This window comes from Lissotriton helveticus, chromosome 2_2 (assembly GCF_964261635.1).
Source record: "Lissotriton helveticus chromosome 2_2, aLisHel1.1, whole genome shotgun sequence".
Taxonomy (NCBI): domain Eukaryota; kingdom Metazoa; phylum Chordata; class Amphibia; order Caudata; family Salamandridae; genus Lissotriton; species Lissotriton helveticus.
Genome location: NC_136060.1, coordinates 104,640,310 through 104,712,398, shown reverse-complemented (window position 1 = coordinate 104,712,398; position 72,089 = coordinate 104,640,310).

The following is a 72,089-nucleotide window of genomic DNA, read 5'->3' as shown; positions in this document are numbered from 1 at the left end:
TGCCTGAACAAATTGACAGAGATCAGCTGTCTCAGTTTATCAGAAAACTGGAAGGGAGACAAACATAGTGGGGGCCATCCATCCCTCAGCTGTCATCAGCGTTCCGGAGAGGCACGGACTCCACCATTTACCCAGCTACGGTAAACCTTGGTGTAAGTAACAGCCAAGTCGGGCCAGACTAAGACCGGGTATCGGCTGCACTAATGGTGCATGCAACAGAGGCACCATAGCAGATCAATCATTGGACCCGGGGAAAAATAGATGCCAGAAAGCCCTTTTGCTCTGGTTGTCCGACCTGGCCAAATCAATGCATGAGGTCTGCAGGACTGAATTTTGCCAGTCCCTAAAGGTAGGAGATGAAGGGTCCTTCCATTTCCTGCAGATCTCCCTTCTTGCTAACAACATTGCAAAACACACTAGGCTTTTGGCTAAACTCTGAACACCCTCCAGGATGCCAAATATCACAAGAGATAAGTCTATGGTGACGGAGGCTCCCAAAGATGTTGTGAGGGAATTGCCAATCTCCTCCCGAAATGTGGCTAAACGAGGGCATTCAAAAAACATATGTTCATCTGATGCTGCAACAAGCCCGCACTTGGCACAAGACACTGAATTGCCTTCGGAAAATTTAGACAGCCTAAGAGGGGAATAATATGCCCTATGCAGGGTGAAGATGTGGTTTCTGCGCAGCCAAGAAGGCTTCACGATGTTCCACAAGAGTCCAAATGATGCCGACCAAAGATCCTGTAAATTGTGGTCCGTCAGTGAGGAGCCCCATAGCGACTCTGGCAGAACGAAGTCACCATCCGACTCATCCAGTATAAGATTATACCACTTGGATACCTCTTTTTTAGCTGGACTGAGGTTTACCAGGTTAAACACCAGTGGGCTGTGACCTCCAATTCTGGGCTTGCTCCTATTAGCGGAAGAGGTTTTGTAGGCTTGAGTCCAGCTAGCCATTTGCAAATATTTGAACCGAGAGAGGTTAGGGCCGATCTTGGCCTGCAGGTGTTCCCACGAGAGGAGGTCCCCCTCATAAAAGAGGTCTCCCCAAACTTCCAGCCCAGCCTCTCTCAAAGGAATAGCTACACTGTCTTCAAGCCAAGCAGGACTTTCAGGTAGCCCCCACAACTGTGTTTTTTCACAGAGGTAACCTTGCTTTATAGATTTTATAAGTTCGGCCCATGTTCTTGCAAGACCTTGTAGAACCTTTAGTTTGATTTTTTTAAAGAATTTGGGATTACCAAATTTAAAAAGAAAGCCCGAGCGATTCACACTCTCCTCGTCCAGCATAGCTGCAAACATTGGGCCCGCCCCAGAATCTATGGGCATTTTCAGCAACATTCGGGAATGGGATAGTTGGAAGGCCCAGGCATACATCATCAAGTCTGGAGCCGCCGGACCCCCCTTATCCCTTCGCCGTCGTAATTTTTTCCATGCTATTCTTGGGAGCTTGTTATTCCAGATGAAAGATGTAATGTTAGACTGAAACCTAGTTAAAATAGCTTGATCAAAATATAAGGGAATGTTATTAAATAAAAAAGAAATTTTGGGTAGGATCGACATTTTGATAAGATTGGCCCTTCCTAATAATGAAAGTGGAAGGTGCGACCATGATTGAAGCAGCTTACGGCATTCTTTAACAACTGCTGATAAATTAACCTGGGCAAGTTTATTAATATCCTTCACAATCGTAAAGCCCAAGTATCGCAGTGAAGTGCCTGCCTGCAACTCTGTCACACAGTCATCATCATTCCAGATCAGCATTTCCGTCTTTGCCGCATTGATCTCATATCCTGACATCTGTCCAAATATATGAGCCAATCTCAGGATAGCCGGGAGTGCGGTGGTAACATCTGATGTCAAAACAAGCACATCATCGGCATATAGTGCTACCTTCCTCATCCATCCCTGATAGATAAATGGTTTGATGGTAACCTCCTCCCTCAGTTGTTGGGCGATGGGTTCGATATAAAAGTCGAAAAGCAGGGGGGAGAGCGGGCAACCCTGTTGGGTCCCCCTAGATATAGAGAAAGGGTCCGTCAGGTCTCCATTAACTAGTAGGGGCGCAGATGGATTATTATACAGCAAGGTCACCGCCCGGCGAAACCCCTCACCCACGCCGAATTTGGCCAAGGCCTCCGACAGGTACACCCAGTTAACTCTGTCGAAGGCCTTGGTTGCATCCAGCGTGAGGGCGGCCAACGGAAGATTGCCAGCTGTTGCCATATCCATTGCGCCAATTAAATCATATGTCAATTCATAGAGTTGTCTTCCCTTCAGGAAACCCTTCTGATCAGAATGAAGAACCGAAGGGGCAATAGAGGCCAGCCTAGTTGACAGAACTGTGGTAAAGATTTTATAGTCCACATTTAATATAGAGATAGACCTATACAACCCACAGGCCTCCTTAGGTTTACCAGGTTTTAAAATAAGGGAAATAGAAGCATTGTCCCACTACACTGGAGGTGGCAGTCCTTCAAGATGGATTTGATTAAAAAGAATAGTGAGGAAGGGAACAACTTCTGATTCCAAGGCCCTGTATAACGCAGCCGGCAACCCATAGGGTCCGGACGCCTTCCCCTTCTTTCCCTTCCTAATGGCTGACCTTACCTCATCCTCCGTGATAATACTATCCAGATATTGAGACTGCTCAGAGGAGAAAGAGGGAAGATCGATGTTACTCAACCAGCCTACAATAGACTCTTTTGGAATTACCTTGTCCTCTTGGTATATTACTTGAAAGAACTCCCTGAAGGCTGCCCCTGATTTCCTCATCCGATGAAAATGTGTTATTTTCTACTGTGTTATTATTATTATTATTATTATTATTATTAACGAATTTTGTACCGTGCACGGTTACCCAGGGGCATCCCAGCGCTTATAGAGACCTAAAGCGAGCTGCACATGCAGAGCAAAAGAGCTAAAGTTATACCGGGAATAGATAGGTTTTTAAATGTTTCCGGAACCTGAGAAGATTTGGTTCAGAACGTAATGAGAGTGGGAGGGAGTTCCAGGCCCGCGCTGTATGGATGGAAAAGCTCCTGCCGCCTGAACGAGCTCTCCTAACTCTCTTCGTCTGAAGGAGGTGTTTGTTATCAGAGCGTAGGGCTCTTGTAGGCTTGTAAGGCCGGATCATATCCTTCAGGATGGCTGGTCCTGTCCCCTGTATGCTCTTATGGGCAATACAGAGGGCCTTAAAGGTGACTCTCTCTCGGATAGGGAGCCAGTGGAGTGCTTTTAAAGCGGGCCTGGCTGACTGCCTGGCCGGAATGTTCAGCAGCAACCTTGCTGCTGCATTCTGCACTTGTTGCAGGATCTTGAACGTTGACTCCGGTGCTCCGAGAAAGAGCGCATTACTGTAGTCCAGGCGCGAGATGATTAGACCTTGGACTAACAGTTTCCGAGAGTGTTCTGGTAACAGGGGAAGAACCTTACGGGCCGACCGGAGCATTCCATAACACATGCCAGCGGTCTTCTTGGCGTGTGTCCTAAAGGACAAATCCGGCTCCAGCCAGACCCCCAGGCTCTTGATCTCCTTCTTTGGGTCAGGCGGGGTGCCCATACAGTTGGGCCAGCTGCTCGGCGAGAGGACGAAGCTTGACTGGCCCAAGATCATCAACTCTGTTTATGAGCCATTCAATTTGAGCGATGACCTGGACATCCAATCAAACACCTCTCCCAAGCATGAGTGGAGCATCTCAGGCTGTTTCTCCAGCTGTGTCAGACCCACCACTAGCTGGGTGTCATCCGCATAGCTTATGGTCTTGAAGCCAAACGGAGACACCACACCCTCCATGGGTGCCATATATACGTTAAATAACGTGGGGCTCAGGGATGAGCCCTGGGGCACCCCGCAGTGAAGTGGGAGGGGAGGAGATTTTGCGTTTCCTTCCCAAACCTCGAAGGTACGCCCCTCCAGAAAGGAGGCCAACCATTCCAGGGCCACTCCTGTGACACCTGACTCTGCTAGACGTTGTATCAGCACTCCATGATTGACTGTATCGAAGGCCGCACTAAGGTCCAGGAGGATCACTGCCACTGACCCCCCTGCGTCCAAAGTGCTTCTGGCCTCCTCTACCACTGCTAGCAGAGCCGTGTCTGTTCCATGACCCGGTCGGAATCCCGTCTGGGAGTCCCTCAACCGGCCATTCTCCTCGAGAAAGTTGGATAGCTGTCGGTTTACCAACCTCTCGGCAACCTTACTAACCCCTGGTAACAAGGAAATGGGCTTGAAGTTGGCCAGATTCAGCGGGTCCAAGCCGGGCTTCTTCAAAAGCGCTTTGACAACCGCACTTTTCCAGTCAGGCGGCACCGTCCCATGGGCGAAGGAGAGATTGACCAAATCGGTCAAGGGCTCTCCTATCGACAAGGCGGCCTGCTTTAAATACCGCATTGGGACGGGGTCCCGGGGTGAGCCACTTTTCAGGCTCCCGAGGACCTTCAATACTTCGCCTGAGGTTACAGGGCCAAATGACGTTAGTCGCTTTTCCGAGATGCTCGAGTCCCCAGAAGAGGCCGGAGCCCCCATAACCGGGGGAAGAGAGCTTATGATGATGTCAATTTTATTCTTAAAATAAATGGCCAATTCCAGACATTTTTCCTGTGGTCTTTCGTGGACAAGTGGGGGATCAGGCGGTTTAAGAAGCTCCTTCATCACTAGAAAAGCTTCCCTGGATGAGGACACAGCGTGCTTAACTCTCTCCCTATAAAAGGAGGCCTTTGCAGCACGTATTGCAAGTTTGTATGTCCTTAGTTGCATGCGATATTTTTCCCTGTTATCTGTCCCCAAATTCCTCCTCCATGTCCTCTCAGCCCGTTTACAGTTCTTTCTCAGGGTTCTGAGCTCTAGGGTATACCATGGGGCGGACCCCACTCTCCTATCCCTGATGAGCATCTTTTTGAGTGGAAGCACATGGTCCACTGCGTTGGTCAGCCAGTTCCTCACAGTGGCATCTGCAGTCACCGGGTCCCGACCCTTCTTAGGCAGGGTGACCTCCAAGCGGGCATTCCAGGCCTCTACAGGGAGCCTTGACCATGCCCTGTCTATTCTAAATGTCCTGGATGGGAGAGTGTCGTCACACTTTACTTCCCAACTAGCCATGATCAATGAGTGATCGGACCAGGGAAGAGCGAGGGGGGGCATAGCTGATATACCCGCCATATTCGCGAAGAAAGGGTCCAGAAGGTGACCCTTAACATGTGTGGCCCCAGTGTTCATTAATTTAATCTGCAGGGCGCTCAGCTCGCTCATCAGATTAGTTGCCATTGGGTCAGTTGCCTCATCAAAGTGGCAATTGAGGTCTCCCAGCAGGATGAAGTTGGACGAGGCCGAAGCCAGGAGCGTGGTAGTTTCCATTAGTGAAGATATAAAATCACCCGCACTCCCAGGTGGCTGGTAGACTAGAAGGCCTGTCAGCGTGCTAGTAGGGGAGAATTGAAGGGAGAATTGGCAGCTCTCACAGTCTTTCACCCCTGCCTCCCGTGCCTTACAACCCAGTGAATCCCTGTAGATAATGGCCAGACCCCCCCCCGCAGGTATAATATTGCGGACCTGATGTATTTTGGTCTTCCACGCCAGTAGTTTCCCTGCACCCTCACCGTATTCGAAATGTGCCAATTTGCTGGCCTCCCATCTCTGTTGGACCTTTTAAGACCAACAATTGATTCTGAAGAGGGTCTAAAACAGACCCTGAGGCTGTGCGATTGACATCTATATCCTGTAGGAGTTGGGCTATATCTGCTTCAATAGAAGAAATCTCCTCTCTGTATTGCTTCCTACGATAGGCGACTTTACTCGTAATAAGCCCCCTCAAGGTAGCCTTGAATGAGTCCCAAATAATTCTATTTGTTGCGGAGCCACTATTAGATATTAAAAAATTGTGAGTCTCCGATTTCAGATATAGAATATCCTCAGAATGGGAAAGAAAAGAGCGGTCAAAAGACCACGTACCGGGGGGCTTCTTAGTATGAAGGACCAATTCCATCTCAACCGCCGAGTGATCTGAGAGGTGAGACGGAAGATAGTCAATGGTCTTAACAGAATCTACCAGTCTCTGACTAATTAGAATAAAGTCGATCCTTGACTGGTGATGATATTTAAAGTTACGGAAAGAGACCCCTTGTTGTTGTCCGGATCTCTGTCGCCAGAGATATCCACATAGCCATATTGTCTCATAGCATCCAATAGGAAGGATCTAGTCTTAGACAAAACAAGGGAGCGACTTTTCGGAGATCTGTCCAAGGCAGGATCCAGCACAATGTTAAAATCACCGGCCAATATTGTGGGGCCAGAAAAGGAAAGCAACTGTGAGAAAACAGACTCCAGAACTGAAGGATCGTCCTGGTTAGGGCCATAATAGCCCAGAACTGTACTTTGAGATCCAGCTATAATGACTGATGCAATGGTCCATCTGCCACAAGGATCCACGACTTGTGACACCAACCTAGCTTTGGCACCTTTTTTAAAAATAATCGATACACCCCTGGTGCGCGTTGTTTGGGTAGTGGACACCGCAAAGTCGATCCACCTGTTTTTCCTGATGAGGGTGAGCATTTCACTATGAGTCAAGTGAGTCTCCTGCAACACAATGACCTGCACATCCAAGTCACGCAAATATTGCAAAATTATGTTAGCTCGGGTCTTGGTGCGGAGGCCATTGACATTCCAGGAGATAAACCTCATGCTACTCATCCCTCAACCAGGAAGAACCAGAATGCTGTACTGAATGCGACAGATGTACGTTATCATCCTTCTCAACTTTGCCCAAAAAATATCTGTTACCATCTCTTATGTCATTATTTAGGTTATTGAGGACTTTTTTATATTTTTGCCACCCCCCACCACCTAACCCCCCCCAAGTGCCCCCCTCCCTCCTCACTCACCCCCCCATGAAAAACCCTTGCAATATGTAACCGGAACAATGTCCAGTAGATAGTGCCCCACCGTGAACTCCCAGCAAAAAGACCCCCGCTACTGTTAAAAGAGGATATAAAAAAAAATTAAAAAAAGAAAAAGAAGAGGGCTTATACTGTAAGAATACTCAATTCCACAAGTCAGCAAAAGAAACGAATGAAGGACCTACATCAAAATTTAGTAAGAAGGGGATACCATTAATGAGATATGATATAAATATGCTCTATTTACCCCCATTGCCCAGCTCCATTAATAATTCATCGGCAGCCTGTACGGACCTAATGTTGAACATTTCGTTATTATGCATAACTTTAAGGGCTGCTGGAAACATGAGCTGAGCTGTTGCACGCAACCTCCTAAAGGCATCCAGGCGTCTCCCAAATTCCCATTGTTTTTTCCAGTGTGACTCTGGAGAGATCTGATCTTATGAGAAAGGTAAACCCCTTCCCAGCCAATGCCTTCTGTTTCAGGGCCATATTAAGGATCTGCTCTTTCAACACATAGGTGTGGAAGTTGACTAAGATTTTGCGAGGTTTAGGTCTCTAGAGGTTCTGTCTAAAGGGATCCCTATGAACTCTTTGAATGTCCATAGACAATTCTTCAAGTGAATGTTCTAAACCTAGGGAGTCTTTGAGTAAAGCGGTGATATACTGCTTGATGTCTGATCCCTCAGATCCTTCAGGGACGTTGAGAATACGAATGTTCCCCCGTCTTGCATTATTTTCGAGGTTTTCCATCCTCTCGCTAAGAGCAAGATCTTCCATGGTAAGCCTCTGTATGTCGACCTTCACCTGATCCAAATGGATTGAATGTGATGCTACTGTCTCTTCCTGGACACCAGTTCTTATAGCAAGCCCATCAATTTTATTGTCCAATGATTCGCAGTAATTTCTAATTTCTGCTTGATTAGCAGAAGATTCAGCAAAACCCTTCCTTATCTCCAAAGTAAGGGCAGAGAACATTCCCAGAAAAGACGCTGCCGTCATCGGAGAAGCCGGAGAAGCCGCTAGTAACTCCGTAACAACTAGAGCAGGAGCAGGAGCAGGAGCAGGAAAAATTTCCATGTCGCCCCCCGATGCCCCTGCTAATTCCACTAGGTTTGCCTCTTCGGCCAACCATGTGGTTAAGGTCAGGGAAACGCACTGCGTTGTCGTGGATGAAGATTGGTGAGTTGTGATTTGCGAGGGCTGTGGTTCTCTCCCTATATCCTGGAAACCTTGAGAGTCCCCAAGGAGCCCGGGAGGTAATGAATGTTTAGGACTTTGAGTAGAAGGGGACCCCTCCTCAACTGCATCACTCTCCTCAAGCGAAGGTGTAGATACTGGCTCCAAGGTTTGAGTCGGGAGGGAGAGATGGGCGTGTGATACGGATGCCATATCGATATCGTCCGAAAGATGCAATATCTGAGGGACTACCTTGAAATAGGAACGAAGTGAAGGGGTAATCTTTGACCTTATGGAGAGCACCGTTTTGGGGTCCTTAGCCTTAGATTTGCCCCTAGAGTTAGTATGCTTAGACTTGACTTCTGTACTCAAAAAAGATATAGATTTTATCTTAACTGGTGTATTGAGAGCGGGCCCGACGGCTTCTCTAACCTCCCCAGTCCCCCAGAGACACCCGCCTTATTCACTCCGACTTTCTTTTTGCGCCCCGACCACATTTACCACACCCTTTGGTGGAGGTACTGGAGGTACTGGAGGTACTGGGAGTATTTAATGTAAGGGGATCTGTGGGATAACCTCAGCAGAAGAAGTGTGGTCAGAAGAAGTATGGTCAATTACAGTTCCAAACTCACCCCCCGCAGGCGTAAAAAACACAGAGTCCCCCTTACCAGCTTCAAGAACCGCTGGCCCCTCCACTGTAGCAGCTAAACAAGAATACTGTAGCTGACCTTGTAGTTCTTCCTTACTGCAGGGCACTTTCTCTCTTGTACGTGAAATGAAATGGAATGAAATGAAATTTGATTTGTAAAGCGCATGGCTGCCCTAGAGCGTCCCAGCGCTACCTAACTGATAACAGAAAACTCTAAAGGATCTGGAATTTTTTAAGGGGTTTTAGGAAAGAGAAAAGTTTTAAGTGATTTTCGGAATTTAAGATAGGAAGATTCATTCCGGATATCCCTGGGGAGAGCGTTCCAGTTTTTTGCGCATTTATAGAGAAGCGGCGGCCTCCTGTACGGGCCTTCCTCTCTCTCGAGACTATGGCAAGATTATCCCCATCCGATCCGATGACCCGGGCGGGTCTGTAGGGACGAATCAGGCTCCTCATAACCGGAGGACCTTTGCCTTGAAGTGTCTTATGAACGATACAAGATGATTTGAAGGCGATTCGTTCATGGACTGGAAGCCAGTGGAGAGCTCTCAGCAATGGTTTGGCTGATGCTCGTCTTGGAGCCCCCAAAAGCAACCTAGCTGCAGCGTTCTGCACCCGCTGCAAGATATTGATCGTGGCTTTCGGTGCTGCCAGGAAAAGAGCATTGCTATAATCCAGCCTGGATAGGATTAATCCTTGGATTAATAGTTTCCTGGACTATAAAGGCAGGAGGGGGAGAACTTTCCATACTGCCCGAAGCAAGCCGAAGCACCCCCCTGCGACTTTCTGGGCATGTGTCCTAAAAGTTAGTTCAGGTTCGAACCAGACCCCTCGAAGATTCACCGTGTTTGCTGAGCCCCGAAAAGGGAGGACCAGGCTTCGCAGCTTTCTACCTCTCCTCAGCTCCAGCGCGGCAGACCAAATCCTCAACCTGGGCTCTGAGCAGACCCTCCGCTCTTGAGCTGGAAGGGGGCGGGATACTTCTGTAAACGCCTTAAATTCTTTGTATCTGGTCAAAGGGTTTTGTAGTATCTGACCTCCGGGAGACAGCTTACAGAGCTTACAGAGCTCCCTTCCTTCATTTTCGTTCTCAACTCGGCGCCCTCCGTCCGCGGCCAAAACCCATGGAAAGGGAAAGAGGGCTACGCAGCAATGCTCATCCACCAGAGTAATGTGCAGCATCCTCTTGCCGGGAAAAAAAAAACGTGACTCACAAAAGCGTGTCCAAACCAAGTTCTACATTAAAAATTTGATTGTTTCCAGAAGACCGTTATGTTAAAACGGTATATCCTCAATCTGTGCCCTCATTTCTGCGGCAGGGCCGGTTTTTACCAGGAGCTCGGTCCGGAGCACCGCGGCCAGCTAACTAGCTGCCGCCATGTTTTTCCTAAAATGTACCATGTTATTAGTATAGATGCATTAACAATAATACCAGCACACAGAACACTCATATTGCAGAGAAGGGAGCTTAATTAGTAGGAGATATTTTTGGATCGATCAGTCCACCTGTGGGAGTCATTTTAAATGAGGAAAAGATTAGAAAACCCAAACATTTAGGTTGGTGAAGATGGGCGGCTGTTCATTTTCCCACCTTGGTCCTAAGCTCTGGAATGTCCTGCCAGTTGCTTTAAAACTGAAACTAAGCTTTCCCATTTCCGCAAAGGACTCAAGACCTGGCTCTTTTGGCAATGATCTACGGTTGTTCTCCCTTCCCTCTTTTAATCTGTCCCTTGGCGCCGGGAAACCCACTACGGGTAGCTGTGCGACTTATAAGTTAAATAAATAAATAAATAAAAATAAAAACTGTTTTCGACAAGCTGGCAACAAGCACCTCCAGAACTGTGCTAGTAGTAATCACTGAGCTGATAGCCGTATGTTCAAAGTTTTGCAAGATCATTTAGCATTAGACATTTTACTCACAGAAAAAGGTGGAGTTTGCAAGATGCTTGAATGAACCTATGGCTGCTCCTATGGACCCTATGAAAGTAGAGGAATTTGCAATGAACATTTTTGGCTTAAAGCCTGAATTAGAAGAGTTGGAAAGACCTAGTGCCCTAGAAAATATTGGGAAAGGGGTTTATACAATTGGAAATCAGATTGCAACTATAGGAGGAGGAATTTTAAAGGCTACACTTATAGCAGTGCTAGCAGTTTAAGACCCAGTCTCTCAATGATTACAGATCCAATTGGATGAAAATACAACTGCCATTCGGCAATATAGTTTTTACAATTATAAAAGTGAAACCATCGTTCATCTACTCTGTTGCTGTCTAGAATCTATGTCTTCATGTTTCATCATGTTGAAACGGAGATTTTAAAAAAATGGAACACATACCTATAGGGATGCACTAAAACTCTGCTACAACACCTGCAACATAACAGATCTGGGTCAATTTGGCAAATTTATAAAAGCCATCTTCAATAGAATTAAAGCCAAATGAGTAAAGTAACTACCCTGGCAACAACTCAGATGAAAGCCAATTCAGAAGCCAGTAAAAGTGTGGTTTAAAGATTAATTGTCAAATTTTTAACATTAGATATTTTAGCAGACCAAAGATGGTGCATCGAAAGATGCGGCTTTAACAAGTTCTTAATAAAAAGATAATATTGTATGACAGATCCAAGCAACTGCACACCAAGAAATGACATAATTGATCCCATGAGATATAGTTCATTTTATCATAATGAAGAAACTACTAGACTTTTGCCTGTTAATATTTTAGTGCTTTTAGTTTCTAAGTCGTGTAACAATTGTAATGAAATCAAAAACAATAAAGTTTATACATACGTAAATATGTACACAAGGTTCACTTTGGACCAAGGACCAGATGGTACATCCCATAAAGAAAGTGAAGGCCATGTTTAGAGATTGAGGCAGTATTAAGATGGGTACAAGTGCCATTTACTCCACTTTTTATGTTTGTGAAATTACACCTCGAGCACTGTTTGCCCCACCTTTGGTTTTGTGGTTGGTGTTCAACCAACTTACAGCTTGCTATAATACCAAATAAAATCAGCAAAAATGTAGTAGACATTAGATTAATTTGGGTGCAAATACTGAAGGGCGTATTTATTAGATTTTGATGCAGCACGCTGTATTTAAAAGAATACGGCACATTCTTGTCTGTGTCCCTGTTCTGGCACCGTTTTGACTGCCTAGCACCAACGTTGTAAGGAGGATTGTTTTTGTGTGGGAAGGGGCACTTTTCTGCACAAAAATAATTCCCTGGGGCATACAGCACACATAGAAAGAGGAAGTAACCTGGAGAAATAAAGATATTTCTCCTTGTTATGCCTCACCTGGGAAGGGATACATTTTTCTTGCATTCCCAAGTCTACCTCTTTATTTTTTGTGATATTGGGTTATAAATCACTTTAGTTTTTAATTAATTTCCTGTTTTCAGAAATATATCATTTTAATCTACTCGCCAGGACTTTCAGAGTCTAAGGTAGTTATTTAAAACTCAGTTGAGAGTCTGCCTTAGCCATCAGAGTGTGAAAACCCTTGCTCCTCCCATCCAACAGCAAACAGCTTGTCCTATTCCAAATTAAATGGAACATTGGTGGGTCATTTTGTCAAAAGTGCTTCTGCTGAAATGGCAAAGCACGTTCTTCAGAAATTAATATTGAGTGAGCAGTCATTTTCTCGTAGACCACACAGCATTTGCAGCGGCGGCCGACCTATTGGAGTGCAGGAACACTGGCCCCTCAGCAAATAAAACAAAAATAAAACTGTTTTTTAACCTGTTTTATTGTTGTTTTATTTGAATCCACTGTACCCGCCCCCAGGACTCTTGGGGGCAGGTCCAGGCGATGACTCGTGGTGGCCACCCGTCCTAGGCTGGTCAAACACCTCATGCACAGTGAAGCTCTCTCCAGCCCCAGCTGGGAAGAGCAGGCACAGGCTCCCAGTTCCAGGCTCTCAGGCCAATATTGACGCTGCTTTCCTGCAGCATCAGGATTGGCCCCAGTGCTTTCTGGGAGCCTATGCCCAGAACCAGGAACAGCGAGTTGCGGCAGGAGATGGCTGCGTGAAGGTAAGTTTTATTCTTTTTTAAATTTTTTATTTTTATCCCCTGACCACACCCTCCACCCACTCCTTCCTCTCCCCTCCTCGGGCCCGGCCCACCCCGCCTCTTTGGCAGGGGACGGGCTGCTGCTACTGAACATTTGTTTGATTTTTGTAAATAAAATCTTGGAGCATGGGGATGTTTCTGAGAAACAAAATTAAATTATCCCTATGAGCAGGGAAGTTTGTTTCCTGCCCTAAATAGGGAAGAACTCCAACCCATCAAAGGCAAGAACCTAGTGAATGATGCCAATGATTGACTGCTGGCTGATCCAGCAGAGGCAACAATGGTGGTCCGTCAGTATTCCTCCAGCTTTATTGTGTATCATTTTCCTTTGCCTGTATGCCTTGTGCCTCTTCCTGTTATTAAGCTTTCATTTACATCTCTCAAAGAAAAATCTTTACAACTTAATATATGCCTTAACAGTGAACAATTGTGGGGAGGAAGAGGTTGACGCAGAGGGGGAAGAAAAACATTTTATTGGTTGAGGCACTTGTATGCCTCCTATTTGGATCGTACATCCTCCTTGTATGCCTCCTATTTAGATCGTTCATTCCTAATTGAACCACTCAGTAAATAGCCATCAGGTTAGAAGAAGTAGTACTAATTATTGAGTAACCTCCCGCCCCCATAGGTTCTGAGGATAGCCTCTATCTACTCAAGTGCAAATGGGATGCTCCTGGTGCTATCAATAAAGGCTTCACTTTCCAAAGAATTTATACTTGACTCATTTTGCTTTCAGATGTCCTTTAGATTTTTGCTTACTTTCTGGTCCTTTTTTAGCTTTAGCTATCTACATTCTTTATTCTCAGCAACTGCTTTTGTTTTATTGCAGCTGATGTAAGGTTTTAGAAGTACTGGGCAAAGGTGCATAAAGGCCCGTAGCCAGAATTACATTTCATTGGGTGCATGGCCCTCAGCTATGACCAAAAATTAAAGATGTGCTCTATAAGTTCCTTCTTTTCCAAATACTGGTTGTACTACTAAATATCAACACCAAAAATTCCATATTACAAAAATATTGCGGAAAGAGTATTGAAAGGTACGTGCATATAGGAAAGTATGGATTTTCTATTTACTAATACTAACTCCGCATCTATCTACCTTGAAGATATATATATATTGTGTAGGTACATATAAATGGATCAAGTTATAAAAACTCTATACTTACGTGTCGATATTTTGGATTTGATATTCTGTACCATTGATAATCAGGTTTCGACATTCAGAGTTCATGCCAATCAACTATCCACAATCCAACTTTAAATTCCTTCAACTAGTTGGGACTAAAGCTGTACGGTAGGCTGGCTAGCAACTGGTGGAGAAGTGTGGCTCAGGGGTTAGAGGCGGCAGAATCGGAAGCTGAGATCGGTCCTGGACCAGGGTTCAATTCCCCACCTCGGCGGGTCTTGGGCAAATAAATTCCACGGACTTGATAATTCTCGCCCCGGTGCCTACTCGACTCACGGGTTCACACTCTGCGACTCTGGGCAATAGCTTGCTTAATCTCCACTACGGCCCCTCGCGGCGGGATGCCTGGCTTTCACCTTGTGGATACCCAGCTGGAGCTATCTAACAGGGGAATACCAGGACGGGTTCCCAAGGCAAGCGCCTTGATGCCTTCGGGTGATACGTGCGCTATATAAATCGCAATACATACAACTCTGTGTATTTTCTAAACTTTCCAAGCTTTGTAAAATGCAAAGTTTATGAGGTTCTTTTCTTTAAAAACCAAATTGGCTGGCCTCATCTCAGATCACTCCCTCTGGCACCACTTACCTCAGGGAGTCGATGTCTAGCCTCCACACTCAACACTTGGACGGTCCGAAAGGATAAACCTTACCTCACGTCAAGTTAAGAAACTTTGGGGCCGATTAGGATGGCGGACGGACTTGCGTCCGTCCGCCACCCTTGAGGAGGAGGGAACGTCCGCAGGGGCTGCGGCGTTCCCTCCGTGCTGATTAGGATGTGACCGCCAGGGTGGCGGTCACATCCTCTATATTTAACATTGCGGCGGGTGCAGCTTCAAGCTGCACCCGCCGCAATGTTAAAAAAGCATGTTTTACATTTACATGCACAAAGCGGCCGGCACCGCACGGTGCCTGCTGCTTTGTGCACGCAAATGCAGGGGGGTACCATAGGTACCCCCCATGTGCACCCCCCACCCCCCATTCACCCAGGGGGCCCGCAACGGGCCCCCAAAGTGAATGTCCGTATGCTTTTCCATGGCGGAAAAGCCGCCGTGGAAAAGCATGTATTTACGAACATCCTAATATGGCGGACGGTGTCTCATAGACACCGCCTGCCATGTTATAGCTTTTCCGCCGCGGTCGGAAGCCGACCGCGGCGGAAAAGCGGCGGACGGAATTCCAGACCCACCAGCCATCCTAATTTGGCGGTGGGTCTTTGGAGGCTCCGCAGCGGTTTTTCCGCATCCTCCAGGCCGGCGGACACTTCCGCCGGCCCGGAGGATGCGGAAAAACCGCCATCCTAATCGGCCCCTTTATGTGCTTCATAAAGTGTGGAGTTTCCTAATTCTGTACAACTTTGTAAGTGAGGTTTTAATTTAACTCATCACTAATTTGAAATAACTTTACAAAGAGCTTGGGACATATTCATTATCAACATCTTGGGAAATAATGTGTGTGCATTAAACACTTTAGGGCTGCAGCATTAGTGAAAACTAAATAGAATCTAGATGTCAATTTACAGGGAATGTTGGGAAGGTCCCATAATGAATTTCACTATAAGGTTGTGTTAAAGATGGATCATTCAGTTACATTGATCAAAAGCACCAGTCAAAACAGCATGGACTTGAAGCGGACTCTGATATTGGCATACACCCACATAGTTACAGGAATGTTGTGAAAACGGTGTTGTAATAAAGGAGCCCATTCTCAGACATCTACCAGCAAGACAGGTAGGCATGATAAAGGATAGCTGACTGTGTGAGCCTGGGATAGGTCTATTTGAAGCCTCTGACCTGACTGAGGAAACTAGTTCCATCTCCATTTAGAGGTACAGCAGAAAGACAGATAGCAGCACTCCCTCCAAGGGTCTGAGTGATGGTATCGTGGTTTGCATCTAAAATCCTGCTCTCTGATAACTTGCTCTCTTCGATGTTGCCTACATGGCACCTCCCATTTGGAAGCTACAGAGTCCTCCACTTCCAAAATTATGGACATGCTCCACTCTTTAACATGCAGTAGACTCCCTGCATAGAACTCTCAAGGTGGTATCCTATATGTGGCACACATTGCTTGGACAAGCATGCACTTTTCTGAGTGGTGAATGTACAAAGCATGGAGTCCTGCCTTGTGTACTGGAAATTGAAAATATTTATTTCCAAAGGAATTCTTTGACATTGCTACAGATGCAAATAACAGGTAAACGTTATGTTATGAAATAGCTAATAGGCTGCCTTATTTCAATCTACAATAGAAAGCCAACTCACCTCCTTAATAGAACTTAGACTTCTCAGCATGTAAATTGTACTTTCCAGCAACTATACAAGCAAATGTAGACATGGTTGATGAGCATTGAAAGAAGTGGTGTTACTTCGCTCTCATCAAGAGTATATTGTAACGAATAACAAGGGGATGTCATTGTTAGGCAATTTGCAAAATGCAGTGTTGATTAAGTAACAATGATTAGACCTTATTAGGACTTTAAAGACCACTATTCTAGGTGATTTTTGGATCTTACAATAAGATCCCTTTTGGAAAATAACATGCAGCATAGTACATTGAAATCACATTGGGCCAGGTGCATTGGCCAAAACGTGATAAGTTATAGATACAACTTAAAATCTCCAATCACCTTTTCTCCACATGTATCTAGCTCTCATTTTGCTTCTTAAGCTTTCTCTTACTCTCTCTATTGCCTCCACGTCTCGTAATCTCTGCCCGCACTGCCTCTCTCCACCTTTTCTATTTGTTGCTATATCTATCATCCCATACCTGTCTTTTCTGCTCTCTCTCTTGCTATTTCTATTTTCTCTTCTTTCTTTCTCTTAATCTTCTTTCCTTTTCTAGAACTTCTTATCTGTATCTTCTCTGCTACCTCCTCTGTACTTCTCAATATTTGTATTCTCTCTCTAGCCCTCTTCTCCACAGACCACTTATGGCAGCTTAAACTCTCTCTTTACTGTGCATGGCCATTAGCAGCCCCTTCCACATTTCATTAACCACTGTGCTTTTTGCTGTTCTCCAGTCCCATAAGCTGGTAGGCTTATGGGATTGGAGAAGCCCCCTACGATTATGAAACAAATAATTTAGTGTAATGTGGTCTTCATATCCCTGCCGCTTGATGTTAATTCTTGTTAGACAGGACTTCGGGCTGCATAGATCTGGTGGATTTTACCTGCTTTAGGGTAGCTGACGGCCTGTTGACGTACCTTAACAGCGCAGTGGACTTCAACAGGTCATCCACAGTACTGGAAAAGAAAATGTTTCCAGTAAAACACCATACTTCCCATGAGTCCCGAGTTTGTTGTATTGTGCAGTAGGTTGTTTGCACTGACATTACACAGCAAAAGAAAGTGAAAGCAGACCACCCTAATAGACTCTGTAGGGATGCATAAATGTCCTATAAGAAAGCACCCTTACACTTCTCTTGATAACAATGGGACCCTATTTGTGTGACTGGGCACTCGCCCGTGAAAGGAAGGCCTCCCTAAACCCTCTAAGAAGCAAGGAAATCTCAAGTTTTTGCTTTGCAAATTTACCCATTCTGGCAATGTGGATAGTGGCGGTATTTAGACCAAGCCTCAGTCTCACCCAAGGAAACCTGCCAGACCCAGACATTTTGGAAGAAGAGGCACCTAGAGTAGTCTGGGGTGGTATGACCTACACAGAGCCCAATATATTTAATTACCCAGAATGCCCTCCAAACACCAAACTGGTGGCTAAATCTCAGATTGTCCCCATATTTCTGTGGAGGAAAATTCAAGTATCTGTGAGGATCCATAACATCCATACCACCCAGCATTCCCACACTCCTCCCAATAAAAACACTACCACACATGCTAACCAACTATTATGCATTTGGTATATTAACTGCATAGGACCTCATTACAGCAGTTTATTTGTTATGACCATAAATTACATAGAGAAGATTTCAAAGGAGACAATTCATTTCAAAAGCATATTAATACTACACAGGTCTTACATCACAATACATAAAAATCTGAAAATTTGAGTTGATGTTCTGTGGAGAGGCCTAGAGAGGGCAATTATAGTATACATGCTTTTAGCCTCAGATACCCTGAATATGGTTTCCACAATGTATGGTTCAAAGAGATGAATACTCAGCATGTTGACCATGGAAGGATTATCTAGATATTAAACTATGTTTGAAAGATAAATAGTCTGTTATAGCAGTCCATGGCAGGCTATCATGTCAGATTCATAATTGTTAGAATTGGGGGTCTCTGGTTGGCGCAAGTATTCTCTTGTGACAAGCAGGGACCCTCTCCTCTACGTCAGGGCGAAGGATGACCCCCTTAGAATTACCCTTGCTCACCCTCTAGGTGCGTGGCGTGAGCAGCCAAGGCTATTCTTCAGGCGTTATTTAGTTAAGCATTTGTAATAACACACACAGTAAAATGTACCAATCCACCCACAAATGGACACCAGGCTGTGGATATAAAAAAATACGTTCCATTGTGTAAAAATATATATATCAGATCAGACTTAACACAAGACCAATAATAGCATTTGAATTTGGGCCACAAGATTGTAATTAGGCAAGCGTTTCTTCTGTTACAGTTCAAATATGGGTTTCTTTTCACTTCAAATTACTTTCAGAATAGTTCTCTTAGTCCCAGTTACTTCCAAAGCACTTTTCGCACAAGTTCGGGGGACCTCAGACCAGCCTTTGGCCTCCGGTGCGCTTCGTAGCGCTTCACTCGATCCCTTCGAGGAAATTGACCCGGACCCTACCGCGGCTCACGCATCCGGCGTGAGCACGCCTACGCCGCGTACGGCTCTTCCCAGTGGCTCGGGACGTACCGGGGACAGAGCTGGATGCGAGCCGGGCTCAACGGTGCGGCTCGAACTGCGGGAAGGCTCCGGGGGGCAGGGCGCCTGTCAGGGGGCTGTGGGTCCCAGATGGGAGGGCGGAAGTGTGGGCTCGGCTCTCACTCACCCGTGAGGACTCTGGGGGGAGCGTAGACTTCCTCCTTCGGCCTTCCGACACGATCAGCTCCGGGGACGGGGAAATAACAAGTTGCGGGCCCCGAGCCCGATACCGGAGCCTTGGAGAGCGTTGCGGTTTCTTTGTGGGAGTCGGCACGGGTCAGTGCGACTCGGATAACCAGGGGGCACCTTTGGATCCTTACGTCAGCGGGTGCATGCGCTTCAGGCAGGTGCGGCCCACGACCCTCAGCACGGCGGTGCGGGGGTCTCCACAGCGGGGGCAGCGCGGCCTGATCAGTTTCCGAGACAGCGAAGCGGGGTCACAGGGCACGGCCCGTGCAGCTGTTGACCCGGCGTGGATCAGGATCGTTGGAGAGGAATTCCAGCGGGAGGGGTGAGAGCGCTTCAGCGCGCTCCAGTAGCAGGCAGGGGCAGAGGAGCAGGTAGCCTAGCCCGGGGGCAGAGAGCGACTCTGATCGGAGCGAGGCTCTCACGGGGACAAAGGCAGGCAAGCTCCCGAGTGCCACAGCCCTAGGAGGGGCGATGAGGGGCGCAGTCTTACTCCGGCGGGATGCACACACGGCTCGAGTTTCAGGACGAGCAAAGGCACCAAGAACCCACTAGTCCTGGGGTTCAGATCAGGGGGTAAGCTCCAACAAGCCCTTGGAGAATGTTTCAAAGCACAAGTCTACAAAGTCTTTTCAAAAGTCTTCTCCTCTCCTTCCTCAGCAAAGCAAGCAGCAGGCCAGTCCTTCCAGCGTCTTCTTCTCCTTCTAGTTGGGCAGAGGTTCTTTGTGGGAAACAGGATTCTGATTTACAAGGAGCAGGGCTCCTACTTTTATACAGAGTTTTCTTTGTTCTCCCAGGCCAGGGGGGCCTTTGCATAACTTCATTCAGTCTCTGAGCACTTGTTGGGTGTACTCTGGGTTCTGCTTTCAGTGTGAGGGGCAGGCACATCAGACCCTCCACAGGAGGTGGAGCCAGCATTGTGTGGACAGGGGCAGCCAGGAGTATCTTGATGACAGTGCTTTGCCCTTCCTGGGCCAGGTGCCGGCTGAGTCATCAGTCGCTCCCCAGGGGGAGGAGCCAGCATTGTGGTGGCAGAGCACAGCCCTATTCAGAGTCCAGGGACACTCCTACCTCCCACTAAGGTGTAATCCTTACATTCACCACCTGTCATCCCCCAGCCTTGTCACTCACACATCCCAGACAGCCAGATACACATCCAAGCAGAGGCGGGCTGAAATGGTTAGGCAAGCAAATGCTAACTTTCTAAAAGTAGCATTTGCAAACACAGGATATTAAAATAAACTTTACTAAAAGAAGTATTTTATTATTCTGAGTTCAGGCATACTAAACTTTATTTTCTACCATGTTCCTTGAGCCTGCTGGGATTATAGAGTGTAATAATTCCAGCAGCCTATCGGGCCTAAAGAGAACAGGTAGCCTTACAATAGTGAAAAACGAATTTGGCTGTAATTCACAATTAGGACATGCCACACACATCAGAGCATGTCCTACCTTACACTTACAATGCACCCTGCCCTTGGGCCTACCATAGGGGTGACTAATATGAAGTTAAGGGAAGGTTTAGGGTCTGGCAAGTGTGTGCACTTGCCCAGCCAGCATGACAGTACCAGACTGCACGCAGGTTCTGCAATGGCAGACCCTAGACACATTTTAAAAGGCTGCTTCTGTGGGTGGCGCAACCAGCGCTGCAGGCCCACTAGCAGTATTGGCATTTACAAGCCCTGGCACTCCTGGTGCACTTTACTGGGGACTGACAGTAAATCCAATGAACCAATCAGGAACATCAATCACAGTTACACTTTACATAGGGAGCACTTGCACTGCGGCACGGGTTGGCCGTGGCGCAGTGCCCTGAGCAGAGGACACCAGCAAAAACATCTGAGGCACATCAGCAAAAAGTGGAAGGGAAACTCACGCCAAGGTGCCAGGTCTAACACGTGTCCCCTCCAGCCGAAATGTGGGGAAACCTACCCTTCCCCAGGAAGTTCCTCATCACTAAGGCGGAAAAACCTGGACAGACCGTCAGCATTGGCGTGATCTGTGCCAGGGCGATGTTCCACCGTGAAGTCCATACCCTGTAGGGAGATGAACCACCTCAACAGCTTTGGGTTCTCACCCCTCATTTGCATCAACCATCTGAGGGGCCTGTGGTCTGTCTGAACCCGGAAGTGAGACCCAAACAAGTAGGGTCTTAGCTTCTTCAGTGCCCAGACCACAGCAAATGCTTCTCGCTCTATTGCACTCCACCTACGTTCCCGTGCAAGTAACCTCCTACTGATGAAGGCTACAGGTTGGTCCCAGCCCTCCTCAGTCATCTGTGAGAGAACAGCCCCTACACCATGCTCTGAAGCGTCTGTTTGCACTAGAAATTCCTTGGAGAAATCAGGAGCCAAGAGCACGGGTGCCATACACATGGCAGTTTTCAGGGTGTCAAAAGCCTTCTGACAGGTGTCAGTCCAAATCACATTCCTGGGCTGCTTCTTCGAAGTCAGCTCTGTCAAGGGGGTCACAATAGTGCCATAGCCCTTGACAAACCTCCTGTAGTACCCAGTGAGCCCCAGGAAGGCTCTCACTGCAGTCTGGGTCTTAGGGAGTTCCCAAGCCAAGATGGTCTCAATTTTGGGTTGCAAGGGTGCCACGTTGCCACTCCCCACTTGGTGTCCCAAGTACACCACTGAACCCTGCCCAATCTGGCCCTTGCTTGCCTTGATTGTGAGGCCTGCTTTGCGCATCGCCATCAACACTTCCCAGAGGTGTCGCGGGTGTTCTGGCCAGGTGCCACTGAACACTGCGAGTGGGCTAAAGAACGGTGATGGATCAAACCCAGATCTTTTGACTGGGTGTGAGTGTTTGATTGGTTCAGATGCTCCGTCCATCACCACCCCCTTTTGTCCCGCTTTTGGCCGCCATAAGTGTGGCAGGGTATGCTCTGACGTGAGTCCCTTGCTCACTTTGCCACTGGATTCAAGCAAGCCGGGCTGAAGACGGCTGCAATGCCAGAAACCGGTCCTCGGAAGCTTGTTTCCGGTCCAGGGAAGGCATGGCTTGGCAGTTCGGGCTGGACTGTTCCCATGAGGCACAGGGTCAGACTGATTTGCATATAGCCATGTCTTAACTGGGGTGGCAGAGTGGGCTAAAGAACGGTGATGGATCAAACCCAGATCTTTTGACTGGGTGTGAGTGTTTGATTGGTTCAGATGCTCCGTCCATCACCACCCCCTTTTGTACTGCTTTTGGCCGCCATAAGTGTGGCAGGGTATGCTCAGACGTGAGTCCCTTGCTCACTTTGCCACTGGATTCAAGCAAGCCGGGCTGAAGACGGCTGCAATGCCAGAAACCGGTCCTCGGAAGCTTGTTTCCGGTCCAGGGAAGGCATGGCTTGGCAGTTCGGGTTGGACGGTTCCCATGAGGCAAAGGGTCAGACTGATTTGCATATAGCCATGTCTGAACTGGGGTGGCAGAGTGGGCTAAAGAACAGTGATGGATCAAACCCAGATCTTTTGACTGGGTGTGAGTGTTTGATTGGTTCAGATGTTCCGTCCATCACCACCCCCTTTTGTACCACTGAACACTGCAATGTCATCCAGGTAGGCGGCGCTGAACTCATCCAGCCCAACCGACACCTGGTTGACCAACCTCTGAAAGGTGGCAGGGGCATTCTTCATTCCAAATGGCATAACCCGGAACTGGAAATGCCCATCTGGTGTAGAGAATGCTGACCTCTCCTTTGCCCCATTGGTCAAGGCCATCTGCCAGTACCCAGACGTTAAATCAAACGTGCTGAGGAACCGGGCAGCCCCTAGCCGATCAATGAGCTCATCAGCTCTGTGGATAGGGTGCGCGTCAGTCTTGGTGACCGAATTGAGTCCCCTGTAGTCCACACAGAACCGGAGTTCAGGTGTGGCTCCCGGCGCAGCAGCCTTTGGAACCAAGACCACGGGGCTGGACCAAGGACTGCTGGAGGACTCAACCACCTTAAGAGCAAGCATCTTGGGGACCTCCTCCTTGATGCAGGCCCTGACCCTGTCAGTTACTCTGTAGGCCTTATGCCTCACAGGTAAGCTGTCTCCTGTGTCCACATCATGGACGCACCAATCTGTGACATCAGGAACCAGGGAGAACAGATCTGGAAACTGCCCCAGCAATTGGCGGCAGTCTTCCTGTTGCTCAGGCGTCAGGGTGGGTGAGAGGTTAACTCCATCCACTGACCCATCTTTCTCAGAGGCTACCAAGAGGTCAGGAAGAGGCTCAGACTCCTCTTCCATTCCATCATCAGTTGCCAACAACATGCCCACTTCGGACCTCTCCAAGTGGGGCTTAAGCCGGTTAACATGTAGGACCCTCAAAGGTTTCCTGGGAGACTGCATGTCCACCAAGTAGGTTACCGGACTCTTGCGCTCCACAACCTCAAATGGACCTGTCCACTTATCCTGAAGTGTACAAGGCTCCACTGGGGCCAAGACCCACACCTTTTGCCCAGGTTGAAGCTCCACCAGAGTGGCATTCTGGTCGTACCACCGCTTCATCTCTTCCTGGCTGGCTTCCAGATTTGCCTCAGCAAGTTGCCTGAAGCGCCTGGTCTGGTTTCTGAAGGCCAGCATGTAACTGTATACATTCTGGGGAGGTTTCCTGGGAGATTGCTCCCAGCCTTCCTTTACCAAACTCAGAGGTCCTCTCACTGGGTGACCATACAGCAGTTCAAAGGGGCTGAACCCTAGGGACTTCTGTGGCACCTCACGGTATGCAAAGAGGAGGCATTGCAAGAGGACGTCCCACTTACGCCTCATTGGACCTTCCAGGCCCATGATCATGCCTTTCAGGGTTCGGTTGAATCTCTCAACCAACCCATTTCCTTGGGGATGGTAAGGGGTGGTGAACTTGTAGGTTACACCACACTCTTGCCAAAGGGATTTCATGTACTTGGATATGAAATTGGTCCCCCTGTCACTCACCACCTCTAGAGGGAATCCCACTCGTGAGAAAATTCCCATCAGTGCCCGTCCCACCACGGGGGCCATCACTGTCCTCAGAGGGATGGCTTCCGGGTACCGGGTGGCATGGTCCACCAAGACCAAGATGAACCTGTTGCCCATGACTGTCTTGGGGTCCAGAGGCCCAACAATGTCAATACCCACTCGCTGGAATGGCGTACCGACCACTGGGAAGGGTTGCAGAGGAGCCTTGTGCCTCCCTCCGCTCTTACCACTTGCCTGGCAAGTCTGACAAGATCTACAATGAGCGTCTGAGCTCTTGTGCATTTGGGGCCAGTAAAAGTGGGTGACAAGCCTGTCATAGGTCTTGTCCATCCCCAAATGTCCTGCTAACGGCACATCATGAGCCAGCCCCAGTAGGAAGGCTCTGAACTTCTGGGGTACCACCAGCACACGGGCTAACCCAGGTTCAGCAGCCTTAGGCTCTGAATACAGGAGGTCATTCTCCCAGTACACATAATGTGTCTTGGCCTGAACACCATTGGCCTGGTCTGCAGCCTGCTGCCACATACCCACGAGAGAAGGGCATTCTTTCTGCTCCCTGCAGAATTCCTCCCTGGAGGGGCCTCCTTCTTGCTGCTAATGGGTCAGCTCAGGCAAGTCTCCCAGTTCAGCAATCTGTTCCCCTGTAGGCTCCAGGGCATCCCCCTCAAGGTGTGCTTCTTCCTGGACCGTGGAAACTTCAGGGGCCGGTTTCCCGCGCCCCCTGCGCCTTCTCCCTAAGGCCGGTTCCTGGGCCTCTCCTTCAGGCCTCAGGATCTCTTGAGCACCCCTACTGGCTGCCCTTGACCGGGTGGTCACGCACGCCCAGTCAGGCACACCCACCATCCTCAGGTGAGTCGTTTTCTCCACTTTTTCCCAAGGGGAGTCTTCCAAGTCATTCCCTAGCAAACAGTCTACAGGCATGGCTTTCCTCACACAGACCTGCAGAGTACCAGAGACCCCCCCCACTCGAAGGGAACTTGAGCCAACGGACACTGACTCTCTGAATTATCAGCATTGATAACCCTACAGTAGGCATGGGGTACAACCTGCTCTTGAGACACCAGGTGCTGCCTTACTGCAGTCACACTGGCTCCAGTATCTCTAAGAGCCTCAGCTTTCTTACCATTGATGGTCACCACCTGCCCATATTTCTTAGTGTTAGAGGGCAGGTAGTTCTCAGGGACCATCTCACTGTCTCCTAGCGAGACTAGGGTCATCTGGACAGGATCTCCACCCCTGGGGACTACTACTTCTTCCCCCAAATTAATACTAGCTACTTGCCGGGGTGGAGCACCAGTGGGTGCTGGTTTACCAAACAGGCGACACTTGGGGTCACTGGCAATGTGCCCCGGGTCACCACACCTGAAACAATTGAAGGGCCCCTTTGGAACAGGCCTACCTGTCGGGGCCCCAGTCTGCTTTGGGGGTGGGGGAGGCTGAGAACCTCGCTGCTGGTTCCCTTGGGGACTACTTTGGGGGCCTCGCTAGAACCCTCTTTGTTTACCCCTGTCCCCCCCACTCTTCTGCTGGGGACCCTGCCCACCCTTGGCGAGTCTCCCACTGGACCCTTGTGGACCCTGGTGCTGAGCCAGCGGTCCGCCTCCTCAGCAAGCTTCCTCGGGTTGGACAGCTTGCTATCAATCAGGTGCTGGCGCAGCTCAGGAAAACAGTGATCAGACAAGTGCTCCCATGCAATTAAATCAAGAAGCCCCTGAAAATCATTTACCTTACTACCCTTTACCCATCCATCCAGTGCTCTGCAAAACCCAGTCACATACTCCACATACGTATTCCCAGGACGCTTTACACTCTCCCTGAACTTCTGTCTATACATTTCAGGGGTAAGCCCATACCTGGTCATTAAGGCCTCTTTCATGCGGGGGTAGGAACTTTGTTCTTCAATGGGCAAATCTAGTAGGGTGTCCCGCCCTTCGCTAAGGAACCTTCCCCACAACCCCGCTCCCCAATCCTTGTCAGGGGTCCGGTGGGAGGACATGGCTACTTCATAAGCCCTAAACCACTGTCCTATGTCATCCCCCTTAAAGAACTCCTTAACTACATCTTTGGGTATGTACACCCTGGACTCTACCTGCACCGGCGTTGTGCTGCCACCAGAAGGAGTTGTTCCCAAACCTCTCAGCTCCAACTCCTTCAATCTTAGATCATGATCCATTTGGCGTTGCTGCGCCTCCATGGCCATTCTTTGCTTGTCCATCTCCATTTGTCCAGCTAACTTTGCCATCTCCATTGCATGTGCCCTGTCTGCTGCCCTGTCTGCCAGCTCCTCTGGTGACAGGCCTCTGCTGGGCTCCACAATGCCATCTGGTGGTAGGACATCCACCGCATTATGTGGATCTCTAGACTCTTTCCAGGCTCTCAGCGCCTTGATGAATTGGCCTTTCTTTTTGCACCCAGTGTGTGCAACTCTGAACTTTACACAGAAGCCTCTTAATTGCTCTACTTTGTAGCCCTCCAGACCTCCATGTTCCCAATCTACATCTTCAATTCCAGAGATCTCAGAGGGTGCTCTTCCAGCAGGTAGTGAGCCAGGCATGGCTTCAACAATGGCAGATGTCCCAACAAAATTAAAAACAAGCATTAGAAATGCAATCGGGCTCGGATTTATTTGAGTTTGAGCTAATGGCATTATAAATGGTAATGTATTTTTGCTAAGTGTTGTGGAGTGTGTTAATGTGGTGTGTAGTGGAATTGATCTGTGCTGATCTAATCTGCAGGGCTGCTCTGTGTCTTCATCCTTCTTGAGTCTGCAAGCAGTCGCTGCCTACCACTGAAGCATGATCTGTGCTAATCTAATCTGCAGGGCTGCTCTGTGTCTTCATCCTTCTTGGGTCTGCAAGCAGCCGCTGCCTGGCACTGAAGCCTGATCTGTGCTGATCTAATCTGCATGGCTGCTCTGTGTCTTCATCCTTCTTGGGTCTGCAAGCAGCCGCTGCCTGCCACTGAAGCATGATCAGTGCTGATCTAATATGCAGGGCTGCTCTGTGTCTTCATCCTTCTTGGGTCTGCAAGCAGACGCTGCCTGGCACTGAAGCCTGATCTGTGCTGATCTAATCTGCAGGACTGCTCTGTGTCTTCATCCTTCTTGGGTCTGCAAGCAGCCGCTGCCTGGCACTGAAGCCTGATCTGTGCTGATCTAATCTGCAGGGCTGCTCTGTGTCTTCATCCTTCTTGGGTCTGCAAGCAGCCGCTGCCTACCACTGAAGCATGATCTGTGCTGATCTAATCTGCAGGGCTGCTCTGTGTCTACATCCTTCTTGGGTCTGCAAGCTGACGCTGCCTGGCACTGAAGCCTGATCTGTGCTGATCTAATCTGCAGGGCTGCTCTGTGTCTTCATCCTTCTTGGGTCTGCAAGCAGCCGCTGCCTGGCACTGAAGCCTGATCTGTGCTGATCTAATCTGCAGGGCTGCTCTGTGTCTTCATCCTTCTTGGGTCTGCAAGAAGCCGCTGCCTACCACTGAAGCATGATCTGTGCTGATCTAATCTGCAGGGCTGCTCTGTGTCTTCATCCTTCTTGGGTCTGCAAGCAGCCGCTGCCTACCACTGAAACATGATCTGTGCTGATCTAATCTGCAGGGCTGCTCTGTGTCTTCATCCTTCTTGGGTTTGCAAGCAGCCAATGCCTACCACTGAAGCCTAAACTGTGCTGATCTAATCTGCAGGGCTGCTCTGTGTCGTCATCCTTTTTGGGTCTGCAAGCAGACGCTGCCTGGCACTGAAGCCTGATCTGTGCTGATCTAATTTGCAGGGCTGCTCTGTGTCTTCATCCTTCTTGGGTCTGCAAGCAGCCGCTGTCTGGCACTGAAGCCTGATCTGTGCTGATCTAAACTGCAGGGCTGCTCTGTGTCTTCATCCTTCTTGGGTCTGCAAGCAGCCGCTGCCTACCACTGAAGCATGATCTGTGCTGATCTAATCTGCAGGGCTGCTCTGTGTCTTCATCCTTCTTGGGTCTGCAAGCAGACGCTGCCTGGCACTGAAGCCTGATCTGTGCCGATCTAATCTGTAGGGCTGCTGTGTGTCTTCATCCTTCTTGGGTCTGCAAGCAGCCGCTGCCTGGCACTGAAGCCTGATCTGTGCTGATCTAATCTGCAGGGCTGCTCTGTGTCTACATCCGTCTTGGGTCTGCAAGCAGCCAAGGCCTACCACTGAAGCCTGAACTGTGCTGATCTAATCTGCAGGGCTGCTCTGTGTCTTCATCCTTCTTGGGTCTGCAAGCAGACGCTGCCTGGCACTGAAGCCTGATCTGTGCCGATCTAATCTGCAGGGCTGCTGTGTGTCTTCATCCTTCTTGGGTCTGCAAGCAGCCGCTGCCTGGCACTGAAGCATGATCTGTGCCGATCTAATCTGCAGGGCTGCTCTGTGTCTTCATCCTTCTTGGGTCTGCAAGCAGCCAATGCCTACCACTGAAGCCTGATCTGTGCTGATCTAATCTGCAGGGCTGCTCTGTGTCTTCATCCTTCTTGGGTCTGCAAGCAGACGCTGCCTGGCACTGAAGCCTGATCTGTGCTGATCTAATCTGCAGGGCTGCTCTGTGTCTTCATCCTTCTTGGGTCTGCAAGCAGCCGCTGCCTGGCACTGAAGCCTGATCTGTGCTGATCTAATCTGCAGGGCTGCTCTGTGTCTTCATACTTCTTGGGTCTGCAAGCAGCAGCTGCCTACCACTGAAGCATGATCTGTGCTGATCTAATCTGCAGGGCTGCTCTGTGTCTTCATCCTTCTTGGGTCTGCAAGCAGCCGCTGCCTTGCACTGAAGCCTGATCTGTGCTGATCTAATCTGCATGGCTGCTCTGTGTCTTCATCCTTCTTGGGTCTGCAAGCAGCCAATGCCTACCACTGAAGCCTGATCTGTGCTGATCTAATCTGCAGGGCTGCTCTGTGTCTTCATCCTTCTTGGGTCTGCAAGCAGCCGCTGCCTACCACTGAAGCCTAGTTCCCTTCACAGCAGCACGGCAGACACGCACATGCCGCACTGCCGATCTGTGCTGATCTAATGTACAGGGCTGCTCTGTGTCTTCATCCTTCTTGGGTCTGCAAGCAGCCGCTGCCTGACACTGAAGCCTGATCTGTGCTGATCTAATCTGCAGGGCTGCTCTGTGTCTTCATCCTTCTTGGGTCTGCAAGCAGCCAATGCCCACCACTGAAGCCTGATCTGTGCTGATCTAATCTGCAGGGCTGCTCTGTGTCTTCATCCTTCTTGGGTCTGCAAGCAGCCACTGCCTACCACTGAAGCCTAGTTCCCTTCACAACAGCACGGCAGACACGCACATGCCGCACTGCCAATCTGTGCTGATCTAATGTGCAGGGCTGCTCTGTATCTTCATCCTTCTTGGGTCTGCCAGCAGCCGCTGCCTGGCACTGAAGCTGATCTGTGCTGATCTAATCTGCAGGGCTGCTCTGTGTCTTCATCCTTCTTGGGTCTGCAAGCAGCCGCTGCCTGGCACTGAAGCCTGATCTGTGCTGATCTAATCTGCAGGGCTGCTCTGTGTCTTCATCCTTCTTGGGTCTGCAAGCAGCCGCTGCCTACCACTGAAGCATGATCTGTGCTGATCTAATCTGCAGGGCTGCTCTGTGTCTTCATCCTTCTTGGGTCTGCAAGCAGCCGCTGCCTGGCACTGAAGCCTGATCTGTGCTGATCTAATCTGCATGGCTGCTCTGTGTCTTCATCCTTCTTGGGTCTGCAAGCAGCCGATGCCTACCACTGAAGCCTGATCTGTGCTGATCTAATCTGCAGGGCTGCTCACTGCTGGTATTGCTAATGCAAACATCGATTTTATTAATATTTTTTGCTGCAATTCCTTGGCATTTAGTGTTCTTAATATTACATTTACAGAACGGCAAACGAGGCACGCTTGCAGAGCCTCCAGGGTTTTTATTGATTGTTCTTTATTTCTGTAGCCTACTTACATAACTCAAATTTCAGATGTATCTTATTTCTCTCGCGGGATATGGTGGATGTGCATTAAGATGTGTGTGCAGTTCAAAACATGTTGATTGCTTTGTATTGGCATCTAACCACGTCACCATGCTAGGTGAGCATTGCAGAGGGTAGCGCAGATTTCCACCGCATCGTGATTGAACGTTTTGCCAGTATCGGAGCTAAATTTAAAAATCTGGATTGTACTAATTGCTTCTTGTGCTTACCGGTCAGTCCTAGTATGTAGGATTCTGCTGTGTCTCCCACTACTATATTTGTAACTGTCACTAGGATCTTTATCAAATCTGCCTCTTTTTCAGCCACAAAAAGGCTGCAGACGAATGCGCGCCCTATACATGCAATGCAGAATGGTGAACGCGCTCCCACCATCTGGATTGCATTAGAAGGGCACTCTGACAGCTCCTAATTAAAATTAATGGTCTGCCGTGCGCGAAACCGCACAGAAAATGCCAAAAATGGCGGACGAACATTACATATGCTCTATCACATGAAGACAACTAAAAAAACACCACCGCGAGGACCAATCACCATTCAGATTACAAAATAAAGCACTGCAAATGCACGAGCAAAAAAGAATGTATCCAGCATGAGCCAGAAACCCGCTACAATACGGCTCGCAGCTCCTCCCCACTTCGTGGTGACGTTGCCGAGTCCGTAAAAATGGGATCTGTGGCTGCGCTATAGGTCTGCTCTCACTATGTGGTGATCAGCAATTTACTGTATGTCAACTACAAATGCAAATTCGCAAATCCTCACCGCTGCGTCCAATGTTAGAATTGGGGGTCTCTGGTTGGCGCAAGTATTCACTTGTGACAAGCAGGGACCCTCTCCTCTACGTCAGGGTGAAGGATGACCCCTTAGAATTACCCTTGCTCACCCTCTAGGTGCGTGGCGTGAGCAGCCAAGGCTATTCTTCAGGCGTTATTCAGTTAAGCATTTGTAATAACACACACAGTAAAATTTACCAATCCCCCCACAAATGGACACCAGGCTGTGGATATATAAAAATACGTTCCTTTATGTAAAAATATATATATCAGATCTGACTTAACACAAGACCAATAATAGCGTTTGAATTTAGGCCACAAGATTGTAATTAGGCAAGCGTTTCTTCTGTTACAGTTCAAATATGGGTTTCTTTTCACTTCAAATTACTTTCAGAATAGTTCTCTTAGTCCCAGGTACTTTCAAAGCACTTTTCGCACAAGTTTGGGGGACCTCAGACCAGCCTTTGGCCTCCGGTGCGCTTCGTAGCGCTTCACTCGCTCCCTTCGAGGAAATTGACCTGGACCCTACCGCGGCTCACGCATCGGGCGTGAGCACGCCTACGCCGCGTACGGCTCTTCCCAGCGGCTCGGGACGTACCGGGGACGGAGCTGGATGCGAGCCAGGCTCAACGGTGCGGCTCAAACTGCGGGAAGGCTCCGGGGGGCAGGGCGCCTGTCAGGGGGCTAGGGGTCCCAGATGGGAGGGCGGAAGTGTGGGCTCGGCTCTCACTCACCCGTGAGGACTCTGGGGGGAGCGTAGACTTTCTCCTTCGGCCTTCCGACACGAGCAGCTCCAGGGACGGGGAAATAACAAGTTGCGGGCCCCGAGCCCGATACCGGAGCCTTGGAGAGCGTTGCGGTTTCTTTGTGGGGGTCGGCACGGGTCAGTGCGACTCGGATGACCAGGGGGCACCTTTGGATCCTTACATCAGCGGGTGCATGCGCTTCAGGCAGGCGCGGCCCACGTCCCTCAGCACGGCGGTGCGGGGGTCTCCACAGCGGGGGCAGCGCGGCCTGATCAGTTTCCGAGACAGCGAAGCTGGGTCACAGGGCACGGCCCGTGCAGCTGTTGACCCGGCGTGGATCACGATCGTCGGAGAGGAATTCCGGCAGGAGGGGTGAGAGCGCTTTAGCGCGCTCCAGTAGCAGGCAGGGGCAGTGGAGCAGGTAGCCTAGCCCGGGGGCAGAGAGCGACTCCGATCGGAGCGAGGCTCTCACGGGGACAAAGGCAGGCAAGCTCCCGAGTGCCACAGAGGGGAGGGGCAATCAGGGGCGCAGTCTTACTCCGGCGGGATGCACACACGGCTCGAGTTTCAGGACGAGCAAAGGCACCAACAACCCACTAGTCCTGGGGTTCAGATAAGGGGGCAAGCTCCGACAAGCCCTTGGAGAATGTTTCAAAGCACAAGTCTACAAAGTCTTTTCAAAAGTCTTCTCCTCTCCTTCCTCAGCAAGGCAAGCAGCAGGCCAGTCCTTCCAGCGTCTTCTTCTCCTTCTGGTTGGGCAGAGGTTCTTTGTGGGAAACAGGATTCTGATTTACAAGGAGCAGGGCTCCTACTTTTATACAGAGTTTTCTTTGTTCTCCCAGGCCAGGGGGGCCTTTTCATAACTTCATTCAGTCTCTGAGCACTTGTTGGGTGTACTCTGGGTTCTGCTTTCAGTGTGAGGGGCAGGCACATGAGACGCTCCACAGGAGCTGGAGCCAGCATTGTGTGGACAGGGGCAGCCAGGAGTACCTTGATGACAGTGCTTCGCCCTTACTGGGCCAGGTGCCGGCTGAGTCATCAGTCGCTCCCCAGGGGGCGGAGCCAGCATTGTGGTGGCAGAGCACAGCCCTATTTAGAGTCCAGGGGCACTCCTACCTCCCACTAAGGTATAATCCTTGCATTCACCACCTATCATCCCCCAGCCCTGTCACTCACACATCCCAGACAGCCAGATACACATCCAAGCAGAGGCGGGCTGAAATGGTTAGGCAAGCAAATGCTAACTTTCTAAAAGTAGCATTTGCAAACACAGGATATTAAAATAAACTTTACTAAAAGAAGTATTTTATTATTCTGAGTTCAGGCATACTAAACTTTATTTTCTACCATGTTCCTTGAGCCTGCTGGGATTATAGAGTGTAATAATTCCAGCAGCCCATCTGGCCTAAAGAGAACAGGTAGCCTTACAATAGTGAAAAACGAATTTGGCTGTAATTCACTATTAGGACATGCCACACACATCAGAGCATGTCCTACCTTACACTTACAATGCACCCTGCCCTTGGGCCTACCATAGGGGTGACTAATATGAAGTTAAGGGAAGGTTTAGGGGCTGTCAAGTGTGTGCACTTGCCCAGCCAGCATGACAGTACCAGACTGCACGCAGGTTCTGCAATGGACACATTTTAAAAGGCTGCTTCTGTGGGTGGCGCAACCAGCGCTGCAGGCCCACTAGCAGTATTGGCATTTACAAGCCCTGGCACTCCTGGTGCACTTTACTGGGGACTGACAGTAAATCCAATGAACCAATCAGGAATATCAATCACAGTTACACTTTACATAGGGAGCACTTGCACTGCGGCACGGGTTGGCCGTGGCGCTGTGCCCTGAGCAGCGGACACCAGCAAAAACATCTGAGGCACATCAGCAAAAAGTGGAAGGGAAACTCACGCCAAGGTGCCTGGTCTAACAATAATACTACTAGTTTGGGTATCTGCAGCAGGCACATTAACCTAACAAACTATCTGGAGCCTGCATACAACCATGCTTACAAAATAAAAATCTTTAAAGCAGATATGTTATCTCACTAGATTATATATCACTTCAAGCCAATATAGGCTGGAACAAAGCCAGTCAAATGTAAGTCGTAATTGGCTGGTGATGACCCTGCCCCTGCACAATAGACAAATCAAACCACTATGCCATTTTTGGAATCTAGAGTGTCCTCCTGATTCGACATTGCTTTTGAATGTCTATTAGGTTTAATGTTTAAGGGTAGAGAATGTGGCCTAACGGCTAGGGCGGTCGACCTCGGAGCTGGGGATATAACCGGGTTTGAGTCTCAGCAGGGATGCTCAACATTCTGGGATTCTGGGCAAATCACTTACTCTCCCCGTGCCTAACAAAAAAAGATGAATGCGTCTGTATGTAACCTAACTGGTGCTCGTGTAAAGCGCTCTGATACCTCTGGGTCTAGTTAGTGCTATATAAAACTCCCCAAAAATAAAATAAAAAGTCATGAGTTTGCTGGCTAAACAATACTTTGGGCCATATTTTAAAAAATACACCCAACGCAGAGCAGCACCCAAGGAGGTTGAGTTACGTTGCATGACAGGGAGGGAGCAGGAGAGCACCATATTTACAGAGATATGGCACTCTCCTCCCCTCTCCAGTGCCTAATTTGTAAAACAATAAGTTAAATGGTCCTCATCAGGAGGCTACCACAGCTCACACTACCCAGTGCTCTTACCAGTGCTGCCAATTACAGTACCAATACAACTTCTAACAATTACATTCCTACACATGAGAAAATTCAGACTCTTACTGACCCCAAGGTTATAAGAATAACTTGGATGTAAGGTATTAGTCAAGTCAAGTCAAGTCAAACCACTTTATTCGATTATTTATCATCATAAAAGTATGCTATACAGTACATCAGAAAAAAGAATTTTTGTTTTTGTTTTTAAAAAGGATTAGTTAAAAATACAATATACAAGATAAAAAAACAGTACAGAATCATTAAAAGCATTAAAACAATGTTGGAATTCATTTTTAAAATTAGGGCAATTGATACAGCAGTAAAGGCATTATGTTAAAAAGGGTTGGCTTTCTAGTACAGCTTTCTGTCTATCCCTCTTATCTCTTACAGACGCGACTAGAAAGCTAGCAACACAAAACATAGTTACAGGAGATTCCAACAGTTGTAAGAATAATAAGGCAGGTTTACACTGGATAAAATTCATTTACTTTAAAAGAGGGAGGATAAACCTTTTCCTGGCTTCAAGGTAAAATGGGCAAAAGAGCAAAAAGTGCAAGGTGTCTTGGGGGGAAAAACAATCACATTTGCATGGGGCAGCATCTTCAATTCTGCTCCAGCCGTCTAAATCCCCCAGGACAGACTGTATTTGGTTAAACCGAAATTGTGTCAGTAGCCATCTATGGAAAGAGTTTGTCACTATGGACAAATAAGATAGCATCTCTAAAGACAAGGTAACCAAAACATGACCTCTAACTGATATTTTACCTAATTCTATTGCTTCCCGCTCTGCCTCCCTCAACCTGATAAAATTAGTTTTTACCCACTCTAGGTCAGCCTTGCGTAAAGATTCTGGATTGGCAAAGATCTCAGGACGCCCCAAGAACATGGCTAACATTTTTATATGGGACATCCACTGAATTTCTTTCCTGTTATCAAGGTGCATACAGTCATTTAGGATCTTGTGATTTAGGGTAAGATTAGGGTTCAGACAAATTTTAATCCATAGCAGTAACGGGGCAATTTTAATTATGTCTGCTATATAGCCCATTCCCAATTCAAGGTGGGCGGAATGGGTGGCTGTAGATTGGGGGAGACCCAGGAGGGACCGCAGAAATTTGTTTTCCTCTGTTTGGATGAGGTCCGGTTTTATAAATCCCCATATTGATGCCCCATACCTTGCGATTGAAATAGTCTTGGCTTTGTAGATTGCCAAGATTGCCTCAAAGGGTTCCCCCCCAACCTTTTTGCAAAACCTAACGCTGCTGCTGAGGAGCTTCTCACTGAGTTTACCTTAATTGTGAGCTGTGGGGACCATGTGCCCCTACCATCGCAAACAACTCCCAGTTAGGTAAATGCCTTCACTCTAGTAATTACTTTTCCTCCACAAAAGTAGGACTTCACTTTATTCTTTGTAATACCCAGTGACATAACATGTGACTTAGCATGGTTTACAACCAGATCTAGGTTTTTCATAAAGTCCCCAAATGAATCCATCAATCTTTGCAGGCCCAGAGGGGTCCTTGCTAATAAAACAGCGTCATCCGCATATAGTAACACCGAAACCGGTGTACCTCCCATCCGAGGAATGTCTGGAGTCGCTGATAACAGGTTTACCTCCAAGGCATTTATATACAGTGTAAACAACATTGGGGCCAGGATGCATCCCTGCCGCACCCCTCTACCAGACTTAAAACTTGACGTACATTTGCCCTCATTTGTCATCCTAATTGAGGCATTTAGGTCTTTATGCAACTCGGCCAGAAAAGAAACAAGAGGGCGATCCAGGCCCAGCTCCAGGAGCAACGTCCACAGCTTTGACCTATTGACTAGGTCAAAAGCCGTCGACAGGTCCATGAAGCCCAGGAAGATAGAGCCCCTGGCTGCCTTAGTATATTTAGCTATTATTAGGTGTAGGTTCACACATTGGTCCTCCGTGCTCCTGCCTGCTCTAAAGCCATACTGGGCATCTGACAGTATGTTGTTGTCAGTTGCCCATCCTGTTATCCTTGCTAGAATGACCTTCCCCAAGATTTTCATGGAGGAGTCCAGCAAGGATATAGGCCTATAGCATCTGGGGTCTCCCTTTTGACCCTTCTTGAACACTGGGATTATTGTCGATCGGGACCAAGATTTGGGGAATTCTACACAGGCCGAGGTATTAAAGACATTTGTCAAAATGTTTGCCCAGTACAACGGGTTAGCCTGGTACATATCTGAGGGAACCCCATCAGGACCTGGGGCCTTTCGTCCTGCTGAACCCTCAATAGCTTTAATAACTTCTCCTATATAAAATTTAACTGGCGTATCAGGAGGGTCTGAGGGAGGGATCTCAAGGGTTTCTAACTCGAGATCGCTGCCATAGATTTGTTTAAAGTGGCTCAACCATTCCTCCTCTGCTATGTTAACTTCCAAAACATTATTTTGTGACTTGGAGAACAGGGGCGTGTTAATAATGGACCAGAATTTCGCACTGTCCTTTAGGGTTGCTTTGTCCATAAGCTCCTCCCACGCTTCTTGTTTAATTTCCTTTTTCCTTACCAGTAATGCTCTGGTGTACTCTCTTCTGAGCTGGGCAACCAAGGACTTGTTCCTTGGTTGCTCCTGCAGAGCTTTTTTGAGGAGGTTATGCGATTTAGTACAATTATGGTCAAACCAACCCTCTACCGAGTTGTTTTTAGTGAATCGACTTTTGGATGTTAGTTCTTTGGCTACTTGGGAACAAATAGCTCCGTAGGAGGTTATAACCTCCTTCCCATCGGAAAGGGGGTCTCCACAGATGTTTAAATCATGAGCCGCCTTAACGATAATAGTATTCAAAAAGTCCTCAGGCACCACCTTACTCCACTTTAACCTCCTCCCCTGATCTTTGGCTTTCACTTCCACTACTGCCAGTGTCGTTGCAAGTTTGTTTAAAAGAAAAAAAACATTTATCAGCACAATTACCACTGGATTGTGGTCGCTAAACGAAGACAGTATAGCATTGTATGAAATGACATATTTTAAAAGACCTGAAGAAAGAAATATGTAGTCGATAACTGATTCACAGTCCCTACCTATGAAAGTGGCAACACATGTACTTTTATCCGAAAACCCTGCTTCATACAAATCATTGATTGACAAAAGGTTCCCCAGAGATTCACCCTTGTTAGAATGCTCGAAGTGTTGCGGGGATGTGAACTCTGGCCCATCATTATCAGATAAAAGGCAATTCTGGCTACATAAATGTACATTAAAATCACCCAACAGAATATATTGGCAAAAAGTGGTTTGCTTAGCATTATAATCTTTTAAAAATTCAGTTAACCATACCAGATGTTCATTTGGGAAATCCACTTGATGCGAATTATAACAGTTCACTAGAATTATTTTGGAGTTATTTGTGGTGTTTACTTCCAAAATAAGAAAATTATTGGAGATACAGTCTACTCTTTTAACTTTCCCCCTAACATTCACAGAGACTAATAACACTAGTCCCCCTGTATTTCTCCCGGCAGAAGATCTTAACGCAGGGACAAAGTGCGAGGTGAAACCGTCCAACCAAAAATCAGTCTTTGTCCCAAGTCTCTTGAAGAGCCACAATATCGTAGTCCTTGACAAAGTTCAACCAGTTTCCATCCTCTCTCTTAGAACGCAAACCAGCGATATTACAGCTTAGTAACTTAACCGTTTCCCCTTCCCTGTGATACATAGTTACAGGGTTACAATGATTAGTAAGAGGAATCAACGACTGACTGGGGAATTCCGATGCCGAGGAAACCAAATCTGTGAGGGACTCTTCTCCGATACCCTCACTAGCCTCTCGTCAATCACATAGTTCTAAGCCAGAGAGTGCATCAAATCTATTTTGGGTGACAATGTTAGACCCATAGTTAAGATAATTCTCTCCACCGGGTCTAAGAGAAGAACCCGGAGTCTGGGCCAAAGCAGGTATATGTGGTCTCATTCTCACATTTTGAGGGGGCACTCTCAAGGGATGATTATAAAAAAAACCAAGTGGTCGCACACTGATGCTATTATTTTCGTAGGACATAGAGGCAGCCCTTAACAGAACTGTCGCCACATGTTGTGGGTGTCTAAAGTTAATAATTACACAGTACCCATCGCACGTCTTTCTGGAAGGCCCTATCCAATTTGCCCTTCTAGTTGTTATGATATCGGGGGCAAAATTTGTGGGGAAACCACACCGCCTGTTCAGCCACGACACAGTTTGATATTTAAGCGAATCGTGTGTTTCCTCAGATGTCTGAGCTGACTGTATTGACAAACAGTGAAGGTGGGAGGGTGCACAGCTTTTGATAGATTAGTTCAGGGAAGAAACTACAAAGTTCTGGGTGCTCCCCAAAGGGTGGTGTTGTCCGTCTAAACACCAGTGGATATCAATAAAGTTGTGTTTGCAGAACGCTGCAAGTACATCCCCACTTGAGGCACTCCGTTATGGGTCACAAAAAATGTGATTCAATGTTCAATTGCGAATATCATTTATTAGGTTCAGTCAATTTTTCTCATGTTATTCCTTCTAGAATTTTTAAGCTGATATTGACAACATATCAGAAGACAACGTTAACGTATGAACTTTAAACTCCAATGCATTTCGGGCATGGGTGCCCTTGGTCACGGAGAGCTGAGGAGGAAGAAAACAAAAATGGATGTGAGGGACTCGATGGTGTGGACGGGTGGGGGAATATACGAGTGCTATGGGTGCATGGGTTCGGTTGACTAAATAATAAAGTGCTCGATACTAATGTGAGGCTAAAGGGTATGTGAGATAGAAGTTACCGCCAGTGAAGATTAAGTCACGAAAAAGTTAAACACAAGTTACCGGTTACTAGATATAATACCGAACTCTTACTTCATAGTTACTCGTAGCGCGCAACGACGCTGTCTGCCGGTGGTCCGCTCGCTGTCTCGATTGCTAGTGCAAACAACTGTTACTAATGTTAACTAAATGAAAAGTGATGATGGACTCACGCAAAGAAAATGCGTCGGCCATCTTGGAGTAACTTGTGGACTAAAGTGAAGTATGGCAAAAACGGGTGCACATGGGGTTGGGAACAGGGTGCATGCGGAATGAATATAGTACAAGGAAACAGTAAAACAGTTAAACAGTACATCATGGATAATTTAAAGGTAACAACTATATTCAGTGCGGTCATTAAGCCCATAAGGCTTCAATGTTTGTAGTAAATAAATCCATTCAAGTTCTCTCTTTAACAATGTTTTGGTGTTATCAATGCCTTCTTTCTTGGATATAATCTCCAAGATTATGAACTTCAATTGAGCGATGGAGTGGCGTGCTTCAGCGAAATGCATAGCGACATTGGATTTTTCCGTTCTCAATCTGATGTTTGACTTATGCTCATTAAGTCGAGTTTTTATTTTCCGTTCAGTTTTGCCAACGTATAGTTTGCCACATGGGCATTTCAGTGCATAAATTAAGTTAGACGAGTCACAGGTGGCATCAACTTGAAGTTTGATGTTGTGTCCTTTCATAGGATGTTGGATTTTATTGCCTTTGATCACATTGTTGCAATGGTTGCTATTCAAACAAGGTTGGGTGCCACGATGGTGTTTGGGTGTGTCTGTAGGTCTAGCCAAAATCTCTTTGATATTTTTGCTCCTGGTATGAGCAAATATGGGTGGTTTGTCGAAGATGCCCTGAAAATCAGGTTCATTCTGTAGTATGGGCCAATGCTTCCATATGATCTTTTTGTACGCAGCACTTGCTGTGGAAAATTTGGAGACTAGCACCATGCGTTGTTCTGTACTCTTTTGAGTCTTGACCAGGCTGTCTGACCTGGTGATGTTGGCCACACGGGATTGTGCTTGTTGTAAAATATTGTCAGGTTAACCTCGTTCGCGGAACCTGTCCTGCATTTCACTAATGTGTTTATCAACAATGCTGTCATCGGATACAATGCGCTTGACGCGCAACATTTGGGAAAAAGGAAGATGTTTCTTCAAGGAGCCTTGGTGGAAACTGGCAAAGTGAAGAGAATTATTGCGATCGGTATTCTTCCTATGTAGATCCGTTGCTAATCCTTCAGGGGTGTTTTTAATAAGTACATCCAGAAAAACAATGTCAGTTTCACTGATTTGCCATGTTAGATTGATACGAGGATCTTTACCATTTACTTCCGTGAGTAGGTTATGGAGGGATTCTTTGGTGTCAGACCATAGAAAGAATAGGTCATCAATGTACCGCACGTACAATTTGATGTGGTTTTGGAAGCTTGAATTGGTGTATAGATGATGTCTTTCAAAGTTCTCCATGTAGACATTAGCATATGACGGGGCAGCACAGTTGCCCATCGCCATTCCGGAGAGTTGCAAAAACCACTGGTCATCAACTTTGAAGTAGCTGTGATATAAAATAAATATCATTAATTCCATGAGGAACGTTTGCATGTGTGGGTCAATGTCACTATTGAGTAAGATCTGTTCTATGGCTTCAATTCCCCCTGCGTGGGGTATTGAGGTATATAGTGAGCTCACATCGGCTGTGCAAAAGACTAGAGGTTCGTTGTTCACAGTTTGAATGCTAGATAATTTCACAAGAAAGTCTGTGGTGTCTTTGATATAACTCACAGATTGGGTGACCAGGGGTTGCAAGTACTTATCTATGAATTTGCCAGTAGTTTCATGGATTGATCGTTTGGTGGACACAATGGGTCTGAATGGAGGGTCCATGAGATTTTTGTGTATTTTTGGACACATGTAGATAGTCGGACTTTTGGGGTGGTCGAGTATCAAGTACTTTTTAGTGCGTTCTTCTATCACACCAGTTTGGTGTGCTTTGTTGACGAGATCTTTCAACAGATCTTGATATTCATTGGTGGGATTATAATCCAAAGCCATATAGGTGGTGGTGTCTTAAATATGTTCATGGAGTTTGCGCTTGTACATCTCACTGTCAAGTATTACCAAGGCACCGCCTTTATCAGCTTTAGTGAGTTTAATCCTCGGATTATTGGCAAGAGACTTAAGGGTGTCACGATCTTTGTTGGTTAAGTTCTGTGTACTCCTAGGTATTTTAAAATTGATTTTAGCTAGATCTTTACGAACTAAAGTTTCAAACAGATCAATGCACTTGTGGCTAGTCGGTGCTTGATAAGTACTAGGGGGTCTTAGACCTTTGAGTTGATCGTCCTTGATGCTTGTTGAAGGTGGCAATATGTTATCAAAAAAATGTCGTAATCTCAACTTACGAGTAAACTTAAAAGTGCTAACTTCAAGTTCCAGAAGGTTGGTGGGTGTAGTCGGGATAAATGAGGTCCCTTTTTCAAGGAGGTTCATTTGATGACTGGAGATGTTTGTCTCAGAGATATTGATTACGAGACTGTTTTCTTTGGTTTTTGATCTTTTTTGGCAACGGTGCTCCTGGTCGCGGGTGGACTCTTTTCTCTGTCTTTTGGCCTTGCTCCGCCTGGGTCTTCGGGTGGGTCTGGGCCTACCTCTAAAAAAGAAGAGGAAGAACTAGATGTAGTTTGTTCATGACTAATCCTGGGTACGCTGGACTGGTCGATATTCGGTGGATGTCTAGCTGTTGGTGGTCGTCTAAATGGGCGGTTAGTTGAATCGGTATCAGATGAAGAAGTATTCGTTTGAGTGTTAAACGGTCTATTGCGACGTCTTTGGGCATAGACATCGGCCCACGAGTAAACTTCATCAAGCTTGTAGTCAAGCGTATCACGGCGAAACTTTCTGATTTTACGTTCATGTATTTCTTTCTGGTATTTATCCAGTGTGGCTTTTGTTTCATCAAGCATTGATGTAAGTTCCTCCGCTGTCAATAGGTTTTTGATTTCATTGTCGATTTCTTTGATTTCCGCCTCCAATTCCTTAAGTATACCAGCCAGTTCCTCTACAATCAGTAGTATCAGGTCGAGACTACATTTATTCAATATTCCATTCCATTTATCCAGAAAGGTTTTTGAGTTTTTACAGAGTGACGGCTTTAGTGAAATTCGTAGTCCACGTGGGATCCTGAGTGCCCTGTGATATCTTAATAGCGTGCTCGCATGGAGCTTCTGATTGATGTGTCGTTTAGACAAGTAAATTAACTGTTTTACACATTGTTCCTTGTTCCTGGAAGAGGTAGAGGGACTTATGTCTTCCTCGATCAGCGAATATATTCGTTCTCTTTCTGTTTCGTCATAAGCTAACGTGTGAGCTCTTGCTTCAGTACTCTTGCTTATATCGTCAAATTGCATGGTTGACGCGTGCTACCCCACCATGGGCGGAGGTATGGATTGACAAACAGTGAAGGTGGGAGGGTGCACAGCTTTTGATAGATTAGTTCAGGGAAGAAACTACAAAGTTCTGGGTGGTCCCCAAAGGGTGGTGTTGTCCGTCTAAACACCAGTGGATATCAATAAAGTTGTGTTTGCAGAACGCTGCAAGTACATCCCCACTTGAGGCACTGTGCAAGTGCTGCGTACAAAAAGATCATATGGAAGCATTGGCCCATACTACAGAATGAACCTGATTTTCAGGGCATCTTCGACAAACCACCCATATTTGCTCATACCAGGAGCAAAAATATCAAAGAGATTTTGGCTAGACCTACAGACACACCCAAACACCATCGTGGCACCCAACCTTGTTTGAATTGCAACCATTGCAACAATGTGATCAAAGGCAATAAAATCCAACATCCTATGAAAGGACACAACATCAAACTTCAAGTTGATGCAACCTGTGACTCGTCTAACTTAATTTATGCACTGAAATGCCCATGTGGCAAACTATACGTTGGCAAAACTGAACGGAAAATAAAAACTCGACTTAATGAGCATAAGTCAAACATCAGATTGAGAACGGAAAAATCCAATGTCGCTATGCATTTCGCTGAAGCACGCCACTCCATCGCTCAATTGAAGTTCATAATCTTGGAGATTATATCCAAGAAAGAAGGCATTGATAACACCAAAACATTGTTAAAGAGAGAACTTGAATGGATTTATTTACTACAAACATTGAAGCCTTATGGGCTTAATGACCGCACTGAATATAGTTGTTACCTTTAAATTATCCATGATGTACTGTTTAACTGTTTTACTGTTTCCTTGTACTATATTCATTCCGCATGCACCCTGTTCCCAACCCCATGTGCACCCGTTTTTGCCATACTTCACTTTAGTCCACAAGTTACTCCAAGATGGCCGACGCATTTTCTTTGCGTGAGTCCATCATCACTTTTCATTTAGTTAACATTAGTAACAGTTGTTTGCACTAGCAATCGAGACAGCGAGCGGACCACCGGCAGACAGCGTCGTTGGGCGCTACGAGTAACTATGAAGTAAGAGTTCGGTATTATATCTAGTAACCGGTAACTTGTGTTTAACTTTTTCGTGACTTAATCTTCACTGGCGGTAACTTCTTTCTCACATACCCTTTAGCCTCACATTAGTATCGAGCACTTTATTATTTAGTCAACCGAACCCATGCACCCATAGCACTCGTATATTCCCCCACCCGTCCACACCATCGAGTCCCTCACATCCGTTTTTGTTTTCTTCCTCCTCAGCTCTCCGTGACCAAGGGCACCCATGCCCGAAATGCATTGGAGTTTAAAGTTCATACGTTAACGTTGTCTTCTGATATGTTGTCAATATCAGCTTAAAATTCTAGAAGGAATAACATGAGAAAAATTGACTGAACCTAATAAATTATATTCGCAATTGAACATTGAATCACATTTTTTGTGACCCATAACGGAGTGCCTCAAGTGGGGATGTACTTGCAGCGTTCTGCAAACACAACTTTATTGAGCTGACTGTATGTCATGGACAGGAACGTTGGTTAGGACAATTACGTACGGGGTGCACTCCGGCGGAAGGTTATTAGATTTACATTTCCTCACCGGATTAGAGCTCGATGATACATCAGTCCCAGCTATTGGGCGTGTAGCTACACTTACTGTAGTAGGAGGGGCTGAAGACACTGGAGCTGGAACAGATCTTGTTATAGGCTGAGTAGGAAGCTGCTGATTTGCAACACTTACTGCCTGCTCGGTCCCTCCTCTAGCTCCATGCTCTGTACCTCCCTGGGCAATCACCACCGGTTTATTGCTATCGGTCAAAGATATATGTTTGGTCAGCAATTCTCCTAACCTTTTTACTTCTGCGGTGACACAGTCGAGTTTACGCACTAGGGGTTGGACATATTGTTCTAATTTAGCTTCAAACTTAGCCTCCAAAGATCGAAGCAAATCAGAAAAAATATCCACATTTGATGAATTACTGGCCACATTACGAGTATCCTGCATATCGGGGGGTTCAACTGGGTAGATCTGTGTCTGTAGGGGAGTTTCAGCCCTTCTTTTCGAGTGCTTCCCTCCTCTTTTGTTTCGTTGTTTCCTGCAATTTCTAACAGGTCTAGTGATGGGCAAAACCTCTTCGCTCTCGGTGTCGTCACTAGCCAAGGTTATATCAGCTACAGGGGCTCAATATGAACTTGAGCGACCACCGTTGTTATCCCAGTGGGCTCCTTATTCGGGGTGGCAGCCTCAGGAGGGGTCTCCACAATGATCGAGAGATCTTGTATAAAATTGGGAGGACTACCCCTCCCCAGAGAGACCCTCCTGTTGTTGTTTATTTTATTAACCATCTTAACAAGATAATTATCGATAGGCCCTGCCCCCGATATGAATTTTTCCCTTGTGCCACTAGGCATGGTTTAAACAATAGACACAAAATATACAACTGGGGTAGAAGATCCAAATCAATATGAAACGGAAATGAGTCAATAATTAAAGCCAACTGTTGTAACCTTACTCTTTTCCCTATCCCCCGTTTCCTCTCTCCCTTCACTGCCCACTTGGTATAATCTGCGCTCCATCCGGGAGTGCAGGTTAGAATGTTCAGAGAGAGAGATTAAGCCGCCAAGCCGGGAGCACCTGTTGTATCTATCTTAATAAAACTTATCTTGGAACCATCATCGAGTAGTGATTTATTACTACATTTATGGCGACGAGGACGGGAAGCTGAGCCAGGGTCAGCTTGGTGTTTTCCCCCCTGGATGAATTTGATGCTTGTGCGGAGTTTTGAAGTGAAAAGAACGACTCGCCAGTTAAAGTTTGATGATCACTGGACAGCAGACATACCGGTATCCAGGCTGTTCTCATCGAGGTATTCCCCTTGGCAGGGCGTGAGATTCTCGATTCCGGAACGAAAAAGGAAGTCGGGTGAGAAGCCTCGGTGAAGGTGAACTGGAGCCGTGTGGAGAAGAGGAGCGTTCCCTCCTTGTTGAGGTCTGACTGGCGTATGTGTATCTGGTAACCTGTGTCCTTTGACAAGGAAAAAGAAGATATAATGAAATGAGGCGATGACCTACTTCGGGCGTTCTTATGAAATTGAGTTTGTGAAGAGGAGTAAGACCCGAGTTGAAGAGCATTGAAATAGGCGAAAGCTCGTGAGGTGAGCAGTTGAAACTAATGAAAAGAGCTGAGCGGAGCTCTGGAAAAGGTGAAAGTCCGTGTGAAAGGGGAAGGAGTGAGACCCAAGTACATGGCGAAAGTTCGTGAGGTGAGCAGCTGAAGTGTATGAGAAGAGCTGGGCGAAGCGGAGGACAACATAGGTGTTAATTGTTCTCACCGCGTCTTGAAGTTGAAAATAAGAGCCGTGGTTACGAAGTTGATAAAGGAGCAAAAGTCTGTGTGAAAAGGGGACGAGTGAGAAAGTGATCGAGGCAGGAGTGCCCTGCGTACTCTGTTTCCTAAAGTGATATTGAGGGGAATCAGCAATATTAGCGCTTGGCGATAAACCCTCCTCAGCCTTTCTGTGTGCAGCCAAGTTCAGTCACGTTTATTAATATTCTCCTGAAATTCCGCCGATAATAACCATAACAGGGAAGACACTGCCACCGTGTGGACATTTTAAGCATTAAAGTGTGAGGAAAATCCCTGTTCAGCGCATGACAGTTGAATCGATGAGGAAGAAGTGACATCGGTAAACATCTCCGAGGGTGCCGCAGGCGGAGTCTGACCTGGTGTAGGTGCGGAGTATCCTGTGTGTGTGAACCGAACAAAAGGAAAAGGAGGCTCGTCTTCGCGGGAGAAAGCACTAAGAGGAGGTGAGAGGCGATATGCGGAGAGGCGCTAAAGGCAAGTCGTCACACGGCCCCAGCCGTGAGCTGCACGGAGGGGATAGAGGGTTAAGCGTTTCACCGAGAAGTACTCTCGGACAGTAAACGTCCCAAGTTGAGAACCGGTCGGCTGTCTAACTTACCCCTGAAGAAGTCGAGGTACGACATCGTGAAGTTTCTGGTTTTCTCATGAGGAAAATATGAGATAAGAAAATAAAAGTATTAAAGGTGAAATCGGAGTGAGTTATTTACGAACTTCCTTGAATAAGAATATTATAAAGTTAGTCAAGGGATTTACTGTGTAACGTGGGGAGTGCTCGAGTGTGAAGTATGGGATAAGGGTATTACCCAAATGGTAGTACTGTGACTGTTCCCTGAATTCTCGAGGTGCGCTCCTAAGAAATTGATCGTGAGGAGAAGTTGAGAGGGGGTTTTAGATTAATAGTCCCCCTACACAGCAGAGTAAAGTTTTGAAGTTTAACAGGCGCCAAGGTCGTCCCCTACAGCTTGTAGTCAAACACCATTTTGCACTGCCACCCTGTGGGCCATTATCGTAAACGCATGCTTGTCACAATCCCGGATTAGAGGAAAGGTTTAGGAGAGAAGTAGCCTCTGAGGAAAATCGTCGTGACTGAAAGTGGCATTCCGCCGACCTGAGTAGACTTCGTTCCTGTTTCGGGGTCATTTGGAACATTCAAGTAAGAGGAACTTATTGCATACGCATGCTTGAAGGGGCAAAATTACCGAGTGTAAAGCAGCGCAGGAGACATTGAGTCTGTAAAGAAGTAGGATGGGGCATTTTAACTGTGGGATTCATTAATGTGCAGTTGGGAGGGTACCGAAATATCTTTCCACTCCTTAGCTTTGAATCAGTCCCAGCAGTCTTTCTAGAAGCCTTGTCGGAATCCTCATATCTATCAAACGCAAGTGCTTAATATCCCCAAGTGGCACCAGTGGGTAACGTGGTTAATTTTTAGCTCGGTGCTCCGCAGTGTCCAGATTAGGTACCGTGGCGTTGTATTTCTGGGGTGGTGGCATTTTCCTGTGTAATTCAGGTGTAGTGCAGCACACTAAACATGGAGTGGGGCCGAATGTATAATCTCCCTCCACCTGTGCCGTTCATGGAGGAGGTTAATAATAACAGTGCAGATTGGAGGGAGTGGAAAGTGTATTTTGAAAACTATTTGTCCGTCTTGGAAGAAGAGGTAGCATCTCTTTCACCGGAAGTAAAGGCGGAAATTTTACTTCACAGCTTAGGTACGGGAGGAAGGAAAATGTATCACAATATGGAGAAGGTATTCATGAAAGGAACTGATAGAAATATCTATGAGAACATTGTGAATGTGTGGGATGAATATTATATACAAGCCACATGTGGAAAGGCACAAAGGAATGAAGGGTTCAAGGAAAGAAGGGATGGCAAAGAGGAAATTATTGCCAGTAAGATATTTCAGAGATGTACCGTTATTATAGGTGAAATTGAGACTGAAATGATCACAGACTCTGGTTCAAGATATAGTGTGGTAAGCAAGAGTGATTGGGACAGCAAATTTGCAAAAAAATATGGTAATGAATTGAAAGAGGCCAACATAGTCCTGAAAACGTATGCAGGGAAGGATATACAGGCTATTGGCTACAAAGTCATGGACGTAGTTTATAAAGAAAACAATTCGAGGAGTACTATATACATAACGGAAGGTGGTATCAACATGCTAGGGTGGAGAGACCAACAGAAGTTGAGGATTTCATTGGAGAAAAAAATAAAAGGACACAGGAATGAGCAGGCACGGATTCAAAGCATACAAGAGACAAGAGGAGAAACTGTTAATGTTCGTAGGCAGCCGTCTAAGAGTTATACAGTATTTGAAAGAGCTGCAAGTAAAAAAGAGTGGGGAAAAGAAGCTATTAGGGACGAACATAACAAGAAACAAAACACTTATCAAAGTCAGGTGGAGGAAAGAGAAATACGTAAGAAACTAGAGAGAAAGGACAGTAGGAAACAAAAAGTTGAGACAGATGGAAAATTTGAAAGGGAGGAGGAGTGTTTAAATACCACAGCCAAAGAACGGGGATGGCAGATGTATAAGAGTAACCAGTCTAATTGCAATGAAATGCGGCAAAGAAATAAGTTGGCTGGGTTTAGGACCAAGATGTCAGAGGAGTATGTGGACAATTTTGATCAGGAAAGAGAGAGGGGTGCAAGCTACATTGAGTCAAAAGGAGAAAACAAAGATTTATACATACAAGGGCTCGATTATGGTATGCCGGACTGGGAACTGAAAGCAGCCCTGGCAAATTTTGCCAGACCAGCCCCCGTCCGGCGCGTAGCTAGCGAGCCCACTAGGGGTTTTTTGGTAGGGATCTCCCCCCAAGAAAATTTTGAAGAACGACAGATCAAAATGGTGAATTTTACAGCACATTTTTAATTACATATTCAATTGTATCAACTTTCAAAGCACAGTAAATAGTAGATTATGACCTAAAAGACACTGAAATAATGCAAATTTACGTGTTAATTATGGATTTGCTCATTTCACAAATGACCCATCAAGTGCAGATTTTAACAACAACAACAAAATTACGTTCCCACGGAACTAAAGTTACTAAAAATGCAGAAACGCATTGCAGCACAGTGGAGGGTCCTTCCTAAAGTTTGACTGGTCCCCTTTATGTTCCTTTTTTCTGTATTTGGAGTATTAAACTGGTAATGATGAGGTACAACATTTGAAAACAAAATGTTTACATGTGTTATAAAGCAAAATTAATAAGCTTATGCTGAAACAACATGTGCAGCATTATTTGCTTTTTGCTGCTACATAATTTAGTCAACCTACTGCATAAATTGGTCCTCCCCTACGGATAAGTTCATTGGCCCTGGCTATAATATAACAGTTGTAGAGATTGGGTACAAGTAAGGGGACACCACAAGTTCCAGTTTCTTATAAAAAGAATGACATTTCCAACTCAAGTTGAGGGGGGCAGTGTCCGCTCTCTAAAATTAGTGGGGGGACTCACTCTGTCCACACAGGTCTTCTCCGCACTTGTACTTTGATTCAGGCAATGCCAGCATGTAAGTCAATGAAGACTAACTAAGTGTTGCATGATTCCAAGATTTGTAAAAATAATAACAGCGAACGGGGTAAAAGCAATAACTGCTACTGAAAACACTAAGAAAGAGAAAAGTGTGGTAGGAAGCACTATATAAAACAAACATTGGCATAGCCTTTGGGACCTTCTAAGTGTTTAGCCACGCAACAGTTAATGTTGTTCCACAAAGGACATTGTGCTGCATAACGAAATACTTATAAGGTCCCAAAAGAGGGACCTATTGGCTATGCCAATGCTTACTGTTAAGTTGTATTTTAGGGGAAGTGAGGGGGTTGGATGGGCTGCTCTCTGGCACCCATGTTAGCCAAATACAGGAAACGTCAACCAGCCGCAAAACCAGCCAGGTCCCTACCTCTTGTTGTCAACAAGCCATGAAGCCACGCCGCCTCCCTGTTTGTGTGTGTCTGTTTACGCGCGCCAGGGAGAGTGTTGTTTGGCACATGGCTACCAAGTGCCAACTCGCTAGCCAAGCGGAACTGATTGGGGCCATTTCCGTTTCCTCACAGCAAAAGAGCAGGCCCTAGCAGAAGGCCGCGCCACCACCCCCCTGCACGGGACACATAAGTGAGCATTTTAACAGCGCAAACTCCTTTCTTAGAAAGGAGCTTCCTTGTGAAATAAATCCGGACTGAAATCCGGACAATTAAAAAATATATAGGTCACGACACGAATTGAGCCAGAGTCAACTTGTCTGCTTAAAATATATTTTTCAGCACAGGCCCCAAGTTGGGGGCTTGTGCTGAAAAATATATTTTAAGCAGACTTGCTGACCCCAACCTTCGCCCCAGTTACTTACAACAGCATCAGACTCACAACCTCACCCCTGGTTTATGAACACCGAAGTGTGGTCTATCACTACTGATAAAATGTGCACATTGCACTCTTGTATAACTCCACTGTTAATTTATCATTTGCACATTTCTATTTGGTGATATAACTGAGGGGTTTCCCTACTTTCACTTACAAGGTTGTCGCTAATGGGTGATGGTGAAGGTTGTAATGCAGAAAGAATGGTTTATGCCTACAAATGTCTTGTGATTGCTCCTTCACAACCTGGCAAAAGCTCTGTGATAAATGCCAGCGTGAAAAACGTATTGCCTGCAGTTTTCCTCCAAGGATGAGTTGCAAAATCAATTTTGTCAATACTTCAATTACCAACTTTTTAGGCAGTACTGAGTGTAGGGCTACAAGTCTTCATACCTAAAATGACACACATTCTGAGTTTGAGGGGCACGATCAAAGACATCACATGAGGTGCTCGAGCACCGAGCACATCGATTTAGGATTTCCGTGAACATTCAGCTTAAACTTAAAAATATACATTAATATACAATGCACGTATAGATGCATGGATGGTTGGATGGGCAAATAGATAGATGGATTGGGGTATGGCGGGAAACAGAATAGGTGCAGAGAAGTTGGCTTAATTTTTAGACCCCATGCAGAGGAAGTAGCATTTTAGGTAGATAAAGGAATGGTGTGTCTAGTCCCACTGTCTTTTCCACGTCTTGAAAAAATAGCTTCTATTGAGTGCTAAAAGACATAGCCGCACCAGCACACACAGCTTAGCAAGCATACCTTGATAAATGGGCGCACAGGCATTTGTGCATGCAGATCAGCAAACAGACAGAACCTGTGCACATACCTACAGACAAGGACGTACTTTGTTACTGACAGAAAAACAAACAGAGAGGGGTTTGATGATAATAACACATCTACAGGTACCTTATGCACACATGCAGATGAACATGCCTAGAGATACCTCTGCACACAGACCAACAAACACAGTCAGACAGGCAACTGGACACATACATGAACATACGTATACCATTGAAAAAAGACCAAACAACAGAAAAGTACCTATGTGCAGAGGCAATCATACAGGAGCTCAACCACAAACAAAAGCCAACAGTTAATCAAGAAGACCTCCATGCAGGAAACTCAACTCAACTACTCAAGCCAGGCAGGATCCAGGCAGCCACCACCACCTCGCTCCGGCAGCCGGCTCAGCCTCCGCCTGGCCCCTGCTCAAAGTCACCAACAGGCTCAGCCGACCTGGCTGCCCTGCTCACAATAAATCCACACTCAGGGGCCAGGCGCTAGTGTGCTGCACCTGGCCTGCGCAGAACCGGGCCGGGGAGTAAACAAAAAGGTATAGGCCAAGGCCCCCCCCCCGTTAAAGTGCACAGTGCTAAGCTACAACAGATTTAAAAAATGAGGTAAGCATATGACCTTTCTCTCTGGAGATAAAATTTAAAAGTGCATAGCATCTAACTAGTAAGCGTTCATGTTAAAAATCTGATGGGCGCCCATGTCTTAATTTCATACAAGGCAAGGTGCCTGTTCTCAAGAATGTAAAAGCACAGAGTGCTAAGTTGATTATTAACGTATTGGGTAGGTGTAATCATTAGTTTGTTTATTCAGAAAGCCCAGGAATCTTAAGGCTGCAATAGATATTAAAGTACACCGTGCTTGGCTGGGAAATGAGTTCGTAAATGACATGCGAACAGCTTTCTCTCCTATTTCTCTGTTGAATGAATGTCACTCACAGGGCTGTAAATAAGCTTGAAAAGGGGGTACTGGACGTCATACTTGTACCCGAGGTGTTAAAGTGCACAGTGCTCAATTGGTAAGATGCCTGAAAAGGGGATCGTATAGTTAGTCTGAAGCCGGGGCCGGGGGAAGGAGGGGGGGGGGGGGCTATACCTTTTGTTTAATCCCGTCCCAGAATCTTGCAATTGGCAAAAATGCAAACGACTGGACGCCGGAGTCCGGACAGGCAGGGCCGGGTGGGCGGCAGTTGTCAGCAGGCCTGCAGTGAGACTGGGACAGGCAGGAAGCAAGGGCTAGAAAAAATTCAATTATGGGGTGCCTATGGGGGCTAGAAATAATTGAAATTAAGGGGTGCCTCTCTCACCAGGTGTAGTCATCTCAGTATCTGCTCTTGCGTACTTCTGGAATGCTCCTCAACCTGGCCTCAGTCACCGGTCACGGGCACTTTTTATTGCGCGAGCCTGAATGCGCATGATCACCACCAGCCGCCTGCAGAGACCGCGCAGACGCAATGGCGGAGACATCTGCGCGCCGGGCGCGACCCACCCACCCTATTAAATGATACACAGTGCTCGCATGCCATTATTTATGCAGATTGCAGAGAGAATCCATTCCAGACTCAAAGAGAGTTGTGCTTTTTTTTTTCCGCAACACAGAGCGAAGAGAGATGCATGCAATGAGTGAGTGTCAGAGTGTGAACTCGTGAACTTACTGCTCGGATTTTTCTTTCTGACTAACGCTGCCGGACCAAAAATCGGACCCAGAAACAAAACCGGCCCCTGCCAAAAAAACGGCCCCTTGCCAAAAAAACGGCCCCCACCCCTTCCAGCCGACCGGGGAATTGCCCGGTGCCCGGCATTGCCAGTCCGGCCCTGATGGAGAGTGAGAGCAAGAAAACGCAGAGAAACCTAAAAGGATCTCCATTAAAAGTCATGGAAGGGAAGATGGGTCCATCCTATGATCATTTGAGGAAGCCGAAGTGTTATGGTCCAGAAAACACAGATAAGTTCTTTTATGGCAAGCCCGAGAGGGAACAGGAGGACATACTTATGGCTGATGAGGCTCATGCAAATGATTGGGGGCTGTTGGAAACAAAATGCTATAAAGGTTGTAATACTGGTTATGGCCAAGGAAATGAGGGCAGAAGAAGACCTAGTCCAGGCAGGGATAAGGACATGGAAAGAGGAGCTTATTTCGTCAGAGGTAGTCTTCGGGGTGTGTCCTGGCCCAAGCTACTGCCTAGGGAAAAGAACAGTACAGCCATTCTCAATCTTCCGGAAGGGGATGGTAATTCTAGTATGAGGAGTTCGGAATCCAAGGGAGAAAAAGACTGTGTGGCAAGCTCAGACATAGGGGAGCCAAGGGTGAAAAGGATGTGATATATATACCTGTTTTCCACCCATGTCTGGATGCCTTAAGCACAACCCCGTGCATCCATTGAATTGTATTGCCCACACCATAACGGTGCACACTCTCGTTGCACCAGACAGTTACAGTTGTTTAACGTTGGTTGATTTAATCAGATAATTTTACCTACTGCATTCTGTATTTGAAAGAGCATTATCCTGCTTCCTGCAGATAAATATGTGGACAGGGGCTACTCATGAAATCCTAACAGGATATGCCTAGGGATCATATAAGCATATTCCCCAGTCACGTCTATTAAAAACAAACTGTTCTTAGCATATGTACTACAGTTAATAGTGAAGTCCTTACTGTTCTTCCATTTAGACTATAGCATGGGGTCCCCTGCCTTCGACCCCAATGTTGCTGTGCTCTATCTATCTCGCACCCCCCTTTTCCCATCTTCCCGCTCCTTTTGCGTGGAGTCCCCCTGCTTCTCCTTTCCCCATTTTCCTTAGGGAGGAAGGTGTGTTGTAACCTTACTCTTTTCCCTATCCCCCGTTTCCCCCCTCCCTTCACTGCCCACTTGGTATAATCTGCGCTCCATCCGGGAGTGCAGGTTAGAATGTTCAGAGAGAGAGATTAAGCCGCCAAGCCGGGAGCACCTGTTGTATCTATCTTAATAAAACTTATCTTGGAACCATCATCGAGTAGTGATTCATTACTACACCAACACTTTACCCAATGCGAATATCTTTTAAGCACCAGGACACTGATCTTGCCAGGGGGTATGGCCCAGCCCTGCCTCTTCCTGTCTATGACTGTCATAGACTGTCCTGCCCTTGTCCCGGGCTCCTCCCGGGCGCGCCGCGCGCGTCCCGCGACGCGGGGGGAAGCGCTGTTCTTTATGCGCCTCCTGGCGCGATATCCCGGTGCGCTGCTTCCGGCAGCTGAGGCTCCTGGGCAGTGTAGTCCCCCAGGCTCTGCCTTCCTCAATGCGGCGCTCGGTAGGCTGCAAACTGCTGCGGTGATCCTGCGGGGCAAGGTGAGGGCACAACAACACCCTCGAGTTCGGTTCTCTCTCCCCCGCTCTGCCGGGGGAAGCGCTGTTCTTTATGCGCCTCCTGGCGCGATATACCGGTGCGATGCTTCCGGCCGCTGAGGGTCCTGGGCAGTGTAGTCCCCCAGGCTCTGCCTTCCTCAATGCGGCGCTCGGTAGGCTGCAAACTGCTGCGGTGATCCTGCGGGGCAAGGTGAGGGCACAACAACACCCCCGAGTTCGGTTCTCTCTCCCCCTCTCTGCCGGGGGAAGCGCTGTTCTTTATGCGCCTCCTGGCGCGATATCCCGGTGCGCTGCTTCCGGCCGCTGAGGGTCCTGGGCAGTGTAGTCCCCCAGGCTCTGCCTTCCTCAATGCGGCGCTCGGTAGGCTGCAAACTGCTGCGGTGATCCTGCGGGGCAAGGTGAGGGCACAACAACACCCCCGAGTTCGGTTCTCTCTACCCCGCTCTGCCGGGGGAAGCGCTGTTCTGTATGCGCCTCCTGGCGCGATATCCCGGTGCGCTGCTTCCGGCCGCTGAGGGTCCTGGGCAGTGTAGTCCCCCAGGCTCTGCCTTCCTCAATGCGGCGGTCGGTAGGCTGCAAACTGCTGCGGTGATCCTGCGGGGCAAGGTGAGGGCACAACAACACCCCCGAGTTCGGTTCTCTCACTAAGGTATTAGTCATTTGTAATGTACTTTGAATTAAGGAACAACTGTTTTTGTGTTAATCTTTGAATCAGACAAACAGCGCAACCATGTGGCAGACTATAAGTGCTGGTGTTGACAGTTAAGTGCGGGTGATGGTCACCAGAAACCACTGGCCAAATTAAGCACTGCCCCTCTATCTAGCACCAGCGCTGATTTCAGCCGATAAGCACAACGCACACACCTTAGCACCATAGCGGTAGGGTGTATGTGTGAGTCTAGCATAGGTTATATGCCCAGACATGTTTAAAAGCTTTTCCCACTTTGTATGTATGCTGCGCAGTGAAGCACGGATGCAAAGTAAAAAAAAAACATTTTTCCAGTTAGCGTCTCCTTTGAAGTGGCGTTAACTTTTGGCGCTAAACCCTGTCTATAATTCTTTGTAGGTTTTTTGTCAAAAGGTGTGGGTGGTTGCATGGGAAGAACCATGTACCACCCATGTAGTGCTCCCTTGGTGCTAATTAATGCAAAGAGGTGCTTCACGCTGCTTTGTGCTGCTTTTAGGATACTTTCCAGTTTTAAACAAGTTTTGTGCTGGGAAGTAAATTCCCCAAAAAGAAATTTTGTGCTGATTAGTGCCACTTTTGTGACGCTAACACAGCGCAAAATGTTTAAAAATCTAAAATCTACCCCTATGTTTCAATGCCCTGTACAGTTGTGCAATCTTTTAACAGAACTAATTCTTATTTTGCACATCATATGTGAAAGGCAGGAAGATGTTCGTCCAATGCCCATTGAATTCTTGGCCTTCAGCTACCCTAAAGTTTAGACTGTGAACTAGTGGAGGTAACAACTTTCAGATCAGCTCTTCACACAGAACACTGATGCGTCCCTCAGGGGTCCATTATATTCCGTCTTTTATTTAACATCTACCAAACTGAAGAGTGCCTTCTAACACCTACATTTGCTTCAGGTCGTCTTCCCTTTCATACCTTTCACCTAAATTGTCTACTGAGTGATTTCTGTGGTACACATAGACTTGTAAAAAAAACTTGGCGTACTCCATAGGGTTCAAAACTATGCATATTAACACATATGCAGATTAAAATAGACCAATTGCCTCACCCCTTTTGTCGGTTCTCTCTATTGCCTCCCATTCAGAAAGAGATCTCAGTTTAAGATCTTTTGCATTGTCAATTCATCCTTTATCTGCACTTAACCAACGTCTTCTAGCCTTAACATTCATCAAAGCATCTGACATGGGCTGCAGTAAATCTTCATAGCATTCAACGGCCTAAGCTGAAACTGATTGGTGGTAGAGCTCTCTTCATCCAGAGGCACACTCTGGAACTGGAAACATTATTTTTGTGCTTCATCATAGGCTTGGACAACCCTTCTTCCACTCAAGGTCTAGACTAGATTCTCCAGATATAGGTCAGACCTAAGTCTATGTTGTCCTATGCTGTGGTACATTCAGAATTAAGTACTATAAACCACTGTTGGTCATATATCTAAGACAAGTAAATGTTTTCTTTCTCTCCGATCTCAGTGCTTTTCCATTAGCAGAGGCACTTCAAGATCTTATGTGAAACATATGAACATGATTCATATCCCCTGCACCAGTTTCTGTGCCTGCTGGGGAAGCAGAATGGGCTACTGTGTACTTACTTGTTCTTGCTCTCTTAAGCAAGGACTTTGAGATGACAGTTTGGCATTTTGAGCATCTATATAACTATAGCACTATGTGATCTTTGTGCTGTTGCTATAACATTCCTTGGATTTCCATTGTGTTAGAAGTGATCTGCAGCTTTCTGATGTTTTTATTTAAACCTGTAGGGACGTTCTGCCCAAACCCAAATGGTAATGGAGCACTGTAAAAAGCATTTAAATCAAGCATTGTCAAAGCCAATACATTTTGGCAGTAAACGCGTTGGCTTTCCAATTGTTTTTCTATGTTAGATTTCTGCATTTTGAATATGGGATGTCATCTTAAAATGGGTTTGTTAAAACATTACAAATGCATTTAAAGATGGCCACCATGAATATGTGCATCCATGGCGACAATCTTGGAAGCATATTTCATAATTTTAACACACACAGTCTAAAATGACCACAGTGGCTGCATGCTCAATCATGCAGCCATCTTTGGATGCATGTGTAGAATTTTAACAAACACATTTATAGATGGCCTCAGTGGGTGCACAGCCATCTTACAATGAGTTTGTTAAAATAATACAAACCCATTTCTTTGTGCCTAACATGGTTGCGTCTGCATGCGCACTTGCAGACAGTCATTATGAACTCGGAAAAAGCCCATTCTAAGATGGATGCCTGCAGATAGCATGGCAGCTGCAAAAAAGTTTAACATAAGTAAAATGAGTTTGGAGAGGGGCTGAGGAAAGGGACAACAAATTGGTACGGGCGAGGGAACATATATTTTTTTCTCAATGTAGCAGGAAAGGAAGTGGCAGGGGAGTGCTTACAGGGAAAAAACTTCTCTCAATACAAACAGCATCATCAGTGGTAGAATAGAAGTCAACCAATTAGAACACTGTGAGACCTAACTGCTCGGACAGGACACACATGAATAAAGAGGAGAGCCATCCAATCAAGAGGAAATCATTGAAATAGACAACAAAGACATCCAGTCATAAGCAAGGCCCAGACCCTAAGCCCACAATAGGAAACAATAAGTGCAATTAACAGAAATCTGAAGCTGTCTGTATCCAATACCCAATAATGACCCGAAAAGCCCTAAACAGAACAGAACAACCATAAGAAAACGGCAAAGAAGAAATAAGAAAAGCTACATGAAACAGTAAATACAAATGCAATACAAAAGCTGACCCTTAGTGCAGAACTACATCCTGCCTGGGATATTTGGGGTGTTTGCTTGATTATGCCATGATATTTACATGCCAACATTTTGGAGCAGGCAAGTGGGGGATTTAGCAAAACAATAGTCAAGAGATTGTATTTTCCTCACTGATACACTGGAGCAGAAGCTATTGGTATGTATGGTGAAAGACCATCAGCCTTTCAATGTTGGCAGTTTAATAACATATTTCAAACAAAAAACAGACTTCTAAATTCTGGCAAGCAAAAACAGAGTTCTAAACTCTGTTTTTGTTTGCGGTATGTACATAAAATGTCGCGGCATGTCACATGCTCTAATGTCCACTTCCTGGAATTAAGGAAAAGGCGTTAAGCTTTGATGTCAGAGGTAATTCTTGGAGGGGGAGAAAGAAGCATGACAGTTATCATCATTTTATTTCAGGAAGTCTTAAAAAACACTTCGAATCGTGTTTCTGCATGCAGCAACCCGATTTGTAACCCTTATAATTGGCAGTCTCCCGCCTGAAAAGGGAGGGTTGGCATGTATGCCTGATAACTCAACCTCTTCCGTTGCTACATCCCCGTCTTGTATGCATGGCTTTAATAATATTCTTGTACCATTGAACCATATTCTTAGTCAAAATCTACATAATGATAGTGTCTGAATCCCTAAAAGAGGGCCATTTCTGCGTCTTTGAAGAACTCACATAGACTTCTCTTGAGAGATATTTTTTTCATACTATATAATGAGGTTTGGCTTCTTTTTCCTGTTTTTCCTTTTCCTCTGTTGCAGTTTGCTAGCAATTATAGGCACAGTCAAAAGTAGCAGCCGCATTCCATATCTGTCTGTTTCAAATCAATCCCCACTATTTTCAATGGAAAGCAATATTTCTCTAATATGGACTTATGTAAATCCCAAAGCGGAAATAAGCATTCCAGGAAACACCTGTGTACAGAGCAACAAAGAAATCGCAAAATCCAGTATTTGCCTCTATTTTCTCCAACAAAAAGTGAAAGGACAAAGGGAGAAGAAGAAAAGCATTCCTTAACCTTATAAGAGGTTTTCATTTTTTTTTTTGTTAAAAGAGGAGATCGAAAGGAGAGCGGAAAGAAATAACGAGGATGGAGGACTGTTCCTGAGAGTGAACCATTTTTTCTACTTGGGGTTGGGGCTAGAATAGGAATGTCTAAAAACATGAGATTACAAAATGAAATATACCGTGACAGACAATGTATTCCACACTAAATACAACAATTCTGACACATCAGGTGGGTAATGTACATAACTTTTTTCAGAATGCTGTTGCACAATATAAATACACATGCTTAGCACTGTAATCTGGGACTTTTAAAGCTAACATTTCAATTATGTGCTAATATGCAGTGTTCATTTGTCATTTATATTTATACATACACAGACATGCACACAACACTCATAAGCACACACACACCGGCTTATTTGTACCGATCATGGGCACGCGCAGTCCATTTGCACATATGCTCTGTACTGATGCTATGTTCTCTCTCTACTCAACAATGTATGTTGCCCCACACCCAAAATCTATAATTTGATGCTGCACCCAAGAATCAACAACAGGAATGTAGAAGCTGGACGTACACTTAGGGACATATTTACAAGGGCATTGAGCCACCAGAGCGTCAATTTTTTACAATGCTCCAGTTGAGCAATGCCCTGCTCTATATTTACAATATGACACTAAGCCACTTTGCGTGGCTTACCGGTGCATTGTAAATTTCCTACCCTTTCATACAGTTTTCTGCATCAAAGGGGCGTGCAATGGATGTAGCTGTGGGCGTACCACCACAACACACAACGCTTTTTGATGCTGCCCCAGATTTACAAGGATCTGCAAATCTGAGGCAGTGTTGAAAAATAGCGCCATTGAAAAGCAGGTGTTAGACTGGCACAACGAGGAGAAATACTTTTATTTCTCATTTTTTGCTCTTACTATGTATGCTGCATTCTGCGGCACACTTGGAGGAGCAAATCGCCTTTAATTATTGTTTATGTCCAAGAGGTGTCCCTTCCTACACATAAACAATTAACCCTGCAACGCAGGCGCCTTTGCACTATGGTGCATAGATGTCTGTGATGGAGCTAGGCAGCTTTTTTAGCGCAAAGGAAAACAAAGGGTTGCGACCTATTCTTGTGAATACGGCCTATCCCTATATTTTTTAAATGGTGCGGCTCTGCTAAATTGCTTGCAGTGCTGCCTCATTTTCTGGTAAATACGCCCATCAGTTTCTGACTATGCCAAATTACAGCAAACAAATGATGGACGGAATGGTGACAATGCAATCATTCTCCCCCAGTAAAAAGATCTGTGTTAAATCCATCGTTCTTTTTCCCACTACGCCACCCCAGTTTGGACCCAGCCATATGCAAATCAGTCTTGACCTGGTGCCCCATGGGAACAGTCCAGACCGAACTGCCAGGCCTGATCCTCCCTAGACCAGAAACAAGCATCCCGGGATCAGTTTCAGGGTATGTCACCCTTCTTCAGCTAGGCTAGCTTGAATCCAGTGGCATAGTGAGCAAGGGACCCACGTCTGGGCATACCCATCCCAAATAGGGTGAAAAGTGTTACAGCAAACAAATGATGGACGGAATGCCGGTGTTCACAATCTCTTCAGAATTATGGCAAATTTGAGAAATAACAATGTTATCAATACACAGTATTAATTCATGAACATCTTCACATGAATCATCAACCTCTTTTACAAAGGGCATTTTCATCCTGCATGCTTTAGCAAGATGACCTCTCTTCCCGCATATTCTACGAATGGCATTTCTACCCATGCATTTGGTGCTGTAGGCAATGTGACCTGGTGCACAACAGCGATAATACTTGATAGGACGGGTTCCCACATTAGGAGAAGACTTATTGACTTGAAAAGAATAATTTCCTTTATCAGCCGTTTTGTTCAAAGGTTTAGGCTGAAATTTGACAGTTGGCTTCACATTATGAAGACAATCGTGTTTGTTTGCTACGATACACCATTTATCACCGCGATCCGATGCATAAGTATATCACTCCGCATCCTAGAAAATCACAAACATACGAGCTTTGCGTAATGACGGTCTATCATAAAATGCTTTTTACATTCCTTTTCTCTTATTTTTTTAATACTGGCAGAATAGTTATATACTTTGGACGTTTTTGTGTACATTAGCTTTTCAATGAGTGTGGGCCCTCATATAGACATATCTTATTTTCATTAGATTCCCCTGATGAAGTGCCCAGCAGGGTACGAAATGCATTGGGATCATCGTGTAATGTGAAGTTAAATTCTATCAATTAAGTGAAGCACTGTAACATGTGATTTGCAACATTTACAGAAGAATACAGATATATGGAATAAAACTATCAACATTTAAGAAAAACATTCCTTGTTCTTTCAACTTTATTTCTAATTTCAATTGGATATATTGAAAAGACTTATATAATCGCGGTGGCGATTCTTCAAAGCAGCGCCCAGAGGGTCGTGCTCTAAGATTAGAGGACGCATTTGTTCTATTCCATGCAATCTCTCTCTCCCACCAGCCCATGGTCAAATTCGCATAGCTGGGGGAGAAGAAAAGTCCCATTGCAGTTCTGCAGATATGTTGATACAATTGATGATTAAAGCTGAAAATATTGTTGTGTTGGCACATGTTAATCATTTCCATGATCAGGGTTGAATGCTTGGCTTCTCTGCTATTTGTTTGAGAAAGTACCTCACTGCATTTAATGCTGTTTTGTGTTGAATTGAGATGATTAGGGAGATTACATCAATGGTAACAAGCAAGTAAGTCTTTTGCCATTCAATCTCAGATATTATTCTAAGAAATTCTCCACTGTCTTTGAGATATGATGATAGTGTCATGACCATGGGGAAGATATAATAATCCACACACTTTGAGATGTTTTCAAACATGCATCCACACCCGGATATGATTAGTCTTCCCGGGGGTTTATTTAGTGTTTTGTGAATCTTCGGGACAAAGTATATTGTTAGAAATTGATATTCCTCCTCCTTCAGTAATGTGTCGTCATACCATCTATTGAGTTTCAAGTTCAAATTAAACATCTTTGTCTCCATAGGGTTGTATTGCAAATTTTTTATAATTGTTGGGGTTATTTAATTGTCTGTATGCTTCTTTCATGTAATCCTGTTTATTTAGGATCACAATATTACCACCTTTTTCCACTGGCTTCACAATTATGGATCCATTTATTGATAGATTTTTCAAAGCCATCCTTTCTGATATCGTAAAATTTTCCTAGCTGTATTTGTTGTTTTTGATTTTGATTTTCTCAAGATCATTCAAAACTACACCATAAAAGATGTCAACTTTGTTGCCGGGAGTTAGATTGTGACAAAATTTAGACTTAGGTTTGAATGAACTATGTGTGTGGTCATCAGTTTCCCTTCTAAATGTTCCATAATCTGTGTCTCTGTCATGTCTTCATCATTTAGATCATGCATCAAAACAAACAATAGTTTAATGTCACTCATTTGCTCTATTATTATGTTGTCTTTTGGGCTGCTGGTGGAATGTGCTTTCTGTTTAGGTTCTTTGTTGGAGAAGTATTTTACCAATTTGACTTTTCTTATAAATTTGTAGATGTCTATTTTGGTTTCCACTAAGTCTATATGTTGTTCAAGACAGAAGGAAATACCTTTATTGAGTAGGGATAGTTCATATTTATTCAATTCATATTTCGACAGATTTATTACTATATTTGTTTCTTCTTCCTCATGTCCATCCTCTGTTGATGTTGTTGTTGTTACTTCTTCTGTCTGTTGCGCAGGTGGTAAGTTCTTTTTCCCATACCCTCTTCTGCTTTTTCTGAGCTTCTTTGGCTGTTTCTTGCTGGGCATCCACCTATATTGCATCCTCAGCCCCTTCCTTTTGATGTTTGATGGTCCAAATGTATTAATTGCATTTCCTCTAGTAATGTAGCTCTTGTCACACCTTCCGTGGTTGCTTCTCCTTCACTGAAATCCATATCAGGTTCACTTATTTCCTCTGCTGGTAGCACCACCTTTATTTTGGTATCTGTTACGTGTTGTTTTTTCAATACGTCGAATCTTCTAGAAAATCTATATACTGTTCCATTAACATAATCCTGTTCATCTCTTCAGTACGTTTGTTGTTTTCTGGCTTCTATGTCTGGCTCATGTTTTTCTAATTGATCTTCCATTTGTTTCATTAGTTTTCTGCTCTCATCTATTGTGGGATATGTTGATATTTTCTCCTCTATTCCTTCTATGGACTTGGTTAGATCCGCTACGTCCATTTTGGCATATTTGATTAAAATCCTCATTAAGTTTTTTGAAGCAATTCATATTGCTTTCACTCCATTCTAGCAGCATTACCGGTCTTACATCTGGATGGTTTGGCATTGTAAATATCCAGAGTCCCCTCTGCACTCTGTCAATTTCTACATATTTCTCCAGTATAATCATTTCCCAGCGTTTAGTTATTTCTTTGCTATACATTTTATCCACTTGTAAGAATGCCTGCTGTAAATTTAAAACTTGTGACGCAGTAATTTTATTCCTATCGGTTGACGTACTTTGGTTAGATGAAAATAACCTCTGCACTTTAAGTACTCTTTTGGCAGCTACCCTCCATGCTGCTATTCGTTGTTATGCCTTCACCCACTGTTGTTTGCTATCGACGTGTAAATTACATTTAAATGGTTACCCGGAGACAGGCTCACTCTAGTAATAATGTGAGCTACATCAATACATTATTCTTGAAAATAGTCAATTAGATGAGCATTATCCTACCTGGGGAGGCTTCCGATCACTCCCAGTCCTCCGACTCCGTATGTCGGTGCTCCTTCCTATCGGATGTTGTAATGCTCTGCGGTCAACTGTTTCTCGTATCCTTGATTGTTATCCGCCTCTTCCGTTTTGTTTTTAGTTACACTTCTGTACGTCAAACAGCTTACTGTTGTTCCCTCTCCTGCTGCCTTTGAGATTAACGCAGAAGAGTTCTAACGTTGGCTCCTTCTTGCCGATGTGTGAATACTTTGAATTTATTTATTTATGCGTTTTTATATAGCGGGGACTTTACCCGAAGGTGTCAGAGCACTTCACAATAGAACAGTAATGATACATGAGGAGAAAATTACAAGTGAAAAAATTACAAATGCAAACGTTAAGTTACATGAGAGCAAATTGACAAATGTGAGCAAAAAAATCAACAAGAGTCAGCAAACGGTACATTACAGGAGGAAAATGTGACATGTGTGCAAGTTACAAAGGCATACAAAGTACAAGTAGAGGTATAATACAGCAATAAATGGTAGACACTCAAACACAAGAACAAACATTACGTAGGCAATGGAAGCACTTGTGCAAGTATTTAAGGCAAACAAATTGTAAGAGGTAGCAATCAGTGTGTTACAAGAGAAAAGTGATGTGTGCATGTTACAAAAGAGTACCAAACACAGGTAGAAGGATAATGCTGCAATACTTGTCAGACACTCAAGCCACAAGAACACACTGGGAAGGCACTTCCATAGTTATGGAGAATAGAATTTTCTATAATGGAAGGTCTTCCTTCAGATAATAGAGAGGGCGTGAATTAAATTTGGAAGTGTCTTTGAAGGAGGAGAACTTTAAGGTCAGTTATGAAGGCCTGGGAGGAGGTGTGGTCCGGGGCTGAGGCGGAAGTGAGTTCCAGATTCTCACTGCGTTGCCTGAAAAGGATTGGGCCATCGATCTTTCCTTCTTGAAAGTGGGAGGTTCAAGCAGAAAGTATTCCACATTACGTGATGGTCTAGAGCCTCCAGAGAGCTTCAGTTTATTCGCCAGGTTTGTGGGTGATGCAGGCAGTCTTGTAGATAGATCTTGCCTCGATGGGAAGCCAGTGGAGGGTGGATAACATGGGTGTGATGTGGTCGCTTTTTTGACCCCAAAAATGAAACGAGCTGCTGAGTGGAGAACTGATTTAAGGGGGGACATATGGGATTTGGGGAGGCCAGTAAGAAGAGAATTGCAGTAGTCCAGTCTGGAGAGGACCAGCGATTGGACCAGAGTTTTAAGGTCTTGCTCTGGGAAGAAGCGATGAATTACCCAAAGAAAGCACAGTTGGTATCAAGCAGACTTTGCAATGGAATTAATGTGGGAGATTAGATTGAGTTTTTTGTCGAGTATGACACCAAGGGATTTTGCACTGTCGACAATGATGGGTTTATTGTTAAGTAGATTCATCTGATCCATCCATGATTGAACCGGGGGAGGAGAAAGCGAGGAGGAGAGGAGGAGGAATTCAGTTTTGGAGGGATTCAGAATCAGTTGATGAATTGACATCCAGTTTTGAATGGAGTCGAGAGTAGAACTTAGGATGGCGAGATCGTGAGTGGAGGCAACCTTGAGGTAGATTTGTGTGTCATCTGCATAGAGATGATAGTGGATCCCGGATTTACTTAGGAGATTTCCCAGTGGTTCTAAATATGCTGACGATTGAGGAATCATGAAACACGTGTCTAGGGATACGAATTGAAACTAATAATACAGCACTGGCTATGAACACTTTGAATTGAATTGAGCGAGAAATTATGAACTACGTGAACCCTCATGCAAGAGGTAATTACGTTGGGGCGTGTCTGGTGCGCTCCCACCCCCCTAAGAGTACAAGATTGGCTCTCACGAGCCGCCGAGCTGACGAGCTTGGGAGCCTGCGCCTTCATGCTGTGAGTGGAACTGGTCCTGAGAGATGAGGCAGCACGCCCTGCAACCTATGAACTTTTCTTTTTTCACTACTGGCGATTGAGGAATCATGAAACACGTGTCTAGGGATACGAATTGAAACTAATAAAACAGCACTGGCTATGAACACTTTGAATTGAATTGAGCGAGAAATTATGAACTACGTGAACCATCATGCAAGAGGTAATTACGTTGGGGCATGTCTGGTGTGCTCCCACCCCCCTAAGGGTTCTAAATACAGATTAAACAATGTGGGTGCAAGTTTAGAGCCTTGAGCAATACCTTGACAAACCGCCAAATGAGATGAAAGACTATTCGCTCTTTTGATCATTTGGGATCTATCAGAGAGGAAGGAAGCAAACCATTTAAGCACAGTGCCCTCCATGCCCATTCTCAGTTGGAGAGTGTTGAGGAGGGTGTTGTGATTGACAGTGTCAAAGGCTGCAGAAAGGTCAAGGAGAATTAGAAGACAAGACCCCCCCCCCGAATCGAGTATCCGCAGTGCGTCATCAATTACTTGCAGCAGGGCTGTTTCAGTGCTGCAGTTTTGGATGAAGCCAGACTGAAAATTATCAAGAAGGTCATTGTCCTTGAAATGACGAGAGAGTTGTTTCGCTACACATCATTCTGTGATCCTCGCAAGAAAGGGTAGGTTAGTGATGGGGAGGAAGTTGTTGAGGTCATTCCCAACCGCAGTGGGTTTTTTAAGCAGAGTGGGGACCTGCCCAGTTTTGAAGGAGACAGGAAGGGAGCCTTGACAGAGGGAGAGGTTGACCAGAGTGGTCCAATAGGAAAGAGAATGGGTGTAGAAATCAATGGCCACAAGGGATGGGGTCCAGGGAAGGGTCGGAGGGCTTTGTTTCGTGGATGCAAATGAGGAGGGCATCTTCAGTGATGGGGTCAAAGTTCTGCCAAATGGCTAAGGATTTACGCTCCTCTGGAGGGGTAGGATGAACGACCTGATCCACCAGTGATTTCACTTTTTCGTCAAAGAATATAGCGAAATCTGCTGCTTTTTTTGAAGAATCCTCCAGCTGGAGGTTGGGGGAGAGCAGTTAGGATTCTTGATGAGATCGAAGAATTTTTTGGGTCTATTTTTGGCTGAGTCAAGGAGGGTTCTGAAGTGCGACGCCATCCCAAGGAAGATATGCTTGTGGTACTTGGATCTTGCTGAACAAAGCAAGGCCAAATTATCGATGGAGGGCGCTTGCCTCCATTGATTCTCCAGGAATCCAAGGTGCTTCCTTTCTTCATAGAGGGATTTGTTGAACCAAGGTGCTGAGGGAGTGGGACTTTTCTTTTTGCTTTGGAGAGGAGCGATGTTATTGATTTCGACTGCAAGGATTCTGAGGCATTGGGAGGTGAGTTTGTCAACATCTAGGTTCTGGTCTAGCCTTGGAAGTGATAGCAAAGCTGATTCACAGAAGGAACCAATGTCAATATTTTTAGTGTCACAGAACCAGAAGGTAGCCCTCTTAGGTTGGCCAAGAGTTATAGAGTGTGATAGGTGAAGAGAGAATGGGATGAGGAAGTGGTCAGACCAGTCTACATGAATAGGGGTAGCGACAGAAAGCATGCCTGCTTTAGAAATCACAAGGTCCGGAATTGAGCCCTTAGAGTGTGTTGATTCTGTGCAGTGTTGGATAAGATCGTTTTCAGGAAGGAAGGTGGCCAGCAAATTTGCAGAAGAGTCTTGCGGTAAGCCCCAGTGGAGATTGAAGTCACCCACGAAGGTCTGATTGTCACTTTGCGTGTATTGGTCGCTGATGAAGTCAGTGAGTTCCTCCATAAATGAAGGGCCGCTACACGGCGGGCGGTAAATGGCATTGAATCTGAGGGTTGAGCGGTGGTGTAATTGAAGCTCAAGAGATAGGCATTCAAAAGTGCAGAAGGAGCTGATAGGAAAAGCCTTAAGTTGAAGGGAGTTTCTAAAGATGACTGCAACACCTCCCCCAACTTTATCAGTTCTGTCATTCCTAAATATAGAATAGCCTGCGGGTAGTAGGAGATAAAACATAGAGTGAGAGGTATTGTTGAACCAGGTCTCTGTGAGGAAGAGCATGTCTATGTTGTGAAGGGTGATGGTATTGGATATTTCAAGTTTGCGTTTAATTGCAGATCTGCAGTTGTGGAGCAGACATCGCAGCTCTGTCAAGACTGTTTAGGTGACGGGGGCACTTGGGCTATTAAGGACGATAGGGATATTGCGCTTATACTGGGGTGCTGGGGGGGTTTAGGTGGATGTTTGGTTCTGACAGAGGAGATGGTAGGAATAGTGTAGATAGTAGGGTTACTAGGAGATGCAGGTTGGAGAAGGGTGGCATTCAAGGGCTTGTGTGAGTTAACGATATTTGCAGATGACGGGTTATGTTTGGCTATAATGGGGTGAGGGGGTGAGGTGCATCTTGTGGGAAGGTGAGAGTTTTCCAAAGGAGTTGAGGTGAATGGAAAAAAGGAAATCTTGAAGCTTAAAAGTTAAATGGAAGCTACAAGCTGGGAGATGTAGGTGATAAGAGAGCCTAGCTTATTTTTCAGAGAGAGTAGGGCAGAGCACGGATGGTTGGGTTGCTCGATGGGAGGAGGGGGTAAAATTGGTGGTGGAAGGCAGGGAGAGGTGAGGGGACAGGAGGAGATTTGGAGTATAGGGTTCATAGGTGGGGAAAGGTGGAGGTTGAGAGCGGGAGTTGGAGTATCAACGGTAAGGGGGGAGTTGTCTTTGCTGGTGTTGCAAGAAGGACAGGAATTAAGGACATAATTAGGGGGAGAGGTGGCTGTGAGGGAACGGGCTTCTGGCAGAGTGAGGGGGTTGGGAGAAAGGGAAGATGAAGAAAGGGAATGGTTCTGCTGGGCCTGAGAGAGGGAAATGGAAAGGGTTACCAAGCGGGGAAAGTGGGTAGCACAGCAAAGCTGGAGGAGTGGGGGAAGGATAGAGATGCAATGGGTTTGTGGAGAAATCAGGGTAAATGGCGAGAGGAGAAGGGGGTAGAAAAGAGGGGGAGAGGGAGAAATGAGAGGAGCATACGGAAAGTTAACTGGGGAGAAGGTTGGAGAAGAGGTGGACTAAAAAGGGGGTGACAGGTAGGAATATGAGGGAGGAGATGAGATTGGAGTACCGGGACGGTGCAGATTGGACGAGGAGCATATTAGCTAGAGGTAAGGCTGAAGTGATGAAGGGGGGCATACTGTGGGGGGGAGGAATGGGAGAGGAGGGCATAGGGAAGGGGAAGGGAAGAGGGCCGACCTGTGCTTCTCGAGGGTGCAGCCTATTGGAGTGTAGGGGAGTCAGGGGAGGAGAAAGGGAGTAGTGGGTGGAGCTAGATGAAGAGTCAGGGGATGACCTGGTAGCAGAGGAGGGGAGTAAGGAAGGGAAGAGGTGGTCAAAGAGAGAGAGGCAGGTGTCTTCGCCTTGGATGATGACAGTGCCATTGTTATAGAGTGAGATAGTGAGGGAGCCGTTGAAACACGGAGAGGGGACATTTTTAGTTGTTTCCCATGAGGGATAGAGGAGGAGGAGGTAACGTTAAGGGAATTATATAAGCTGGTGGACCAGGAGGAAACGTCGAGAGTGAAGAAAATGAAATCGTGTTTGAGCCTGCCAAAACAACCATTGTAAAATTGATCAACAAAAAGGGATTCAGGGAAACATTCAATAGTGTTATGCTTCAATTGTTTTACTGAGGCTTTAGTCTGGCCTGAAGGATAAACGATTTTATAGCAATTCATTCCAGCCTTAACTCGAGTGGTGGCCATGTTGGGAGAAAGAGGAGGAGGAGGGGGGATATGAGAAGGGTGTCACTAGGAAAGCGGTGGTGAGGAGAAGTGTAAGGACATAAAGGGGGCACATATTCCAGATGTCGGGTGAAGATAGCTCAAATAATGTGCCGTCCGGCAAGTGAGGTGATTAGGAACAGGTTGTTACTTCAGAGCAGAAGAAGATTGGGGCTTGGAAGTCCCTGTGATTCCGCTGGTATTTTTTGGGCCCTACAACTAGGTATACATGATGCCACCTGGCACTAGATAGCATTAACACGGGAATTGTTTACATGTGACAGGGCCAGCTGGACCACTGTGAGAACCATCACAAAGCAAATTTAGTAAAAGTAAAACAGATCATAGACGAACACCCAGTAACCACTGGTGATCACTGTGCTTAGCATCAGCCTGTAACAAAAACCACATTCGGCACCAACCGCAATGTACACCATAATCTCAACAGACTGATATTGGACCATAACCTTCTGAGAATCACTAGCATTTGGGGCATAAAGCACAGGGTGGAACAAAGTCTCACTAGCATAACCAAAGTATGCAAGACAACCTCATCAACATAAAACCACCTTAAGAGGTACTCAGAACAGGGTGCGTAAATCATACTACATGAAAAACATTTCCTAGCAGCACATAATCGTAATAGAGCCTGTCGCCCAACAAACCTCCCAGTCTCCCTGGCCAACTGGCCATGTCAGAGGGGGCTCAGATGCCCTGTATCCAGAATGTCAGGGTTGCTGCTAATGCAGCAAAAGTCAAAGGATGCGCACTTGTGCAAACCTAAGCGTTGCAGCTGGCACTAAGTGCTGCGCAGCTGAGAGGGAATGGGGCGAAGGAGTGCATCTCACTCCTAACTCAATCAGAACTGTCCCCATGGATTAAGTGGCCTAAACAGTGCAGCTGGCACTACTTGCTGCACAGCTGTAGAAGGCCTAAACGGTGCAGCTGGCACTACTTGCTGCGCAGCTGTAGAAGGCCTAAACGGTGCAGCTGGCACTACTTGCTGCGCAGCGGTAAATGTGCCATTTAAATAAATAGGTCGAAACGTTTTGAGCTGCCCGCGCAGTTGCGGCGCAGCTGCACTTGATCTATTGTCCGATGGTAATCTTTTATCAGTGGCACATGGATAATGTTAAGAGGAGAATTCCTGCACCAGATCTGTGGGATACTGTCGATTTGCCCACTCCAAGATGGCCCCCAAATGCAGAGGGTGGATCCAGCCCATTTCACTGTCTATGCACAGCGGAAAAGGACAAGATGGATGCCCAAAAGCAAAAATGAAGATAAGCAAAATGGGTGTCGTCCCTCAATGTATATACCAGAGCTAGAGAACACCAGACCATTGAAGCAACCCATAAAGAACTCCACTTGCCTGCTCAGTGTGGCGTGCCTGCTGTCCACACTGTGTATATGTCTGTCTCTTTGTATTGATCACCAGCAAAGTTCATTTCCGTGGTCCCTCACGCCTACAGGGACACGCTTTGGACTCCTCCGTAGTCTCTCTTGGATCCAGGGGCGACTTGAACTGTCGCTTTTACAACAATGTCGAAAACCAAAGCAGTCTGATATTTACGTCGCACTCCTCTGTTGGTGCTAGTGGTTAGGGTAGACCAAGCCCCCTAGTTAATTTCACATCCACTTTTGCAGCAAAAGACGCTGCACTCCAGCCACTGTTAAGAATTCCATATATATGTATTGCACGTAGCAAATAACTACAGGTTTCAACTCCTCCGAGTCTTGCTCATGGTCAGTAAGTCCTTCATCAGTTTCAATCTTTATACATATTGCCCGTCCCGCCTATTATGAGGCATTCTGGGAAATGCAGTCTACATGTACATATGGTTGCATAACAACTTTTCACTGTTCGTTGCATGAAAGGCAAAATTGTGAGCATTTACTTTCCATATTTCATTAGCATACACACGTGATTTTTAAACAGTGAATTTAGGATTATGAGTGATATATGCAAGCACTAAATAGGTACACTGTGAGAGAAAACAAAGGTACCAAGCATTCAGTTTCCTACATATCCCTATAACACACATCGAAACAGGTAGTACCCACATAGAACTTTTGGAGGTATATATTTTTCCTTTTTTATTATCAGGAGGATGTATCTATAAAAAAACAGTGCCCAGTGATCAACATACATATCTATAACAGAGTAGAATATTGTAATATAGGACAGATGATAATAAAGTGGAGTAACATTAAACTCAAGAGAAGAGTCATTAAAAGGTCACTCAGCCATCAAAAGTCACGTGTGTGAATATTTCACACTGTTGCACTCCATGGAATAAAATTTTAATTAAAAAGATCTAATTACTTACTTGGGGCACTCGGCAAATAAGTCTAGGGGATAAAGGAAAATTTACAAACCATAATTCTGTAGCTATTGCTATTGAAAACACCCATGGGGATGCAGCGTGTCCTAGTGGAATTTAGCTTGTTTTGTAAAAAAAGGAATCTGGAGGTAAACATAAAGAAAACAAAGTATATGGTTTTCCATGCTGACTCCACTAACTGCCCGCACCCTAAATTGGATCTCAAGTCCTTAGAGAGGGTCCCGGTTTTCGATTACTTGGGCCTTACCCTAAACGAGAAAATGGAATTGGGTCCACAGATTAATAAGGCAAACCTAATACGTATCCAGGCAAGTGGGGGGATTTTAAAAGTTCATAGGAGCTGCACAGTAAAAGTTATCACCCCCCTGAAGAAATATATAAGGTCCAAGCAAGGGGAGCCACGATGTTTGGTGCTGAACTTTGGGGCCACCGTCCTAGTAAAATCTTGACAACAACCGAAAATAACTTCCCACAAAGCACCCCCCTAATTCCTCTAAGGATGGACCTGGGT